A 72,089-nucleotide genomic window follows, 5' to 3' on the forward strand; every position below is an offset into this window, starting at 1 on the left:
ACCAAATATTCTTGTTTATTGTTTGGAGAAACTTGTTTAAGAATTCCTCCATAACCAATGTCACTAGCATCAGTTTCAACTATTTTTTCCCAATTTGGGTTAGCAAGATTCAAACATGGAAGATTTTGAACTTTTTGTTTAATTTTTTGTATTGCCTTAGTATGATCGTCTGACCAATACCTAGGATTCTTTTTTAACCTATCATACAAGATAGCTGTGTCCTTTGCAAGATTTTCATAATAAGGAGAAATATAATTTAAACTCCCAAGAAATCTTTGTAATTGAGTTTTATCTAAAATTTCATCAGGAAATTTAGAAGCAAATTCAATACTTCTATGTATTGGAATTATAACTCCTTTGTCAATATTATGACCAAGGAATCTAACATTAGTTTGGAAAAGCATCATTTTAGGTCTAGAAATTACTAAACCATTCTTTATAATAATATTTTTAAAGATTTCTAAATGCTGAAAATGCATTTCTATATTTTTTGAAAATATTAATATATCATCGATATATACAATGATAAAATTTGAATAAGGAATGAATATATCATTCATTATATTTTGAAATTCACTGGGTGCATTTTTTAACCCAAAAGGCATTACATTCCATTCATAATGTCCAAATGGAACTGTAAATGCTGTCTTATATCTGTCAGATTCATTAATTTGAACCTGCCAGTATCCAGATTTTAGATCAAATTTAGAAAATATAACTGCATCATGCAGTCTATCCAATAAATCCTTTTTATTAGGTATTGGATATCTAATCCATTTTAACACTTTATTAAGTGGTTTATAATTTATAACCAATCTAGGAACTCCTCTTTCCTGCTCAGCATGTTTATTAACATAAAACGCTGTGCATGACCAAGGAGACTTAGATTTTCTAATTAATCCTTTATTTATTAAGGATTCTATTTCCTTTTTACATAATTCTAAATATTCAGAATTCATTTGGCAAGGTCTAGCCTTGGTAGGAATTTGTCTTTCATTAAAATCTTCCTCATAAGGAAGTGAAACAATATGTTTCTTTCTATCCCAAAAAGCATTTGGGTGATCATTACATATTTGTAAAGAAAACTTATTTTGAATTAATTTTATTTTATCCTTTAATTTAGGATTTTTTAAATTTTCTGAAATAGTTAATTCATTTATTTCTTGTTTTAAAAATTCTATTTGGTTTATTTTTGCTTTAATTAAATCATCAATCATATTATTGATGATTCTAGTGATTGGTTCAGAAACAAATTCAAAGGATATTTCTTCACCTTGAAATGTTCCTTTTATAATTTTTTCATCCACTTTTGTTAAAGGAAATATTTTCCTAAAAAATGGTGATCCAAGTATTACTTGACTTGTTAAATCTTTAACAAGAATAAAACTATTAGGAATACATTTATTATTATTACAGATATAAGCATTGGGAAGCTTATAACTTATCTGTAAAGGTTTTCCACCAGCAGACCCTAATTTCTGGGTGGTTTTATGAAAATATCTTGAAGGGATTAATCCTTCTTGAATACAATTTAAATCTGCTCCACTATCTAAAAGAGCAGTAAATTCTTTGGAAAATTGTTTATCAATCATTAATTTGACTTTAATATGCCATTTCTGAGAAGTTATTTCTTCTATTTGTTTTAAATAATTTTCTAATTGAAGTTTTGGAAAGTTTACATCATTAATTTCCAATCTTCTTTTTTCTAAATTAATAATTCTTTCTTCTAAATTATTATTGTTATTTCTAAGATTATTAATTTCTATTTTAAGATTATTAATCTCAATTTTTAATTCTTCAATACCAACCTGTTTATTTAGTTGATTTCTTTTATTCAATTGATTCTTAACCTCGGCAAAAGTATAAGGTTGAAAATTTTTATTAGATGAAGATGATTCACCTTTATCATCTCTTATTAAGTCTAAAATCATTTCTTTCTTAATTTTTTCATCTTGAATATTTTTTAATAAATCTAAAAATTCATTTGTTATAACATTTAATTCCATATTTTGGAATTGAGATATAATATCATAAATTGAATCATTATTTATTTCATTATTACAACAATCTTCATGACATTCTCTATTATCATCTGAAGAAGATGAAATAAAGCTTTCATTATCTAAAATATTTATATCTTCATATGAAGATTCTGCTTCTGATTCATCAGAAGTACTATTAGAATTTATGATAATCTTTTCTAAAGTTTCTCTAAGATTATCATCTTTTATTTCATTCAATTTTTTCTTTACCCAGCAAGTTGCTGCTTTATGACCTGGACGGCCACATTTTCTACAAATTATAAAAGATTTTTTATAAAATTTTTCAAAGGGTTTAATTTCCCTTTTCTTATCTCTTTCTATTTTTCTTTCCTCTCTTTTCCTTTTCCTTTTAAAATATTTTTTTGGTTTTTGAGAAGAAGATTCTTTTCTTTTATTATTTTGGGGAGTAATTCTCTCCATGCCAAATTGATCACAAAATTGGCCTAACTGTCTTTTTTCCATTAAAGACTGTCTTTTAATTTGCTGATTTAGCTTTATTTCATTACATAAAGCTAATCCTTCATTTTTACATATACCTATTAAACTACCATAGGTGTATTCATCATAATTAATATTAATATTATCTTTTCTCAATTTCTGTTTAACTCTTTCTGAAAAGAAATGAGGTAAACCGTCTATAAATTTAGACTTCCAATGAGTACTATTACTCTCTGGTAATTCCATTACCCTGCATAAAAATGTATCTTTATACCATCTAAATGATGTAAGGGTTTTACATTTTAGATTTTGCAAAAGAGTTCTAATATTTTCAGAATTATCAGACCATCTGCCTGTAAAATGTTCCATTATATTGATAGCAAGAGTATACACACTATTCTCTTGACTGATATCATTTTCTTCTTTTACAGAAGAGTAAATTTGTTCTCTGTCTTGGAGGGTTAAATAATTATCCCACCATCCTTTTAATTGACCAGTAAATCCTGCTACTATCATTTTAGCAATAGATTTATCTGTATTTCCATTTGCTTTACATATCGTAGAATACATCATCATTCGATGTATAGTATTAGCTATTTGGGTGTCAGTTTGACCATCTATGTTCCATTCATAGATGTTCTTCCCACTATAAGAATTATTTACTATGTACTCCTGTTCTTCTATTAAGACATCTTGAGGAGTTGGTCTATCATAATAATATTTATTCATGCTAGGTTTATTAGCATATTTATTCTGTAACTTAGCAATTTCTAAGTTTATTTGTTCTTTATAATTTTCTTTATTTGTGGATTTAGAAAATTCTTTTGAAAGAGTATTTATATTTAAACCTTTCATTTTTTCTGAAATAAATTCTAATTTAGTATCTAATAATTTAGATATTTCAGAATTAGATTTTAATTTAAAATCTCTTATTTCAGGAGGGGGTTGAATAGCTGGAACGGCTATAACTTCTCCTGTTTCAAAAACTTTTTTATTTTTTACTAAAGAGGTTATTTCCTCAATTTTTTCTTGGATAGAACCTAATTGTTCTCCTAATATAATTAAACATAAATTTGTATAATTTATATGTTTAAATAATTTATTTAGGTGGAAAATTGTTACTGGTAAAGTATCACCTTCCAGTAATTTTTGAAAAGCTTGGTAATACATTGTTACCTTTTCTTTTTCAATTTTAAAACCTGTTTGGGGAGGGAAAATAGATTTTATTTTCTTTTCTCCTAAATCATATTCTCTGTAAATAGTAGAAATTATACTATTCACATACTTATTAAAGAACCATGGAACAAAATAAATAATACAATTTTGTTTTTCTAATTCTTTATAAAATTCATCTCGAAAATATAGTAATTGTTTTATTTCAAAATTTTTTAAGTACCATTTTCTAAATTCCTCCCATTTAGGATCTTGGAATTCAGAATTTATTTTATCTCTTACCAGGGAACCTGGTCTAAAATCAATTTTTTCTATATTATTCATGATATAGAGAAATCCATTTCTGACTCGGTTAATTCCGGGTCCTGTTGAGGTCTATTAATTCCTCTAACTATATTATCAGAATTAATTCTTAACTCATTAATTCTATTGTTATTTTCAGGATATTTTTCTCTTATTTGAGAAGTTGAAGCTCTAGAAGGACTTCTAACAGTATATCCTAAAGGAGATATATGAAAATTTGATGAAGATAAAGACCTAGTTATTCTAGGTGTAACTTTTTCAAATTGTATTTGAACATTTCCTTCAGTTGTTTGTAAAATTTCTAAAGGATTGTTATCAATATAAGATTGAGATGGGGTATTTTCTTTTAATACCCAATTATCAGGAAAATTTATTTCTTCCCATCTAATTTTTCTTCTAGTGGTAATATTTGACTTACCAAAATTAGTTTCTATAACTATAGTTTCATTTAATGGTTTATCAACCATTTTGCATCTAGGATTCAAAGTATATAATGGTTTGTAATAAATTCTATAACAAACACATATAACTTCTGATCCTGGAGCATAATTGTAACCATTAGTTTTAACATTTAATGTTAAAGCATCTGTGATATTCACATCAGTTAAAGATAATTGTAAATTTGGATAAACATTAAAATAGACTGGACCATGTGCCAGACTAGATTGAACAATACCTATTAAGGATTGTTTCCAATCTAAATTTCTTCCATCTCTTAGAACAGCTATAAAGCTTTCTGGAAGACCTTCTAATGTTAATGGTTTAAAGGCAATTTGCACTAAACCTATATGAATGAATTTATATTCATTATTCTTATATCTGATTATTTCTCTGTTATTTAAGAGTTTCATTATCATATCCTCTTTATTAAGAGATATTGTTGATTCAGTAGTTCTAACTACTTGTTTAAAACTTAATTTTTCCATATAACCATATTTATAAATTTGGTTATAATTAATTTTTGGAATTGTCCATTGATTTAATAAATCAAGATTGTGAGGAATATCATATTCTTCCTCAATACTATTTTTAATTGTATCTTTATTTTTAATAATATTCATAAACAAACTTAAAGTGTTGATTCCCCAAAGACACTAATTATTCACCATGGCTCTGATACCATAAATACAGGATCAGAGACCGGGTATCTTTCGATCTCTTATTAATAATCCATAAACAAATTAAAAATTAAAAATATAAATATAAACCCCCAATTATTCATTCACTCGTTGGCGGGAACCACACACAGCGAATCCAATCCATGGAAGACGAACACGAAGCTCCGGATCAACTCGTTCGCCGTTCGGTAACTCGCTAATTCCGTTCACTTATTATTATTATTACTATCATATACACCGTCAGTTTATTAACCTAGGGTTTCACTTTTCAATTTACCGGTAATTGTGTTCGCGTGTGTGTAATTGATGTGTTTATCATTGATAGAAACGAGCTAGGGTTCCGACGAAGGCTTACGATGGACAGCCGAGTGGATTCGACTCGGAAGACGAGTCCGGTGACGAGTTTGACGTACGGCGGCGGAAACCTAGCAAGCATCGGACGGCTGAAGCCGTGGCTGCTGCTTCGGTGGTGATAGGTTTTGAGAATTTGATCGGTGAGTGCGTTTAGGTTTAGTTAATGTGAATCTGAAATTAGTTTAGTATGTTAAGCCTTGCTTGCTGTGCGCGCGTATAATGTGTATGTGCGCGCGCCTAATTTCGACGTTATTTTACTAGTTTCATGAAAATAACGTTAAAAGTGTCGGTCGGAAGGTTAATAATGCATCATGTGGTGGTGTTGATAGGTTTTGAGAGCTTGATTGGTGAGTGGTTTAAATGTTTAGTTAATGTGAGTCTGAAATTGAAATTAGGTTCAATGTATTATTATTTTGTGATTTCCTTTTCATTGTTTCAGTTTATGTGAAGAACATAAGAGGTGAACTAGGTTGATATATTGATGATGCTTTAGTTTCATACTTCTGAGTTTCGAGCCTTCAGTTGAGATTAGCTATTTAGTTTTAATATATATTCTTTAACAATTTTGAATACATCATGAACTAGGTTGATGAATTGATGATACTGTAGTTTCATACTTTTGAGCATTTAATCGAAGTTAGGTTTTACAGTTTCATACTTTTGAGTTTTGAGCCTTCAGTTGAGATTAGCTATTTAGTTTTAATATATATTCTCTATTGTTATTTTCAATATCGGAAGCAGCCTCTCTATTTCTACGGGGTAGAGGTAAGGCTGGCTACATCTTACCCTCCTCAGACCCTACCATAGCTTTGCTATTGGTGGGATTTACGGAGTACGATGATGATGATTGTTATTTTCAATATATCATGAACTAGGTTGATGAATTGATGATACTTTAGTTTCATACTTTTGAGCCTTCAGTTAAAATTAGGTTTAATATATTATCTATTGTAGTTTTCAATGCTTCATCTTGTTGGATGAAGAACATAAGAGGTGAACTAGGTTGATGACCCGATGATACTTTAGTGCTGGTCACATTAAATAGTTGTCGAGTTTGTATTGTATGTTATTGACTCATTGGTAGATGCAGTCCAGTGATGCATCAGTCTATGCTGCATAAGCTATCTCTGTCTGTTGTTTCATGGTGCACAGTAACATGTCAAGATTGTTTCTTTTTGTAATCTTAGGCTGCAGAGTTTTCTATTTTGTTTGATAGCATAACTGTAAAATTTTGTAATGCCGAGAGTGTTTTATATTGATATTGATCTACAAGGGCAATTCACCAGCATCAAAAGTGCACCAGCAGATGCAAGGAAATGAAGTTTTAAGGTATATTCTGGTTTCATATGTCATGACCGATATTGAATTTTGTATATTTTCTTTTCCTTAGAGGTGGTTAAAAGTAATGGGAAGCATATTCCACAAGTGGTGAAAGCGTGGGTTGAACAATACGAGAAGGATCCAAAACCTGCAATGGTTGAACTTTTAACAATGCTGTTTGAGGTAACTATACTTTTTACCACTTTCCAATCTCATACGGGCATTCTTAATATAGCTTTCATCTATTTGTAGTCAGAAGAAACATTTATTAACTTGAGCATGCAACTTATTAGCTATGATACTATACAGGTATGTGGAGCTAAATACCGCATCCAAGGAGAATTTTTGGATGAAACTAATGTTGATGATGTCGTAGTTGCTCTTGTAAATTTGGCTGCACAAGTATCCTTTGTTGCTGTTTTAACTTTTGTGTGTATTTCATGGAAATGTCTTGAAATGGTTTATGCAACATCCATTCCTGCGTTATTCGCTTAACGTGATGTGAATTAGGGTAAAATTGAAGACTATCAAAGTTCAAAAAAGAAAGAATTCAGAAGTTTCAAGGAGAACCTTGTGTCTTTTTGGGATAATTTGGTGTTAGAGTGTCAGAATGGACCTTTGTTTGACCAAGTCCTGTTTGACAAGTGCATGGACTATGTTATTGCTTTGTCATGGTTGGTACTTTTATCTGTGCTCTCAGATGGTTTTTATAATACAACATAGTTCTCCAGATAGAATAATTTGGCTAATTGACTACATATACGTTTTTCCTCTTTTGATTTGCAGTACACCACCTAGAGTTTTTAGACAGGTGGCTTCTTTGGTGGGCCTCCAGCTTGTCACTTCCTTCATGGGAGTTGCCAAGATTCTCGGTGCCCAAAGGCAGACTACCCAAAGGCAGTTAACCGCTGAAAAGAAGAAAAACTCTGACGGTCCTCATGTTGAACAACTTAATAAGAGGTTATCAGAGACTCATGAAAAGATCACAATGATAGAAGAGATGATGCGGAAAATATTTACAGGGTATTATTTTTATGTTTGAGCATAGTAACACCCCACGGGCTTCCACATTAGTTGTGGATAAATTCCTAAACTTTGTTTTCACATTACTAAATTTAAACAAAAATACCTTGTTAAGAAGTTACAGGATCTAATGATCTAATCTTGCAAAATTAATCTTAACAAGTTAAAAGATTCAACCATGACATACTTGCTGTAAAGGAACTTACCTTAAAAATCTTGAAGTTCAAGGATATAATTATGCAAAAGAAATGTTTAGTGATTTATTTTATACAATAAGTGAAAGTTTATACTTTATTCACACTCCCTAAATTAATCTTAACAAGTTAAAAGATTCAACCATGACATACTTGCTGTAAAGGAACTTACCTTAAAAATCTTGAAGTTCAAGGATATAATTATGCAAAAGAAATGTTTAGTGATTTATTTTATACAATAAGTGAAAGTTTATACTTTATTCACACTCCCTTTAATGTTTGTCATATGCTTTATAGTTTCTCTGATCTTTTTCAAGGTTGTTTATGCATCGTTATCGAGACATAGATGCTGAAATCCGCATGTCATGCATACAATCACTTGGAGCATGGATTGTTTCATATCCATCCCTGTTCTTGCAGGACCTGTATTTGAAGTATCTTGGATGGACATTAAATGACAAAGTAAGTTGAATCCATTCGTTGAGTATTGTTCGTGACAGGCTTTTCTTGTGTAATATATACATCTTTTATATCTATAGAATGCTGGTGTAAGAAAAGCTTCAGTACTTGCATTGCAAAAGCTATATGATGTGGATGACAATGTGCCATCTCTTGGACTATTTACTGAAAGATTTTATAAAAGGATGCTAGACCTTGCTGATGATATTGACATCTCTGTTGCAGTATGTGCCATCAGCCTTGTAAAACAACTACTGAGGTATATGTCAGCATACGTTTTCTGATTACTTTTAATTAGTTAAATGTAACATGTCCTATTTAATGGCTCATTGCAGACACCAGTTGGTTCCTGATGATGATTTAGGCTCGTTATACGATCTATTAATTGACGATCCACCTGAAATCAGGCGTGCCATTGGGGCACTTGTGTATGATCATGTGATTGCTCAGAAGTTTAATAGCTCACAGCCGCGTTCATCAGGTCTATCTGTTGACGACAGTTTTTATTTATTTTGACAACGCGGACTTGGTTTCACACTTTTGAGATTGGTTCTTGCAGGCGATGAGGGAGATACATCGCAGATTCATCTTCTTAGGATGCTGCAAATACTTAGAGAGTTCTCAACAGATCAAGTACTGAGCCTCTATGTCATTGATGACATTTGGGAGTTTATGGATGCCATGAAAGTAAGTTGTATTAAATATAGCGAATATTTGATTTGCAGAAATAAAAAAGTTGTTTTATTTATGTTTTGCAGGACTGGAAGCATATAACATCTATGCTTCTGGATGAGAATCCCTCTACGATTGACCTTACAGATGATGATGCTACAAATTTGGCTCGTTTGTTTTGCGCATCTGTGAAAAAAGCTGTTGGAGAGAAAATTGTTCCCGCTGCCGACCATAGGAAGCAAAACCACACTAAAGCTCAGAGGGTAATTCATAATTGAGCCGTTTCCCTGTTTCATTTGATATCGACACGTGTTTTCATGTTTTGTCTTTATTTATTAGTTTGATTGTTTGGTGCCAATCATTTTCTTCAATTTTCAGGAGGTAATTCAAAACAGCAGGAAGGAGATAACTGTTTCAATGATGAAGAATTACCCGCAACTTATGCGCAAATATATGGCTGACAAAACAAAAGTACCGTCACTTCTTGAAATTATTTCTCACATGGACCTAGAGCTCTACTCCCTAAAGGGTCAAGAACAGGTATTTTGTTAAGAGTTTCAGCTATAATATTCCCTCCGTTCCGAAATTATTCTCCGCAAACAACAAAACGTATCAAAATTTAAGATGTGTGCAATTAATGCAGTTTTTGGTTAGTAGAATGCCAAGTTTACCCTTGAATATAAGACACTGCCGACTTATAAAGCTTGTGTTTATTGATCAGGCTAAATGGTAAATGTGGCCATAGTTCTCTGATGGAGGGATATGTAATAACCATAACCAATTTATGTATGTGTAATCATAGAATTACATATAATAAATGACAAATTTACCTTCAAATTGTATTAAATATATAAAATGACTGGTGGTTAAAAGAGTTGGTTTTTAAATTTTGGACCCTATAGATATGTTATGCCTTAACATCTGAATACATATATTATTCTCTTTTCAGAAATTTAAAACACTTCTTCAGCTGATAAAGGACACATTCTTTAAACACGGTGACAAAGACGCTTTAAGATCCTGTGTTGAGGCGATTATTTATTGTGTGAATAGAAGTCAGGGAGAACTACAAGATTATGCTCAAAATAAATTGAAGGAGCTTGAAGATGAGCTTATAAGCAAACTCAAAGCTGCTATAAAAGAAGTGGCGGTATGATTGTATTAACAATTTAAGTAACAGTATCCATGTTTTCGTTACAATAATATCCTAAATGTGAGGGTTTTTTAGGACGGTGATGACGAGTACTTACTTCTTGTGAATATGAAAAGACTGCACGAGCTTCAATTAAAGATGCCTGTACCAATTGAAAACTTGTATGATGACATCATTATGGTTCTTAAAAACTTCCGGAATATAGATGACGAGGTGCAGAATCTAAAGGCTTTGCTGTCAACCTATGTGTTTTTATTCTATATTTCATACTTTATCTTGTATTGTAGGTCGCTAGTTTTTTGCTTCTCAACATGTATATGCATGTTAATTGGTGCTTATACTCAGTTATGACCAGCACGGTTTTCTCTGAAGCGTCTTTATCTTCTCTTATATTCAAACGGGACGCGTTGTTTGATCAACTTGAGCACTTTTTACAAATTTCACTTGAAGCTCATGGAAAGGGAGTTTCTAGAGCCCTCGCGTGTAGGGTGAGCATATATGTTTTAGACCTTTTGAAATTAATTATAGGGTCAATTTCATATATATCCTTCTTAAAGTTTATAATTTGCTATATGCATCTCTCTAGATTTCATAATATCATAGTAAATAAGTTGTTACAAGTAATTGGTTTTGTTTTATTAAGTTTGGAGTGGCTTAAATATATGTATTTAGTGATTTGAAAGGGTAAACATGATATAAGTTTCAGAATATGTAAAAAATTTTGAACTTTTAAGAGGATATGTATGAAATTACTCTTATAACAATATTGCTCGTTTGAACCGGTTAATGTAACTTCGGTTTACTAAAATCTTCTATTTCTCCAAGGTCTGTACAATACTAGCAGAATTGTGGTGTTTGTTTAGAAAGTCGGGATACAATTCTTCAAAGGCTGAAAGCTTAGGATACTGTCCAGACCCTTCCACAATTAAAAACTTCTGGAAGCTTTGCGAGCAACAACTCGATATTTCAGGCAATATAATCGTTCTATGTTAAAACTGCTTATACATGTGTGAGTGTGTGTATATATAGTTGCCACCTGTATGATGGGATCTTTGAGCAAACCTGCAGATGAGACTGACGATGAAGATGTTAACAAACAGTATGTGGAAGAGTCAAATCGAGATGCTATAATGATTGCTGCTGCTAAATTAGTTGCAAATGGAGCTGTTGCTAAGGTAAGTTTTTGTACTTATTCATAACTATTATGTTCATAGTTACTATTAGTTGTTTACATGCATACTATCAGTTATATTATCTCAAGAAGATTTACAGTTTATTTGAATAAGTAGGAGGTATTGACCTGCTTTATTGAGATATTTTTGCTTTATTTTCTCACATTTCCTTTGTCTTTTAATGCAGGAGAATCTTGCCCCGGATATTATTTCTCATTATACCATGCATGGGCCAACTGTGGCTGAAGTGGTTAAATTTCTGATTGTCAATACCAGTAAAAAGGACAAGGATGCATCGTATATATTTTTGAAGGCACTGGAACTGGTAGCACACATAATACCTTTTTATATATTTTGCAGCTAATCATTAGTAAATGTTGTTCTATAGAGTCCACTTACACAAGGATATTATATAGTGCTTGATTCAAATTCTTTTTGAGTATTGTGAAGAAAAAAAGGAAAGAAAAATGTTCAATCTTTTTAAGTATTATTTAATGTACCTTTTTTAACCTTTTAAACTTTAGTATGAATAAACAGCCAAGTTCATGTTTTTCATTCTTATGTATTCTAATACCATTTGTGGATAAAAGCTTACTTTGAGATGAATAGAATGCACAATAATAGAAAAATTCATTGCATATATGACACATGTTTATTTTTTCTGGATTTCCACTTTTACTATGGGCCACAATGGATTCTGGTCAAAACGGGTCATTTTAGTTTGGGCCGGGTTTGATTGATTCGAAACCACCTTTTTTTTATTGTTCATTAATCTATCATTATGATAATATAGTGATTTATTTGACTTGTTTTGAGATTGAAAAACTGTTACGGGTTGAAGTTGTCACCAGTAGTTTTCACTAAAATATTTTAATTATTTATTTACTTTCTGATTATTGATACTAATTAGTTATCGGTTTTTGAGCAGGCACACGAGCGCTACTTAACTGCACTTTATACATCCAATAATGAATCCTTATCTGCCACACGACTACAAGAATGTAAAGATTTAGCAAGTCGGCTTTCTGTTTTCTTTGTTGGCACCGCTGTACCTGAAAATTTAAAAAAGACAATTTTAAAAATTGTGGAAGAGGGAGTTAGTTATGCCTTCAATGCTCCTGGACGTCTGTCCTTTTTGACATGTGCTGTTACATATTTTGCATCCAAACTTTCCAAGAATGATATGCCTAACATGTGAGTACTTTAGCTTACTTGGAAATCTGTTATGCTCAAACACTAATATTATTTCTTTTATAAACAGATTAAAAAAACTTCAAGAGCTAACAAGGGGAGTAAACACAGATGAAGATCCAAGCGGCTGGCGCCCCTACTTGACGTTTTTGGAGAGCTTACGTGAAAAGTCTTTCAAAAATGAAGGTTGGTTTGTTTATCTAAACGCTTTTTAAAACTGGCCAAATGGTAGTGGATAGAAAGTATATCCCATTTTTGTTAAAAGTAAAAGGTGTTGGTTCTGTGAGAGGAGTGAATAGTTACCTCCAATCATTGCATGCCATGTGGCATGTAATTTTTTTTTCTAAGTTTTAGTTCACCCCTTATATTATTTAATGATATATCTTTAACCTATTTTAATTTTTTAAATTTTAATAGTTTTATTTTTGTAATATCTTGCGGTGGTTAACTTTTTAAAAAGACTAAATAAACTATTGTTTTTTCTCAACTTGATATAAATTTTGTTAAAAATGGAGTTGCGTTGGAAATAAAGCATTTTTAGTATCATAGACTATACCAAGTGTCGGCACCGTGCTGAATTGAACTCGTACCTTTTTGTTGAGTTTTTTTATGTTAAATTTAAAAAAAAATCATTTCAAATTTACGTTTTCAATTTTTTTTGCCTTTTAATGTTCGTTTCTGTATTTCTTAGTGTACGCTTTTACAATGATGTCACTTTTCGTGCTTTCCGAATATATTGTTGCGAAGTGTTTTCTACCCTATATTTCGATTTTCAAAAACAACCCGCCGCAACGCACGTGCTATATTTTGCTAGTTGTTTATACAAAATGCGTGTAAAACCTATTAATGTGCTTTACTGGAAGTTAAATTATTATTGTAACGACAGACTATATACTTTTTGTACTAGTGCTTAAATACAACTTTTTTATATTTTCAAGCAAAGTCGAATGTTTCAGGTCAAACTGACCCAGGCTTTTTAATACATACTATTTAGTCATTTACTCATAAATGTGTCAGTTCAGGTTATGAAATGAGTCAAAAATCCATAGAAATCTTTTATTGAAAACAATATGATAATAATAATTGGTTTTCAGATGAGAGGGAAGTGAAGGAAGGGACGACAGCTAAACGGGGTCGTGGTCGGCCTCGTAAGAATCCAAAGATTGAAGGGAAAAAACTGTTTGATGAGAAAAGTTCGAGTGAAGAAGAGGATGAGATACACGGATCCGATAATGATGAAGATGAAGAAAACCAAGTGGATGAAGATGAACAGGTTCCTTTAATACAATCAATTAGGGCTTCTGCCAAACTCAGGGCCTTAAGAATTTCAAGAGATGAAAACAGAAATCAAGGACATCAGGTGTGTTTGTGTGTTCATTATTTATTATGTCTGCATACATACATACATATATATATATATATAGGATTAGGTTCATTTCAGAAGTATTTTTACTGCGAGAAGTCGTTTCAACCAATCAAATTTTTCTTTTTATTTTATCTTTAAATTATGTAAAAGGGTATACTAGTAATTTGTGCAAGTGTTTTATTTTGGTAACTATTAAATATTGGAGGAGGTTTCAAATCATATTATATATTTTTCTTTGTTTATATAAATTCAAAAAACTTTCAAATTACTAATTCATTAGACCATTTCCACAATCCTAAATTTCAAGCACCACCGTCACTAATAATATTCGACAAAAGTCAATTTTTTCTGATTTTTTAGGTTCTTTTAACTTTAACAATTAATCATTGTTTTTATTTATGATTTTCGGACAAAGTTGAAACAAAAAAATGCAGAATCAGTTGTATTTCATGTATTTCATCGATGTCCATTTCTTCTATTTGCACAATTCTGTTGATAAAAATCTATAACAAACCTAAATAGATCATATAGGATGAAAATTTGTATTGCTCTTTTCTATATCCCTAAAATGAACCAAAAACCTTTAAATAAGTCAACATAGACCATACTAAAAATCTCTACAACCAAACTTCATACAACAAATCTACACAAAAAAAAATCTACATATTTACCTAAATAAGCATACACAATAAACAAACCACATACACAAGCTCAGTAAACCTAACAGTAAATAGATTGTATACACAACCACCATAGACACCCCTACACAACAGTCTCATTAACCGTACACGGAAGACAAACTACATACATCTACACAAGCAACAATCTTAAAACATAAAATAATTTGTAGATTGCCTAAATAAGCATACATAACAATACACACGAAGCTCAATAAACCTACACAACACACAACCTGCATACACAACAATAGTCACCCCAACACAGTAGCAAATTACTTAACACAATAGTCCCATTAACACTGGATAGAACACAAACTGAATACACCTACACATAAAACAATCTGCATATTGCCTAAATAAGCATACACAATAAACAAACCACATACACAAGAAGCTCTATAAACCTACACAGTAAACAACATACATATAGAACAACCACAGTCACCCCTACATAGTAACAAATTAGTTGCACAACATGCTCATTAATCTTACACCAAAAAAAAAAAAGTTGCGTACGCGTCTACACAGGCAATGAACCTACACAGAAAACAATCTACACATTAGCTAAATAAGCATACACAATAAACAAATCACATACACAAGAAGCTCTAAAATCAATTTTATATGTATATAAAAACCCTATATTTGTCCAAACAATTGTCTCTCCATAATAAAGACAATGAATAATAATAGAATCCATGTATGTAACTATTTTATATGAGATAATAAGAGATATAGGTTAAAACAACATAGAACAGTAGAAATACCTTGATTTAGAAAAGTCAAAATCCTTAATTTTTGCAGTTGACAAATACTATGAATATTTGTTATGATTAAAGCATAAAATGGGGGAACGGATGAATGAATTGAGATATAATTTAATAAGCCTAAACCCAAAAGTCACATATACCCTTTTTAATGTAGAACATATTAAATTTTTGTCTTATTCATTACTGCATTGCCACTTTTATTGTGTACCCTTGATTAAATACAATCAATGGTCCAGATCTACTTCTCGCTATAATTTCAATTCTCGCATGATCCATCCCCTATATATACTCAGAAGTTTTCCACTAAACAATATTTTTCAAAGTATTTTTTTCTCTCTGTTATAATACTTAATCCACGTGGCCTGTGGGTCGGCTTCGGATATAGGAGTGTTCGCTACACTAACACAAAGTACACTCGAACGATCACAATCCTATACGTATATCGTGGCTCTCATTTGAACATTAATAGTATGATTTTACGTTTTAGTACATGGTTATTGACGTCATTTGATAATGCATTTTGGTTGTGCAGGGTAGAGAGAGCTAATGACTGTGAAGTTAAGGGGGTGAATTAGAAAGATATTTAGTTGTTTATTATGGTATTTTAAGATTTTTGGGTCTTAAATGTTTTGGACAAACATGTTTTAACATTTGCTCTTTATATGGTATTGGTGTTAAGAGAGAATATCATGTAGGAACTGTGTGTTCTGTGTTCGACTATTCCTATAAACTCTTGTATCGGACAGATCATCATCAAATTGACGGTTTTATTTTTATATATTTTTTTTACCACCTGCAGTTTCAGATGTTCAAATGGCTCGTAAGTCGTAACTCAAGCTGACCCAGATCAGCTTAATCTGATCAGGCGTTAGTTAATTGAGTCTTCTATAATTTTTCTTGATGAGTTTGAGCCGGTATAAGCAGACTAGTAGAGCTGCGCAGATCAACTTTTCTTTCTTTCTTTTTTTTTCGTAAGAACGGGTTCCGGTTTTGGTCAACAAATGCTTGGGTCTTTGGCTGGTTTTTTTTATCGGTTTTTGACCGGATGTAGGTAGAATCGGTTCTGGTGGTTCTGACAGTTCAAGTTTTGGTTTCTCTTGAGGATCTAGAATGGGTTTGCACTGGTGGTTTATGTAGGGTCAAGTCTGGTTCTAGTTTGGGTGCGCTGGTTTAATACGTTGCAAGCCTTGGTTTTACAATTTTTCAGTTTTAATTATGCGTTGATTCTTTAAAAACAAGCAACGAGTTGGCTCAAGTTGTAGACTAGTCAAGCTCGAACTCATTTCTATATGTAATGTGGGTTAGTTGAAGCTGACAGAACTATGTATAGCGTTTTGTCGAAACATATTACGGTTAATGATTTATAAAGGCTGACAGTACTATGAATAAAGTTTTGTCCACAGCATTACAAACGCTCTAATGCTATGAATAAGTTCAAACTCATGTCTATTACTCGACAGCATTAGTTTGAATGCCTAAGTAAAGAGAACTGAATCTGAGCATGTTCAAAGATGCGTATAGACGCTCTTATCAAACCATTAAAAGGTAGTATGCAGTGGCCTAAATCATGTGATATCAAACTTCATTATTGAGAAAATTGTCCGGTAGACCAACTCGTAAAACAGAAATGAGATCATTCAAAGATTGAGGAGGACTTGAAGGTCGGATTTGGAAGAATAACGTCAACGAATTGGACACAATATTAGGTCTTGCACTAATGAGAAAAGAGACCCGCAACCAAAGCGAGACGAAAAAGTAGACGTCAAAAATTGATTCAACAAGTGTATCCCGCGGTGAATATGGCGGTTAAGAACTCTTATTTTAATGTGTCATCATCATTAACAATTTTTTCAAAAAAAAAAAAATGTCACATCATAATGGTAACCTATCATATAGATAAAAGAAAGACCTATGAGTAAGACATTAGGTGAAACTCATATTACCTAATTATGACCCAAAAAAAATGTGATTTAATTGGAACGGTGATAAAACTTGGTAACAATTCTATAACTTTTTTTTATATATTTTTTAAAGAGAATGAATAGCCTTGACTTGTAAACGAGTCAAACTTAAACTCAGGTTTCTATGGGTTATGTGGTTTAGTGAAAGCTAACAGTACTATGTAAAACGTCCAAACATATTCTACTAAAAACTGAATCGATGTTTGGACTAGAGGTGCACAAAAAAACCAGTTCCGGATCCGATCCGGCAGTTCCTACCCGGAACCGGACCCGACCCTACCCACGGGTACAAACCGGGCGGAACCGGAACCAAAAGTACCCGGTCAAAACCCGACCCGAAACCCGAAAAAAACCCGGAACCGCTTCCTACCCAGACCCGGTTTTGACTTTTGTTGACCATACCCAAAACCAGTTCCAGTTCCTGAAAATAGCCAGTTTGGGCACCTTTAGTTTGGACTATTGTAAGAACAAATGCACTGTAATGATTCATAAAGGCTAACGCCATGACAAGCTCAAATTTCCCTAGGTTAAGTTCAAACTCACGCTTTAGTAAACGTAACAACATTAATTTAAAACAATTATTGCTGTAACTAATATAAAAAATATCAACATAAAATATAAACCATGACACAACACACCAAAACCACAATAATTAGTTCAAAAGTTGTGCAAAAAGTTTGTATTCCTTATTGTTGGACGATCGATGTAGTAGTAAATATATGCCAGAATTTACATACACAAAGACATTGTCATTCTGCGCTAAATCAAATTACAGTCCCCCCACTGACGATACAAACGCAACCCCCCCCCCCCCCGGTAATAGTTTCTCTATAACTTACAAAGAAATCAGTATGTTATAATCCATTTGGTAAACTCCAAATTTAGAAGCATACAACTACTGCAAAAAATGCCAAAAGTGAATCATATATACGCAAGCGAGTTCCTGTCATGATCTTGCGGACGGCCCCTTGTGGGAGTAGGTGGTCTTTGAATATTAAGTTCCTGCAATACAAATTACATAAATTCAATAATAATCTTAACTACTACTAATGATAATAGAGCAAGTAAAAAGAATAATAAATATGATTTCATGTTATAAACTAGTATTGTTGTAATTAATAGCAACAAATATAAATATAAAATAGCCCTGCTTGCGGTGCGCACATATGATGTATATATGTGTGAACCCTCGGGTGGGCAAAAGTGAAATTGCACTAATTTTGACGTTATTTTACTAATCTCGTGAAAATAACGTTAAAAGTGACGGACGGTTAATCAGGCATCATGTAGTGGCGTTGATAGCTGAAAGACAAGGGCACATGCACCGATCAGCCGGTGTCCCGATGATTGAGTGCTATGTGCCTTATGTCCAAGGCTTGATGCAAAACTACTATCGAGCCGGGGGTCTCACTGGAAGCAGCCTCTCTATCCCTATGGGGTAGAGGTAAGGCTGCCTACATCTTACCCTCCTCAGACCCTACCATAGCTTTGCTATTGGTGGGATACACTGAGTACGATGATGATGATGATGATGATGATGAAATATAAATATAAAAAACATGAACATAATATATAGACACCCAGTGTCATCTTGGTAGGCCTGAAACAAACGAACCGAACAAACACAGCCATGGGCATGTTCGTGTTTGTTCACTCAACTTTAGCTGAATCCGAACACAAGCACGGGCATATGATCGAATAGTTTTTCCTTTTCATGTTCGTTTATCAAGGCCGTGTTGATGTTCGTTCGTTTAAAACATAACTGAACAGTTCACAAACGCAAATGAAAACAAACGAGCATAAATGAAAGAACGGTTGATAAATGTTCGGTTCATCACAGGCCTACATCTTTTGGAGAAGGTTACCTGCATCCAGGTGTCATCTTGTGCACGTTCTGGAGACATTTCTGGAGATTGAAGTGGAGGCGGTAACGGATGAATTAGTTTTGGAACAATCATTAATCCTCTGCCGATAACTAATATAGCACCAGCATTGTTTGCGGTCCCTGAATTCCAGTTTTTGTTTACCATAATTAGACCAGAATAAACTACAATGGAGACATCGTCGAAAAAACCCTATGGAATTTGATTTTGTATAACCAGATTCTTTTAACCTTTTCAACTTAACGATAAAAGTCAGCTTCCTTTTATAACAAAATGCATGATTACACCCATTTAATTATATTCATTTATGACCCTAAACTGAACCTAAACACAAAAAAGAGTAAATAAACAAATAAAAAAAATGCTTATTTAAAAAACGAAAACGATTGCTTTCAGTTAAGTTCATATAACCCCGTTACGCGTAACAAATGGGCCAGTTTTGACTAGTTGTTAAGTGTCAAAGTTATACAACTAATTTAACGGTCAAATGGCTTTTTCGACTCAATATAACATTAAAAAATATGGAGTGTTTCGGTTAATAAAGTCCGGTTTTCTATACGAGACTGAAACATAACGAATGTTTATCGGTAGTAAAAAGATTAAAACTGAACCAACAGTTAGTTATATGGATTTAATTTTTGGGTCAATTATTTGCTTGTTGGTACGGTTTCAACAATTGCCTAGAAGAAAAATCTTTGAAGAGACTAAAAACTTACCACAATAGTTGGTTGCAGAAAAAAGGGTAATTAATTGTCCTTGAGCAAATCTTTCAAATCCATCCATTACACATTCATGTGCTCTTATAATAAGCCGAAGTTTATTCTTTTTACAAAAATCCGAAACCCTGTCAGGCTGCAAGCAATTAAAAATTCATCAGTACCAAATGTAAAATCTAAAGGTGATAAAAATATGACCTGTTTATATACAAAATAGGTTGATTTGGATTATGATGTACCTAAACATCTACCAAATAGGATAAACCAAAATAAATAACTAAAAAAACTTGTCATATGAGATGGCATTAGAATGCACCAAACCTTCTATAACATTTACTTTAAAAGCTGGATCATTATTAATGTAATGGTTCTGTAGTCATTGTTTACGCTAACCAGTTGTGTTCACTTTCTTAAAAAGGTTATCTAACACTTTTATATCCTTATGTGAGTTCTATAAGTAAATAAGGTAACAATTTTGATTATTAAAAATGAACTATCAAATCAATTGGCTTTGGAAAACTTGCAAGGCGTAATAATAAAGAGTAAATAATGATTAATGTCTATTTCTAAAGCGAACAATTTCGGCGCACACTAAAATAAAAATATACAGTAATTTTGGGACACAGGATACAGGAAGTATTAAATTATTAATTCTGCATATTGCTAACTAAAAAAAAAGAAAAAAAAAACTGCATTCATACCCCAAAAGTAACAAGACCAGGTCCTCTGGCGTTTGGTCTCAAACCTTCCACGCTGTCATTTTCTGTGGGGTCAGACCTACCAAAACAAACAAATAAATAAATAAAACTTCAATCAAAAGGCATATTGGTACATTAAATATTTAAAAAAAAAAAAAAAGTTACCATAACAAATCCATTAACACGAGGGACCCCGCATCCATAGTTATGGGTCTTTCTATTTTCTCTATTTGCTCAACTAAATGTATCGATCTTCCTATGCCACCATGCATACAAATAATCTTTTTTTCAATAAGAGCTGCAAGTGGAAGGTGATTAAACAGTTGATTGAACCGCGTCCAAGCCCAGATCCCATCATTTTCTCCCTGCATGTCATACATCATATGTAAGAAGACTAAATAACATATGTTGAAAAATGTGCAGGTTTGATAACGGGCCAAAACTAATATAGTTCAATAATTAGTGTCAGATATAATAATTCCTTTTAAAAGAAAGAGAAAAGAAATGAAGTGGTAACAACTACCATTCTTTCAACGCATTCAAGACGGAAGCCAAAAAGTGCGTTTATATCAGCAGCCTCATGATTCCCACGTATCAAGTGGATATTCTCGGGATACTGAATCTGAAAAACATAAAAAAGGAAAATATATGAGACTTTCTCTCTCGAAAGATTAAAATAGCAAAGAAAAAATGTTACCTTTAGAGCAAGAAGCAGAGTGATGGTCTCCAAACTATGCTGACCTCGGTCAACATAATCTCCAAGGAATAAATAATCAATATACCTAAAAGCCAGTAAAAAAGGGCAAAGTGGTCAAAAGACTCAAAAGTGGTGGAAAGTTGACCAAAGATATAGATGATTATCTGTATCGTACTATGAATAGTTGGTTATAAAACGACAAAAATAAGTGGTGATTTTGAGATTTTAGGCATACGTTATGTCTCCAGCGGTAGAAGGAAATCCATATTCATCAAACAAACGCATCAAATCACCAAATTGACCATGTAGATCACCAAACACTTTAATGGGAGCTTTTAACTGAAGTACAGTTGGCTCATGCAAAAATAACTGTTCAGCAGCATAACAAAGCTCTCCAACTTCATAAGAATCAAGAAAAAACCTCCTGTTAGCAGGGTGTTTCCAGTTTCTAGGCCTAAGTAAAGTAGATATGACCTGAAAATAGATGAAGCAATATTATTGTCTATAAAGACTACAAAATAAGTTAAACATCATTAAGAAACCAAACACCGACTTAATAGTTTTGCAAATCTTACTTTCTTATGCAAGCCTTGTGGTGACTTTTGCCTTGTAAACTTTTTAGCAGAAGATGACATGTCATTTTGCAATGGAATCATTCGTCTACTCTCGTTTTCAAATTGATCCAATGACAGCTGTCTCACCAATCCGCCAAGGTTACCTACTGTCTCTTTAGCTACCACAACCTGCGTTATATGTTTATATTAACAACAGTTTAGAGACGACAATATGCACCTATTTACTTATGAATGGATTGATTAGGGTTTACTTTAAATACTAGTCAAATTAATAACTCTAGCTACGAGAACAACAGGTTAAAATCGTCCAAAGTTTATTGAAAACGCGTACCACCACTTACATCGCTTTATTCACAAATTTATATTACTATTATTGTACTTCGTCCCAAAATAAGTGCCACAAAAAACAAATGAGAGATTTAGGAAATTAGAATTTACAATAAATGCATTACTCCTATCCCAAAAATATTGTGAACATAAAAACACAAATTAAGCTTTAAGATATGTAGAATTAATGCAGCTTTTAGTTATCAGAAACCAGGATGTCAATATATAATGAGAGCGCTCCTATATCTAGAACATATCCAAGTGTAATATTATAATGAGAACGTATCCAAGTGTGATATTAGACTATTTATATAATTACCATATCTAGAATGTATCCAAGTGTAATATTATACTTATTATTCTCTATAAATAGAGCCCCTACATAACCTATTATATGCACAATCAATATACAACTGTTCCTTTTGTTTTAACGCTATAGAGAAAAAAAATAAATACAAGAAAATCTATACGAGGAAACATACCGCTCTTGGATGAAGTCGAACATCTCCCTCTCCATCACTACCCTCTGAATGGCTCTCTGCAGGTTGTGAGTTATCATCTGCTACAGACGTCTCATCGTTAGCAGCCTGTGCCTGTGCAGCTTGCCACACAGCACTTGCAGCTTCAGCTTCAGCAGCAGAAGCTTCAACCAGCTTCTCCATAGATTCTTTGTCCATGCTGGCATTTAAAACGGTCACAATGGGTCAAAACAGGTTTGTGTTGACTTCCATTAAAAATTTACTATGATTGACTTTCAGCCTATAAAACACAACTCAAAATGACCCATTCAAAAGTAAAGCAGGCCCAAAAGGAAAAGCCGGATACCTTAAGCCTGTAGATGAGAGACTCTGAGAACCGTTATCTGAAGATAAAGGATCAAACGGGTTCAAGTTATTTATCCTGGGACTGCTCACATTGGATCCCCTCTCCGTTATTAGTACTGGAGTATCAACATCAGACTGATAAGGTGAATTTTCTGCAACAAGAAAATCACCTAACAATACCTCTGCATTACATAAAATATATAATATATTATTCACATTGTATCTTAAATGCGCTAACATTAAGATTGTCGTTTTGCTAAATAAAAGTTTTAACACATTTTTGTTTTATGGACAATTATTTGGAACGACTAGATTATGATTTACTAAAATATCCTTACCGCCCCTAAGACCACCATAGACATATAATCGTACACCAACAGATGCAGCAGCATGTCGACAACGGCGCATAAGCTCTAAAGAAGGATCCTCTGGCTGACCCTTGTTACCACGTGGTGCGGTTACTAACCCGTGTCTATCTAACCAGACACCAGCAGCAGTGTCCAAAACTATAATTTTACATTGTAAGACGTAATATATATTATTATCTATTAAATACAACTAATAGTAAAAAATTACTGAGCTATAATTAACCTGCAACAGCTGCTTCACCATCTACTGCCCGGCCTCCCCTCACAACACCTCCTGTAACATGCAATCGGGCCCCAACAAATACCTGAAATGGTTGATGTGTTCATTACTATTTTAGAAAGCAATAATGTTGTTAAATGATGACATAAATCATATTTACTTACCGAGGCGTGTTGGTACCTTGATGAAGGGGCAACTCCAGGTGCAAGAGTCCATTCCCATGTACCATTCCTATGCATGAGCAGCCCATAAGCATCTGCTAATGGCTGCAATTAACACACAAATGTCATTATTGGTAATCATTAGCATTAAATTACAAGACGTCATAATCTTAATCTCAACCATTTATGTTACCAAATCTTTTATTTCCATCTATTTCAGAAAGATAAACAGGCATATAAATATATATAGTATGGGATGAATCACGTGCAACAAGTTAACTGTATGTCATTAAAATAAGAGAAAAGCACAATGTAAATCAGCAGATATTGATGGCAGCAGATTAAAGTGACAACCATATCCTACCCCTGTACTTAGTTACTACTAAGTACTAACTGAGATGAAACAAAGTAATGTGCAAGAATGAAATGCATATAAATATATATATTACGAAATGTATAAAGTTCAACATGTTACAAGCATCAGTCTATGTCATTACTAATAAGAGAGAAGCACAATGTAAATCAGCAGATACTGCAGCACATTAAAGTGGCAACCATATCTTTATACTACTAACTACTAACTGAAATAAAACAAAATACTGCGCAAGAATGGCATGGTAGTAATAATAACTCAGACATTGAAATTAAATCAGACTATCAGAAGATAATTAATAATTCTATTATGTGATGCGTATATTTTAATGATAGTCCATACCGTGCCAGAAGTGTCTCTTCCGCCACAAAGCAAAAACATACCATCGGTACGAGCACTAGCTGTTGCATACCTGGAAACAAAAATTCACTTAAAAAAATGAAAGATAGTACACACAAGGTATTTAATATACATTAAAAAGTTACATGTTTATTGAAGTTATCACAAATTCAAAACTGACTTACATTCTAGCAGAAGGTTTATCACCATCTGGATTCAGCTTCTGCCATGCATATGGTTTCTTAGCAGTATCCAAAGCCCAAGCATCTGACAGTACTTTCTTTCCTGTAGAAAAAGTATAATACATAAGCTATAATTAAAGTAGCAATAGCAATTAAAATATAGTCAAACAGAGCCCATTGATCCCCAAAAATCAACTATTCATATAACTCATTCAAGATTAAAACTAAAAAGAACACTTTTTACAAATGTTTTTATTCTAATACAATACTGGTTAAATCAATTCTTTTTACCACATTAAAAGCATTTCTAGTCATTGCTGAAACATAAGAAAAATAAATTGATGCCCTAATATACGACAAGTAGACAGATAGATTCGGAAACTTAAAATTGATGGATTTTCATAATAGGACCATTATTGTTAATAAAAGAAATACAAAAAATAACCTAGATCATTAATACATACTACTTGAATTATCCTAATCCTATTTTACAGAGTTCCTTTAATATGAAGCTAACAAAAGTATTTATTATATTCATGAAAATATATATCATCAATGGTTATTTTGACGATAGAAATACCATTGTAGTTGGATTTACTAATAAATTTTAGATGGAGCAACTCTTAATTAGGGATAGCTATTACATTAAACTATACTAAAACAAACTCACCGTCATTGCCACTAACAGTAACTAGATATCGCTGGGCAACCAAGTCCATAACATGGCCATATCGTGGCCCGGGTCCCGGTCCCTGGACAACAAGCCTGCACCCCAGAAACAATAAGCCAAACAAGTCAACAATTAGAGTAAAAAGTAAGCATCAAAACAAAAGTGCAAAAGTGAAACTCGAACAAAAAGCTACCTGTGCCATTTATATTTATCATTACTCATGTCAAGAACATAAAGATCATCCGTTGAATGCCCAGCTGGACCTATTCCACCCTAGTGATGCAGTATCAAGTCATCGAAATTCATAATCAGATATAATCAGATAAAATATATACACACACACACACACATCATCTACATATACATATATATATATATAATGTAAGGTTCGTTACAAAACACTAGATTATTGTGATAAAAAAGGGAACAAATCTAAATCGTTTAAATTTTAAGCCAATGGCTCATATTACTAAAATAACTTGCTTCTTACATACAAATGTGTATGTTATGTACATAAAAAACCATTAAACTAGCTTGTTCCTATATGTTTCTTAACTTTTAAACGTTTACCAACACGTGTGTAGATAATATAACATACACATGACTTGCACATGTGTTATTCTATAAATAATCAAGATTTGTTCATAATTCTTATAACTTCAAAACAAATAATACGCCAAGAACCGATAAATATAATCCAAAATCACCTGAAAAACAACCATGGTTCCAACAGCAGCAGCTGCATGAGCAGCCCTAGGTGACGGCGGCTCTCCAGCCGGTCGAATCCTAAACAAAAATCATTTATCATTTAATTACTAATACTAATCAAATCAACAAACATTAATAAACAACAAATCATTAATCAAATCCACCTAGTCCATTTCCTGGTTGTAACATCATACGAATGCACCGAATTCGTCACACCGGCTAACCCTAATTCACAAAATCAACAACAAAATTCAATCAAATTACATCAATTACATAACAATTGTTAGATTAACAAACAGTTTATGAAATTTACTAATCCCAGGGTTCGGAGCTGCCGTGCCGCCTTCGATGGCGGTAGCACCACCGAACAATATCAGCCGCGGACCATGCGACTTCGTCGGAGCCACGGCGGTTAACGTGTGAGCACACCGTAGGCCCGGCGCATCATCCTCCGTGTCCCAATACGTCTCTAACGGATGATACGTTGGTGCAGGTTGCAGCCACGGCTTTGTCGCCATCAAACCCTAACCTAAACCCTAGCAATCACAAATTCACCTCTAATTCGCAACAATTAGTAGCAATTCGAAGCTATTAACAACGAAATGATGTTATATTATTATTGATTGGTAGCATCTCTCGAACGGTGGTGGCTGACGTGGCGGCGGCGAGGTGGCGGAGGTTAGGGGTTTTGATGGGAGTGAGTGGTGGATGATGTGGTTGGAGTATTGGAGTAATGGGTAGTGTGATTTGAGAGAATTTGAAGGTTTAAAGGATGGAATCTAGGGTTTGGTTTGATTATTAATAATATGAAGTTTGAAGTTGAAGTCTGAAAGGTTGTATCTGGAAAGTGGTTAGTCAACTAAAAAAGTAATAAAGAAAATAGATAAAGTATTATTGTTATTATTGATCTATTATTATTATTATTATTATTAGAACGGTCGACGATCCTTCAAATGAGATACTGGCTAAATTCATCTAGTGTTGCTCATTATGAGGTGAGCCAGGGTGAGTTAGGGTGAGTTCGAGCTCGAGCTCGAAATTAAACGAGGCAGCTCAATTAGGCTTAAGCTCGATTTTGAAGTTAAACGAGCATAAGATCGAGCCGAGCTTGGGACAAGTTGGGTTTGGTTACAAAAATGAGCTAACGCGGCTCAGGTTGTTTCAAATCTTTTTAGCTAGTTTATTCGAGTTTTTATTAAGCGAGCTTTGAGTCGCCAGTTTTTTGAACAATTCTAATTATTCACTGCATCGACCATTGGGATACCCTCACCTAAGGTCAACGTCCATAAACACTCGCTCGAAGGCACGACAATGCAGTGAGATAAAAATAAAACATATTCGATTCAATGATCCAACTAGTGAGTATCACATACTCGTCTAGTCTCTCATCATCTGGTGCCGCTAAAACTAAATGACAGAGGCAGGTTTCGAATTTATGTCACATGGGACACCAAGTCTCTTTCTTATCACTCTACCACAAGCTCATTGGCTATTATGTTCGTTGTGGTTTTTTATTTTTTTAAATGAGTTCTTAAAAGTGTGTATTAAAGGAAGTAATAAATAGTTTGGAGAAGTTTGCATTAAACATAGAATAGCTTTTTACACTTATCTCTCTCTTTATTTTATTGCATGTAAGTATGTAACTAGTAATTTTACCGATACTTTGTATCAATTAAGCTCTTTATATTATTAGTAGAATACGAGTATGTTATTGGCAGACGTTATAGCTCCTGAAAGAGAGAAGACCTACAATGTAAAATCGTGATATGACCAAAACAATATATGCATGTTCTCGGTTTGTTGCGATGATCGATTCTCATAAAAGAAAACGTAATATTAATCCGTGTAAAATGTGAGACGTCCACATTTATGGCTCTTGTTCTTAGGGCTGTAAACGAACACGAACAAGGCCTTGTTCATGTTCATTCGTTAAGAAAATAATGTGTTCACGAACGGTTCACGAGCACTTACCGAACGAGATTTTATGATCATGTTCGTTCATTAAGGAAATTAATGTGTTCACGAACGGTTCACGAACACAAACGAAATCAGCAGAGCCTAGAGATTGAGATCGATGTATTAATCAATGCGAATAATGAAAACCGCTAAACGAATCGAATGAACACAAACAAGAGCTCTTGTTCATTCATTTAACTATAAAAGAACACGGACACTTAATCAAACAAATATTTATGTTCATTTCAACTAAAAACCTAATAAGAACCTAATTGAACAAATCAATTAACAAGATTTCAATTAACAAAAGCCTAATAACCTAATAGGGCTGTAAACGAACCGAACGAACACGAACAATGCCTTGTTCGTGTTCGTTCGTTAAGCAAATAATATGTTCACGAACGGTTCACGAGCACTTACCGAACGAGATTTTATGTTCATGTTCGTTCATTAAGGAAATTAATGTGTTCACGAATGGTTCATGAACACAAATAAAATCAGCAGAGCCTAGAGATCGAGATCGATGTATTAATCAATGCGAATAATGAAAATTGGTAAATGAATCAAATGAACACAAACAAGAGCGTGTTCGTGTTCATTCATTTAACTATAAAAGAACACGGACACTTAATCGAACAAATATTTATGTTCATGCTCACTTAGTTAAAAATGGACATTTGCGTTCATTTGTTTAAAATCTAAACGAACATAACTTAACAAAGATAAACGAACATGTATGAACAAATGTGAATGAACACAAATATAAACGACCTTATATGAAAACACTTAAATGAACACAAATTAATAAATACAGATGACCTATCCATATAATATTTAATTATGTTCTATTAATCATAAACAAACATAAATAAACAGACATAAACGAATGTTCATGAACATAAATGAACGAATGGAACATGTGTTCATGTTCGTTCGTTTAATTAAACGAACACCATTTTTTGTTCATGTTCGCTCGTTTATTAAATAAACAAACATAAACGAACTTCTCATCAAACGGTTCACGATAGTTCACTGACCGTTCGGCTTATTTACAGGCCTACTTGTTCTTGTTGTTCCAATGATTTTTTAGATATTTTATATTTATGCTTTTTTAGTGTGTATAATTTAAAGAAAGTAATAAATAGTTTGCAGAATTTTGCGTACAACATAAATAGCTTTCTGCACATGTATCCATCTTTACTTAAATATATGTAATTAATTTATATTTATACTTTTCTCATATTTATCCCACTTGAAATTGATTTTGTAACATTCTCTCTCTCTCTCTCTCTCTTTTTTTTTTTTTTTTTCATTTTGTTAAACTAAACTGCTACCTTCTTACTAAAGATTTTGAAGCTAGGGTTGACTTGTAAAATGATTTTGAAAAAGATTATTATATTTATATGTATATTTGTTAAATGAAATAAAAAACCTATTGAAGGGTGTGGCATATGAGAAAGGGGAGATTGAGAGATTCTGTCCCAATCTTTCAATTTAATTCATTCATCATAATTTTTCAATATCTTTAGTTTCAGATAATAAGATCATTCATCTCAATTCAGATCTACTCATATCAAGTATATTATGGTGTTATGCCTTAAATTTTATGTTATAATTCCAACAAATACTACATTAAACGGGAAATAAATATATAATTCAAAATTTGTTTCAATGAATTTTAGTAGATTTCAACGAACCAAACACCCTTATATTGCTAGTCATACATTATCTACATTGGCTCGGGTTGTTAAGATAGAGATCAGCTCACTAAAAACATGAATTGAAGGGATTTCAAAGGAGCTCAAACTTGAGCATATCGATCTTGACTAGGCTCCCGAATATACAATCTTGCTTAATATATTAAATATATATATTCACATAATATACTATATATTAAGTCGTGACAACAATAATTAGAAAATATATACTAAATTGAACATAAAGTTTATAAATAAAAATATACGAGTTGAGACCGAGTTGGGATCAATGTTGGAAAACTTTAAACAAGTCGAGCTTTTTAGTTAAGCAAGTCATGCTCGAGCTTTGTTCGACTCCTGTAAACCACCATTGCTAATTAATAGAAAAGATTTATAAAATATATTTTAGGCATTTAATCGATAAAATTTATTATCTTTTACATGTTAGGCTGTTAGCCCTTAATACAAGGCAAATTGTTGCAGCCCATTATGGCAAAAATAATTGGGCCAGATAAAGCAACTGTAAAACTTCACTATTGGGTTATTGGGCTGCCATAAAAAATTGGATCTTTTCAAAGTTTAAGGGTGTGTTAAGACTTGAAAGGATATTGCTTTTATGGTTAGTTTTTTAACATGTGATCAATCTTGTCATGACCGGATCGGACATAAACCGGATGAGCAATCGGTTCACCGGTTCAACTGGTCGACCCGGTTGGACCGGTCGAACAACTTTTGCCCCCAAAATGATGCTAAGGCTGTTAAAAAGAATTTTCAAAAAAAAATAAAAATTCACATAGTAAACCGGTTCAGCCGGTCCGGTTCCCCGGTCAGACCAGTGTACCGATTCGAACCGGCCGCCTTTTCTAGGAACCGAACGAGCTATATAGAACTGGACCGGTCGGTGGACCGAATCCCGATCGGACCGGACCGATCCGGTCTCAACAGCATTGCATGTGATTATCCCTGTTTCGTATGAAGTGAAGAAATGGCTCGAAACGTACAAAGTGAGTACGTAGTTACACGCCATACGTTTATATCACGAATATTTATATGTTTATATCCATGTAGTGATGCACAGTTATAAATAAAGTCATGAATGTAACATATAGCAACACAGAAGTATACCTAATAACACATAGTTATACGTATAACATGCCAATTATAAAAATAATTTAAACAAAAAAATATATAACATTACTGTACTCAACAATTATATAAAAGTATCACACATAACCATGTTGTAAACAAATATGGTCATAAAACTAACGAGTTTGTGTGTTATCCTATTTAACGCAATTAGTTAGACATGTTGTGTGTATAATAAACGGGTATTAAATTGTCATTCAATTTTGTGTCAAGTCGTGTAATAAATTATTAGTCCTAATTCCTTATATGAAACAATCAACCTAAATGCAATAGAATGTTTCATTATTATTATTACTAGGATAATAACCCGTGTTACACACGGGTGGAAAACATATCAACAAACAATATAAAATATAAACTACGCATTCAGTCAACACAAATATTTGACATAAGTTTTTTACCCTCAGATGTTACAAAAGATTTTAAACTATATCTATAACATAAAAAGAAAATACTTTATAAATAAACAATGCAATGAATAAGAAATAATATAACATAAATGAACCATTAGACCTAAAAAAAATAAAAAACACATATTAGTAAAAGATTTTGTAATATTAATTGAAAACTAAGTTTACAAATACATACCAACTTTAAACTGTATCACATTAAGTTTTCGAAAATTTCTTTGTAAACAGCTTTCTTTAAATTTCTTTGAAGAGGTAGGTCCCAGCAGAGCCCAGTTGGACCCGCAAGACTCACCTTAAACAGGGACGTCTGCGCAGAGACCAACTGGATCCGCAGGACCAACCATGCTCAGAGAAGTGACGTCCTTACGCGCAGTATGCAAGCTGGTCCCGCAGGAAATGCCTCCCATGGTGAAGGACTCCGCCTGTTCCCGCAGCCTCGGATACAAGCCATGAGTGAAGGCCACCCGCGCAGCATGGCTACACGCACTAGGCACTTAACTCTCCCCAGTGTCACCTGAAGGAATGAGCAAAGGCGGGAGGGGGAAAACTCCCGCCTAAATGAGCCAGTCCGTATGATGGAGGATCTTTTGTGTGATACCTGACGAGGTACAGACAAAAGATCTGACCAAGAATGCGACAGCTCACTGACAGCAGCATGGCAGACAGCACGCCACAGCACTGTGACCAATAGCCGCCGCCTACCCACCAACTCCTGCCATACCACGTGCCTAGCCTGTTGTTGGCAGAAGAGGAAGAGTGCACGACACGCCTGCTCTGTGTCAGCCGCTACCTATCCACCACTCACAGGCAGGGCACGTGCATAGGTTACAGTTGGTAGCGTGTTGGGCCGGCTAAACCCCTTGGAAACCTACCTTCGGCTATAAATACCCCAAAGGGTATGACCATCTCATCTTATCATATTATCATCATATATACCTGATATCTGCTCTAGCAATCTCTTAATATACTTTTATATTTAAAGAGCAATCTAGTCTGATTCTCACGCCGGAGGGTGGTCACAAGGAGGAACCCCCCCTTCTCAGTGACGAGCTCACGGTGTCTGTTTTGCAGGTTATCAGAAGAACCATCTTCCAAGGGTCTAACCCCTCGTGGGAAACAGCTCTCCAACCCCTAGGTTACCAGTAATCGGTCGGGGTTCGACTGGTGTTTCTTTATTGGCGCCATCCGTGCATAAAGCTAGAACTTCATTTTTCTCCAGTTTTTTCAAACTTTTAGAAAGATGGTTAAAGAGACTCCGGTAACCACAACCCCAGCTACTGGAGGGAATACCGGCAACACAGTTTTTACAAACACTACCCCGGTTACCCAAGCCGGGGCAAGTGAAGTAAATTTTACGAACACTACCCCAGTTACCCAAGCTGGGGCAAGTGCAGTAAATAATCGCCCACTGGGATTCACCGATACCCAGTTTAAAAAACGAACAAGACTCCCCCGCCAAACTCTCGAGGAAGTTAAGACATGGGCGGAGGCACGACAAAAGGAATTCCAAGCTGAGTTGGACGAACGCTTGCGTTCCGTCCAACAGGCCGACGAATTCGAAGAATACTTGGACAATGACTCGGAGGAATCCGACTCCGACGCGAACCCTCGCCATAGGGCAAAAGGGAAGCGTAAGGAAACGGATTCCCAACCGAGAAGGCATTTTGGACAAGCCTTCAAACCAAAAAGCACAGGTGGAAGTCCACGAGACTTCTCCAAAACGTACAGACCGAACGTTGCAAATGCGGGAACGTCCAAATTTGCAAGGGACATTGCGGAAGCAATTGCCCCAAAAAGTGCCAAACAAATGCCCAACATAGGCACTTATGATGGTATGTCCGACCCAGACGACCATTTGAACAGGTTCATAGCAGGGGCAAACCGTCAGCAACTGGACGGAACCCACGTGGTGTTACATGTTTCAAATGACGCTGGTGGGGGCTGCTAGGGTTTGGTTTGATCGTTTACCGGTTAACCACATTTACGACTGGGCAGACTTCCAGCAGAAGTTTAGCCAACACTTCAGCCAGCAGCGAAAGTATACCGAGGAGCAATGGACAATCCTCAAATGCATACGGGAAGAAGATGAATCTCTACCAAACTTCATCACTCGCTTCAACTCAAAGAAGTTAAGTTTGGGCAATATCAGCGAGGATCTTGTTCGCGCAGCCTTCATCCAGGGCGCGCAGGACCCAGAGCTTATCCGCACCCTAACGGGTAAAGATGGAATGCCATCCACATGGGATGGCATCATGACAGCAGCTAAACGCTATGCGGAAACGGAGAAGCAACTGGGTAGAGACCTTCCGCAGAGCACAAACCTTTACACCCAGAGGACGAGAGAGGACAACATCCTCACCGCCCGATTGAACAAAAAACGGAAGCAAGGCATTTGGCAGTCAAGGGTAAACTTTGACACCTCATCCGGCTTACAGCATCGATTGGGTGAAAGGGATAATGTAAAGCTGCACCGGAACTCCAGATGGACGCCACTTACCAAAAGCGTCACTGACATATTTGCTACTGAAGAGCTCCCATGGCCAAAGCCTCCAGTAATCCGACATCGTCACGATGCTGATCGGAGCAAGTACTGTGACTATCACAGAACAAAAGGCCACAACACTGAAGAATGCATAGACGTAAAAGACATGGTCGAAACATTCGTCAGAGATGGGACGCTCGCACACCTCGTGGCGAAATAAAAGCTAAGCAGGCAGGTGCGTGTGGAACCATGGCTGGGGTAAACATGAATAAAAAATCAGCTTCAATATGGAGACTACATGCTGCATAAAGAACGAGATCCCGAAACAGGTGCGTGTCGGCTCGATGGCACTCCTGTCCCAACATGGAAGGGAGTTCAATTACACAGTTTGCATGTAATCAATTCCAATTTGTACAGAAAAGGCCAAGAGCCACTTCTAATGGAAATGATTCTCTTTCAAACGTCGAAGCTGATGATTTACATTTATACTTTTGTACACACTAATATGCCGGTTTTCACCGCATAATTACAAAAAACGTCATTGCATGGGAAGGCGGTCCTACCCGCACGAACCCAAAAAGCATGATAAACCTTCACGCAGGTCAGTTGAAGGAGAAAAAAGTTACCATATGAAAGTGCTGGCCTATCCGCATGAATCATTCGAGGGAACTGCACCAACCTATCAACAACCGCGCGTGGGACAGTTCAAAATTCTTAAGAGGAAAAGGTAAACCTATACGCAGGTCAGATATGGGTAAAGTTATGCCATCCTACTAAGTGCAAGTGACGGGTCTACCGGCACAATCACGAAAGAGGAAGCAAAACTTCACACCTATTATCAGCCACGTTCAAAGGTTAACTTATCCTCAACAGGCAAACCTTCACGCAGGTCAGTTGAAGGAGTTCAATTATTCCATTAAATGAAAGTGCCGGTCTATCCGCACGAATCATGAAAGGAAGATGAACACTAACCTATCAACAACCGCGCGTCGAACGGTTAAAACTATCCAACACTGGTGACGGCATTCACATTACGTGAAGTCGTTGCATGGGAAGGCGGTCTTACCCGCACGAACCCAATAACGTGGCAAACCTTCACGCAGGTCAGTTGAAGGAGTTCAATTATTCCATTAAATGAAAGTGCCGGTCTATCCGCACGAATCATGAAAGGAAGATGAACACTAACCTATCGACAGCCGCGCGTCGAACGGTTCAAAACAAAATTCTTAAAAAGGTAAGAAAAACCTACACGCAGGTCAGGTATGGGTAAAAGTTTTGCCATCCTACCAAGTGCAAGTGACGGTTCTACCCGCGCTATCACGAAAGAGGAAGAAAAACTTCACACCTATTATCAACCACGTTCAAAGGTTAACTTATCCTCAAAAAGTAAGAAAAACCTACACGCAGGTTAGATAAAAGTTAAAGTTTAGCCATCCTACCAAGTGCAAGTGACGGTTCTACCCGCACAATCACGAAGGAGGAAGCGAAACTTTAACCCACTATCAACCACGTTCGAAGGTTCTTATTCTAAACACTTGGAAAATTGCTATTTTAAACTAAGTATGCAAGTCATAAGTTTATAAAGCAAAGAATCCAATGAAAGGAATAACAATCGTATATTTCAATGATATATTACAACAGTGGCCGGGTAACTACCCGCCTAAAAGAAATCTATACAAAGCTAAGTCTATCCTAGCAGTGGGAAGGGATCTTCAGGATCAGGCTTCAGGGCCACCTCCGCTTGGACCAGCACCGTCAGAGCGCGGCTGCCCAAGGAAAGCCTTAAGGATGTTTAGCCCATCATCAGCAGCAGCAGCTTCGTTCACCTTCTCCACCACTGGATGCGGGAAGGCAGCGTACTGGTTCACAGCTTGGTCATAAGCAGCTTCAGTATTAACATTGAATAAAGGGAAGTTGGAGGGCGGAAAGCCTCTCTCAGCAAACCCTAGACCAAGCAGGAAGCCAGTCTTCTCCCCATCCTCATGAGAAGCGTTGAGGGCTGTGCTCATCGCATCGTCATAAGAGGTCTCCGAAAGGACCCGACGCACAACCTACAAGAGAATACAAGTTAGAACATTTTCTAATTACGAACAGAAAGCGTAAAGAAAAAGTTAAAGATACCTGAGGCAACGCTTCTCGAAGCAGCCATTGGAGGGTAGCTTGACTTTCTTTGTAAGCACGTTCGGCTCCGCTCTTATCAAGGTTGGCAAGTTGAACTTCCTTGGCGGCAGCCTCTTCGACGCTTTTGAGTTTCCTTTCAGTGCGGTCAAGCACCCCCCTCTGGTCAAGGATCTCCTGCAGCTTCTTGGCATCTTCCATTGCCAAGGCGTCATGAGCATGCTGAAGAGCCTTTAATTTGCATTTAAGCTGCTCATTCTCTTCGCGAAGCGGCTCAGCAACAGCTTCAGCCTTGGCAGCCCTCTCAGTTGAGTTTCGCGCAGTCTCCTTGGCCAGCCGAAGCTGTTCATTCACAGCTTGGGCAGCCTTGGAGCGGGCCTCGAGTCGCGCCTGGACTTCAACCTCGAGGGCCTTGAATGCCTTCTCCTTCTCGGCTGCGGCAGCGGCCAACTGCCGGTTCTCCTCCCGAAGAGCCCGCGCTTCAGATACATCTTTGGCGCGAGCTGCTTTTAACTTGTCGTTTTCACGACAAAGCAGCTCGACGCGGGGCTGCGTCCGGGCCTGGAGAACCCGAAGCTCATTGGTTAGCCTACCCTCCTGGTAGCTAGCCATGGCTTCCCCCAACGCACCATGAGGAGCAGCGTGGCGAGCCCAATCCACGCACTCCACAGGGGTGCGAAGGGTTGTTCCTCGGCGTATGTTCCATCTTGGAACATACACTTCATTGGAATCCGACACTGCAAAAGAAACAAAGGCAGTTAGGAAAAGATGACAAAAATATACAAAGGAAAAAGAACCCTACGTACCTGTAGGGTCAATAACAGGCCGATAGCCGCCAAACCCATCACCTGAACCTAAAGGAAATCCATCCAACAGGTCAGGCAGACGGGAAGGTGGCATAGATCGGCGGGAAGCCCGGCGCGTACCTGATGGTCCGGCCGTCGGTGCCGGTGGCGCAGGTATAGTGGCAGCCGCTGTGGTAGCCATTGTTGGCGTCGCCTCCTCAGCAACAGTAACCACCGGCTCCGTGAAAGATGCTGTAAAAATTGCACTCACGGCCGGCGGAGACACCTTCTCAGCTGGAACAGCCTTGGGAAGGCTGGAACCAACGGAAGCAGGCGCAGACGCCTGGGTCGACGCCTCGGGAAGGCTGACCGAGCCTTCCCTCATTGGCGGAGGAATACTTGCTCCAACTCCACCCTGGAATGCGTCAACATCCACACCTGCACAAGCAAAAGTGTTAGAAATTTATTTGAAACAACAAATCTAGACAAGACTTATGGGGGCACTTACGGGGTTTCTTGAGCTTGAACGTACGGACGAGCGGGGGCGAACCCGATGGAGCCGGCCTCTTGACACCGGTAACCGTCGTCGTCGCTACAGCCTCCGGAGCGGTGGTCTCCTCACCACCGGGCTCCCCCGCCACCTCTGCACTATCTGACTCCGAGTCAGATAGGACTACCGGGTCGGGCGTAGAGGCCACCTTCTCCTTGCCTTTCCCGACGGCAGCCTTTTTCTTCCGCACCAGTGGAGGACCTTCTGCGGATTCCTCAGAAGAAGAAATGTCAACTCCAGCAGCAGGCACAGCATTGAGAGGTTCAGGGTAGAAGATAGGCTTACCTGGCCGTCGGTGGCTCAGGATCTCTTGGCCTGGCGGGTAAACCTCCACGAACCGACCCGCGGTCTGCTCTAAGATGGGCAACTCGTTCTCGTCCAGAGCACGAGTACCCATCCGCGCGGGACCATCTTCCTCCCGCGGGTTCAGGAGCGACTGAAGATCGTTCCCCTCTGAAATCAACAAGAAAGTTAGAAAAAATCGAAGTCAGCAAAATGAAACAAGACGTACCATAAGGGACAGAGTTCGAACCATATTCAAGGACGATCGGAACCTTATCCGCATTCGCCGCCTTCCACACCCGGCTCATCCCCAGCATCACCATCGCCGACTCCGGAAAACGGAAAACCGGGGAATGGACCCGGGATATCTTCGAGAACCATTCCGCCTCCTCGTAGTTGAGGGCGGGAAGGTTCGGAAGCGCCTGGCCATTCTTGAACTTCATGGCGATGGGGATGGCGCGAGCGGATATGAAGAAGAACTCTCTTCTCCACGAGCGAAGACTCCGCTCGGTGGTACAAATCTTTAAACCCTTGATACGGGTTGTAAGAGTGTACCACCCCTGGATGCACCTCCAAGTGTAGAAGGTCATCAGACGGTCAACGAGGGGCTCAAGGCCCAGTATCCGGCACACCCACTCAAAGTGCCGGACCTTGGCAATGGCCATGGGGTGCACCTCTGTCAGGTGCACACCGTGCCTCTCCAGAACACGGTACACAAACTTTGTCAACGGAAACCTAAGGTTTCCGTAGACAAAGAATGCAGCATAAACCCCGATCTTGCCACTAGGGGCATCGTACACAGTATGGTGGGGTTCAGGAAACTCAGGCTCGAGAGACTCGAGCATGAACTTCCTGACGATATACTGGTACAGATCGACAGGAAGAGAGCACTGGCATTCGCCAGCAGTCTTCTGGTCATCAGCATCATGAGAAGGCATAGTGGAAGAAAGATGAAAAGAGATTTCAGGGTAATGCTTTACTGAACAGAAAAATTCACCGGAAATTACTTGAGAAGAAGAGATGAAAGTGAAAAGTGTGAATTGCAAATAACCCTCTCCCCCTTTATATACTAATCGCAATTAATGCGGTGAATTTAATGCGAAGGAGAGAGAAATCGAAGGTGCAATGAAACTATGACACGTGGCAAAAAGCAGACTGGCAACAGCTGTTGACAGGACGTGTGCCAGTAATTTCGCGGCCACGCGCCTGAAAAAGCGTCTGGAATGACCATATAATGTCACGTCACCATAACTTCCTGCACGTCCTGACAGTCAGAAGAAACCGTCGCGCGACGTTTCAGAGGTTTGGACTGTTCCTATCTTTCCACCAACCTTTCGAATTTCAAAATTCAAAATTTAAAAAGAAGCGGGAAAATACCCCCTTACCTTGGCAAACAAGTAACCATAAGACGGATGCGGGTACAGTGTTAAGGCAAAACCCTTCACATACCTAGCACCCGCAGGGAATTGAAGCCAAGAAAACCTTGGCGAACAAGTAACCATAAGACGGATGCGGGTACAGTGTAAAGGCAAAACCCTTCACATACCTAGCACCCGCAGGGAATTGAAGCCAAGAAAACCTTGGCGAACAAGTAACCATAAGACGGATGCGGGTACAGTGTTAAGGCAAAACCCTTCACATACCTAGCACCCGCAGGGAATTGAAGCCAAGTACCTCGGCAACCAACTATAAGACAGGTGCGGGTACAGTGTAAAGGCAAAACCCTTCACATACCTAGCACCCGCAGGGAATTGACGCCAGGAATACCTTGGAAGTAAAGTAACCGTAAGACGAGCGCAGGTACAGTGTTAAGGCAAAACCCTTCACATACCTAGCGCTCCGCTGGGAATTGAAACCAAGAAGGATCTTCTGGGCAATGCTTGCGGAAAAGGAAATAACATCCCCGCATAGCGGGAACGTCGAGAACTACGTTGTTTAAAGCTCCAGGATGGAATTGGTGGTTTTAACATAATTGATCACTATGTTCAAAACTACCAAAACCTCATGGAGAATCCACACAACTGGGACTCAATGCTCCTGACTTGCGAGGAGGTTACAGACCTACCCGCATCATACCCAAAGACCAAGCAGGAAACTCGGGCATTTCTGCAAGTGACAAGAACTTCCCATGGAAAACCTTACAAAACCCTTTTCAAAACCCCTTTTAAGTCCAAAAGTTCACCTCACTTTATTAAACACGCATGAGAAGAACATTGGACTGGGGGGACTTGAAGAGGTAGGTCCCAGCAGAGCCCAGTTGGACCCGCAAGACTCACCTTAAACAGGGACGTCTGCGCAGAGACCAACTGGATCCGCAGGACCAACCATGCTCAGAGAAGTGACGTCCTTACGCGCAGTATGCAAGCTGGTCCCGCAGGAAATGCCTCCCATGGTGAAGGACTCCGCCTGTTCCCGCAGCCTCGGATACAAGCCATGAGTGAAGGCCACCCGCGCAGCATGGCTACACGCACTAGGCACTTAACTCTCCCCAGTGTCACCTGAAGGAATGAGCAAAGGCGGGAGGGGGAAAACTCCCGCCTAAATGAGCCAGTCCGTATGATGGAGGATCTTTTGTGTGATACCTGACGAGGTACAGACAAAAGATCTGACCAAGAATGCGACAGCTCACTGACAGCAGCATGGCAGACAGCACGCCACAGCACTGTGACCAATAGCCGCCGCCTACCCACCAACTCCTGCCATACCACGTGCCTAGCCTGTTGTTGGCAGAAGAGGAAGAGTGCACGACACGCCTGCTCTGTGTCAGCCGCTACCTATCCACCACTCACAGGCAGGGCACGTGCATAGGTTACAGTTGGTAGCGTGTTGGGCCGGCTAAACCCCTTGGAAACCTACCTTCGGCTATAAATACCCCAAAGGGTATGACCATCTCATCTTATCATATTATCATCATATATACCTGATATCTGCTCTAGCAATCTCTTAATATACTTTTATATTTAAAGAGCAATCTAGTCTGATTCTCACGCCGGAGGGTGGTCACAAGGAGGAACCCCCCCTTCTCAGTGACGAGCTCACGGTGTCTGTTTTGCAGGTTATCAGAAGAACCATCTTCCAAGGGTCTAACCCCTCGTGGGAAACAGCTCTCCAACCCCTAGGTTACCAGTAATCGGTCGGGGTTCGACTGGTGTTTCTTCAGATTTTAAACTATATCTATAACATAAAAAGAAAATACTTTATAAATAAACAATGCAATGAATAAGAAATAATATAACATAAATGAACCATTAGACCTAAAAAAAATAAAAAACACATATTAGTAAAAGATTTTGTAATATTAATTGAAAACTAAGTTTACAAATACATACCAACTTTAAACTGTATCACATTAAGTTTTCGAAAATTTCTTTGTAAACAGCTTTCTTTAATTTTTTTAAATGTTCCTAATTGTTCTAAAGAATGTTTTTTTCTTTTTTCTTTTTTCTTTTATCTTTTAAAGTGTTTTTTATAAATAATTTTCAGAGACATCTATATTTTTATAGCATTTTTCATGTCATTTCTTAATAAATAAATAAATAAAACTTAAAGAACATTCGGTTTGATCACCATTCACCGGCTCTTCTTTTTTCCTCAAGAGTAAATTAAATCATTGACAAGGTGGTTATTAATTGGAATAAATAGACTTAATCATGGAGTTAATTGCATTCATTTGAATAAATAGATTTAATTGTAGAGTTAATTGAATTAAATTGGAAAGCTTATTTTAATTTAGTGGATTAAAAATAATTGTGAACATGTGGAAATTATGGATATGGAAATGTGATTACATGGAATCCTATGTGGATAGGCTAGAATAAGGACATGTGAAGAGAATCATATATTATTATTTATTTATTTTTCTTTTGTTTGATCAAAATGTCCAATTAAGCATATCCAGACACAGATCCGACTTTTATATCATATAAGTCCTTTTCAAATTGCAATGCCCAAACACCCCAAAAGTACCTATAACGCACTTGACGGTATTTGAATAGATAGTGTTTGGTTGTAGCTAATACAAATAAAGAATATTATTTGAAATAATAATAATAATAATAATAATAATAATAATAATAATAATAATAATAATAATAATAATCAAAGTGTGTCCAAACTATATTCAGGTTTTCATTTTCTAAGATCAAGATTGTGTTTGTGATTATTGACTCTACATACAAAGATATCAATTCTAGATTACAATAATGATGAAAATGCCCTTTAGCAAAGAGAAGCCACAAGTGAATGATGATTCTTAGCACAATCCAAATCAAAAACCATATGATCAACAAGAGACTTCATGTTTGCCCTAGCTCCTCGAGCCACTAGTAGCAAGACCACCTGAGTGTGGCCCACTTCCACAGCTCGATGCAAAGCGATGCACCCAGTGTTATCCACCAGATCAACACGTGCACCATGGTCTTGTAGAAGTTCCACACTTTCAATATGACCCTTAAAAGCCGCTCTATGTAAAGCGGTCCACCCATTTTGGTCCTTACCATTGACCTCCGCACCTTCGGCTAAGCATTTCTCGAGCCCATTAACATCGTTTGTGGTTGCGGCTTTGTGTAACGCGTCTCCTAAATACAACATATCGTATAAATCCTTATGATCATTTTCATATGCAAGTGCTATTGCTGACTTTCCCTCTTTGGTTAATGTGTACTTCACATAACTACACGAGTTTAGCAAAAACTCAACAGCAGTCACTTTTCCTTCACTAGATGCGCAATGAAGTGGGGTCCACCCATTGTTGTCTACAACATTAAGATCACTCCCTAATGTAACTAAAAACTCGAGTGCTTCAATGTGACCGCGGTACGCACATATATGTAGAGGCGTTTGACCTAGTGAGTCAACCGAGTTTATGTCGAGATCTAAATAATTCATACACAACACTTCCATTATATCCACCTCTTTCACCATAGCCGCTTCATGTAGAAACCGGTCAATCGTATGGTCAATCACAAAACCAGACTCCACTATAACCCGAACCACATCCACATTTTTGGACCCAATCGCCAACGACATCACCGAATTTCCATTCACGTCGCGATTATTTACATCCGCGTTATTATTAATCAAAAACGTAACAAAATAATAATTCCCAAACATGGCAGCTGATTTTAGCAAATTATTAAGATCTAACTCGCTACAAAACGGGACATATTTCCCTAGAATTAGCGGAATGTCAATGCTTTTGGGATGTCGGGTAGTCGAGACAAGGAATTCGACCACTTGCGGGCCCACAAACGATACGGGGATTATCGCATCTTTAAATATACGCGGGTCCGGCTTGGAAAACATGACACGCACGCTTTCATGATCGGCTTTTCCATTGAGTACCATCATTGACCGGACAACAACGTTAGCACCCAAGGTGGATAGTGGCGGCTGGTCAAACGGTTGAAACAGAAGGACGAAGACACGGTCCCTAACGGTGGAATAACCGAAAACGGGTGCGTGAACGAAACAAGAGACGGGTTTGAGCTTTCGACAAAAACCGCAACCGGGAGGGTGTGCATCAAGTTAGTCAACTCAAAATTAGTGCAACACTTGTGGTTTGGTTTGAACACAAGGTTAAGTTCCTTGACATGTGACTTGACCAGCCTATCCATAATATGTGGTTAGCTACTTAGCCACAATAATCTGGCTAGTGTAGTGGCTAGGTTTGATTGAAACATGAATTGTGTGTGGATTTGATATCAATAGGTCTGGTTTTTGATCTAAAAAGTACTACGGAACATGACATACACAAGACTTGGTTAATTGTTTGACTTGACCCTACCAACACGGTAATTATTTTTTATATAAGTTTTAATTTTTTAATTTTTTAATTTTTTAATTATGGGACCATTTTGAATGGCATCTAAAGTGAGTACCATTGGAATCTTTATATTTGACCTTGCCTTACATGCAGACAGTTTCTTGATGTACCTTTAATCTATAAATAATATCATGAAAAGGTTATTGTTTTTTGTAAACAAAACACGAAATAAAATAAAATAAATTCGGTTTGGGTCAGCTTTGAGCTAAAACCGAATCAAAAACAGAAAATTGGGTTTTTTAATATTTAAAAACCATTTGGTTTCTGTTTTTTCGGTTTTCTTGTTCTTGTCATTTGAGTTTGAAAATATTAGGTCATAGAAAAAAAATGGCCCAAAACGATGAAGTTAAGCGTAAATAGTTTTGTTAATTAATAACTAGCTGATTATTACACAGTTGGGGCTCATATGTTTAAGATCGGCGAAAACTATTTGTATTTTAAGTCAATTATACAACCTAGTTTTGATAGGAGAAGATCATGGTCATATCTTGCCATCTTTTGTATTTTAAGTCAATTATCAACTTGGTTTTAATAGCAAAAAATTACGGTCATATCTTGCTTGATTTTATGAAAATCTCCCCTAACTACTATCGAGTATATAGGCGCCATTGCACAATACATCACCCCTACTAACTATCGAATTGCGTACACGCAAATATATTTGAAAGGTAAAAGAAGTCGGGTCTAGTCCTTGTAGTTAACGGGTTCTAATACCAACATATGGGTTAAGGCATGCGGGTCCAAGTGGTTTTTAATTAGGACCTACGCTAACATGCGGGTCTAGGTCTGAGAAACCTGGTCTAGGACCCGGCCTAAGTAGTAACAACAGGGTCGGTTCACAGGTCAAGGCTTTATCATTAATCGAGTCCAAGTCAGGTTTGAGTAGGTTTTAACAGGTAAGACCCGTTTAATCATCCCTAGATAATAATCAATAACTAGTTATGGATGAAAATTTAATTTGAAAAGAAAACAAAAACTAGAAATAAGTTGAGAAAATGAATTTGAGCCAATAGTCTAGAGTCTAGACAAAGTTTTCAAAAGTTAATTGAATAAGTCAAATTGTGTCGGTAACTCATTAAAAACGACAGAATATAATGACGTATGAGTACCAAAAATACAATATTACTTTATATTATTAAAACTTAAAAGCCCAAATTTCCAAATCTTAAATTACAAAATTAATAATAAGTGCCAATAATTAAGACAATGGGCCAATTATGGCCCAAGAAAGCTCCTTTAGCATCGGCAACATAATCATAACGTTTGTAATGTCACCATAGTGAGATTGTGATGGTTCATGGTTGAAAGAGTCTTGTGATTGGTTGTTCAGAGCTTCATAAATTTTAGGCACATAAAAATGAAACATGTTTTGTTTTATATTTGCAATTTTTAAGGTTTTTATATTTGGTTTGAATCGGTAAGAAGTAACTACCAATCTAGGAGATGTTTCTGCTCGAGTATCGACCAATCGACGACCATTATATGCAGTGGACCATTAGACGCATAAGGGATAAGTTAGCTTACTGAACTAGTTCTAACTTCTAATTGACATGCTTTTATATATTGTTGCTTTCTTTTATATACTCAGGGGAGTGCATTCCGTTTGAAGTAAACTTACATTTCAATTAAGCTTCAAATTATTACAATAAAGTGGCAGGTAAATGAGCAATAACCTGTATCGCACCGAAACTTCCTTTTAGATAGCAAAACCGATCCTATTGAAAGCAATGCTTTGTAAAAATTATTATGCATGACCCATTGAACCCTGTTAAGAAAATGCACATCCACGAGGAACAAGAAATTTAATGTATCAAAAGCAAAAGCGATAAAGACTATTATTAAAATAAGTAAATACACAAACATAATATATAGTGGACCATAATCAGTAGCATAAGCTTTAGTGATCAAGAACGCATTCATTCAACACCCTTATTAGTAGGCTTGTAAGTTGAACGGTTGCCAAATTAGTCGCAAAACTCATGCTTGGGCTATAATACATGTACTATGTGAAATGTGTATACACGAATTATATTGGAAGATGTGTTCCTAAACACCTAATTTTGTGTAACTTGGGTAGGGATTTGATATTAACTCCAATGATCAAACCCTCACGTTGTAATGACAAGAACTCTTTCGGTTTTGATGTACTTGTTAAAGCAAACGAGAGAGAAAACCTCAAAAGTATACTCATACTATGTTCAAAGCGTGTTTGTTTCATTGGTCTTTTAAGAATTTACGTATTTAAACAGATTATATCATGTTCAACTAATTTAATTCCTTCTATTTAGAAGCTACAAACAATTTATAGAAATTAGAAAGAAAAATTGACATCTTACATAAAGTAAAAAGTAAATGTAGAAAATAATACATCCAACTAAAACATCTTTTCCTAATTATGAAAATGATAATTATCACTACACTTTAGATCAAGTGTCATGATCCCAATCATTAGATGCATTAGACATGAAGTGCAATGTCTAAAATATATTTAGAGAACATAATGATAGAAATCGTCGTAAGTTTATATTACGGATTTAGTCAACTCGGTTGGGTCAACGCTGTCACACCCCAACCTAACGACGTAACATGCCGAGGGGCAACAATATTGATGTGCTAAAAGTAGTCTTAATAATTATTAACTAAAATTACGTTAATCTAGACACTGAGTAATAAATTATAGACTCTTAAACTTAACTAAACTACTAACTGGCAAGTGAACCGATCGACTCTAGTACAGCTAAGTAAGTCCGGATATCGAACCCACGAGACTCTTTTAATTACGTATACTAGCTTAATTAGACTCAACTACAGACACGACTATTTATTTATTATTTGTGTAGGGGGGGGGGAGGTTTTACTAATAAAGTAATTTTAAACTAATTTAAACTAATTAAGAAAACTAAAGACAACTAAACTTACAACTTGGAGTTAATTCAGATGATGATGAGATAACTACCTAGGCTAGAATCCCCTGAATTTCGGTTGTTAATTAATCGGGAAAATATTTAGTTATGGACTGGGATCGTATAATAGACACCTAAGAGAAAACCCAAACAGGACCCATGACCCTTCTCAAGAGACACCTATGGGTTTCTAATAAGTTTTAACGCACACCAGTATCAAAAATCAAGTTTCCTTACGGTCACCTAATTATTTATGACTTAGTTCCTTTATACAAAATCCTACCTTACAGCGCGGAAATCAAAGGCAGTTTAAAATATTTAATTGATTCAATAGACAATAATTAAATAATCAAACCTAGACGGACTCCTTACGAAGAACTAAATCTAGCAAGATCAAATAATAAAGATGTATCAATAACCTAGCACTTTACAGATTTAGGTCAGCAGTACACTTAGGTTTAATTAATTAATAATTATTATTCCTATGATCTAATCGCGAATCAATCATAAAATAGTCAAAAACATAAAGTAGATGACCTAATAGCAACCTATCATAATGACAAACAATAATCAAGGCAACTATGGAATAATAATAATTAATCAAACAATCCTAAATATCCATACGCATCAATTTAGTATAATTAAACCTTTTACTAAATCATAAAACCATAAAGCTAAATAAATCCCAAATCAAAACACGACGTCAAAGTAGGTTCATCATAAGCCTAGGCAGTCTATAATGTTTAGCCTAACATCATAAAATAAAACAAAACAATAATAAAGGAATTCATGGTGCAAAATAAAAGAAACGAAAGATTAAAGGCGATAAAACCCGTGGTCTTCGTTCTTGATCAATATGCTCGCCACCGTATGATTCCAGCCTTCAAAACCTCCAAAAGATCTCCTCTTGAGCTCTCCAAATCGTATGGCTCTTCAGGTTATGATTAGGGTTAAGTTTATGGGTGTTTATATAGACTTTCAAGGCCCATAAACTTAAAATTAGTAGAAGATTTTGGAAATCTGAGCCCATAAATTTAATACTTGTAGAAGATTCTAGAAATCTTAGCCTATGGACTTAATATTTGTAGAAGATTCTAGAAAACTGAGCCCAAAGTACCACGCGACGGGCCTTCTCCCGTTTTGTTTATTTTCGCCCTCTTTTCGACATGATTGTAACGCGGAACCTAAAATATTCAAATGAATTAGTAATGTACAAATTATAATAAAACCAAACGAAAACTAATAAAATATTATATTAAATATACAAGGGATTTATATATATTTAGCCTTATATCAAATATGTATATCATAGTTCAAACGACACTAAAAATAATACGTGTCAATTTCTAATTTATTCATTCAAATCATTGTACACAAACAGGGCCGGCACGAGGGGTGTGCGAGCCGGACCTTCGTCCGAGGCACGTAATTTTAGGGGGCCAAAGATCGGTAAAAGATCCCGAGTCAAACGACACTGTCAATTGGTCGATTTGGTCTTTAATTTTGGTGTTTAACACTCGCCGGAAAAATAAGTTCATTGATCAGAATATTAGAGTCGGAGACGGAAGGAGACGTAGGTGCATAACGTGTTTCAAATCAAGTTTTGACATATGAAAAGAATGGTTCCTGACTTATTTCAATATAAATTAAAACAAAACACTTTTAACCTTTAAGTTTTACAATTAATATAACTAACCCTTATACTTTATTTATAAGGAAATAATAGCATAGATTCATGATATGTATATACATATAAATTCACGTTAAAATAGATGATATTTGGAACTAGTTGACTCGTAATTAATTACTGTGTCTTTATAAATTAAGAGATGATGATCATATATAGTATTTTTTTTACTAACTTAACTAGTTTGAAAACATTAAAATGTGATTAATTGTCATATTCTGTCATCTGAGATGGCGAAATACCTAGTTTCCATCACTAACACATCCGTACACCTACTAATCCATATGATTATTGTTATAACATTAGTCGTCGTTTATAAATGTTAGCTTACGCATTTCGTTATTCGTTACGGCCTATGGGCCTTTTTATTTCGGTTCGACCGAGGTATTTAAATTTTCGAAGACGGCCCTGTACACAAGAGTTTCATAAAACAAAATAATTCAAAACATTACATCAAACTCAAACTAACAAATTATTCTTTTTTTTATTAAATCCTAAGGTCTGAACTAAGTCTTCAAAACTTCACTTCATCCCAATAGCTACCTGAAATATACGTAAAAATAGATATATTTTGTCAACATAATATTGAGCAAGTGATCACAATTTGAGATATATATAATGATAAAAATGACAATTCCTTGCGATAATGTACATTACATTAACTAGCATAACATAAAATAAAATTGTCTTTTCAACATGCCGCTAGATTTGAACTTGTTTACTCGGACGGCGTATGATCATATTATGAATATGAGGATGAGATACCAACCAACCATAAAAACTGTAAACACATAGCCATATAACATTTAGCAACTAATCGAGCAATATCACAACTACGCAAATAGTGAAAATTGTGTTGAGTACATACTTGTATAATAAACAAATAATAAAGTTGTGTAGGCATAAAGCCCCCAAAACGTAAAATAGTAAAACAAGGAGTGCGATTACTCACTTTGATTGGTGAATAAAAAGATCGGGTCTTTGGTTAAGCTTGGGTGAGCCTTAACAAGTAATCCCTAAATCCAAGTAATTAAGGCTTCTTTATAATGTTTTGGCTAAATAAAGGTTAAAGAAATATATAACACAACTAGAAGTTGAAAAGAGAAAAAAAAAAAGAAATTAGTTTTGGACAGATTTCTGTCACCGATTGCATAAATGTTTAAAAACTCAATAATTTCTTTAAAATTATAAAAACTTTTCTTTAGAATGTTTGCCCATATTTGGACCCGAGATATGCTAAACTAGTCGATCTTCACAGAGGGTACAACACGCTAATTTTAAAATAACGATTGTGAAGTCATACGAAAGAATAAAAATACAAATAAATAGTCGTTAGAATCGTAACTCAATAAAGTTAATGATAGGATTTAGTCTTGCATCGTTCCAGTTTATTATGACCAAGTTATTGCTTAACCTTTGTCGAACAATTCTGCTGTCAAATCTGAAACATTGTAAACAACAATGTTTTTGATGCTTTGGAATAGATTTTGATAAAGAAAAGTATGAACCACTTATGGTATGATAAATACAATATATTTGGCTATGTATCATCTAAATACTAATGGCTTTTGAATCAAAATAAATAAGACAAGTATAATCTTCAAGAATGTAAGAACTTGTTAAGGTGTAACCATTATGGATCTTGCAATCTTATGTTATTTGTCTCCTCCACCCTATACACCATAGTGTATAGATTAGGTGGGATCATATACATAATTAAGTTATGGTCTTAGAACCATTACAACAATAAGAAAAAAAGAAAAAAATAAGAACAAAGATAAGAAAACATGAACAAGAACAAAACTCTATGTTTACCTTGTGATCTTGAGATGAACAAACACACGCATATATAAGCTAAAAACTCCAATGGAAGAATTATTATTAGAGGGTGAAGAAGAAGAAGAATGAGCCAAGGATATAAGATAAAAATAATGGGGTATTTATAGTTGTGATTAGAAGGGGGTTGAGTAGAAAGCCTTGGGAGAGAAAGTTGTGTTTGAATATGCCAGAAAAATGATTTTCTTTTAATAAAAGATGTCAAATAAAATACTTAGGATCAATGTTGTAAAACTCCCGAGTAGGCGGCCGAGTACTCCCCGATTACTCCCCGCCTAGATCGAGTACTCCCCGCCTCGGCCGTGTACTCCTTAGATATTTTCCGAGTAGTCCCTGACTACTCCCGAGTACTCGCAACTCCCCAGTCGACTGCCTAGGACCACCTAACGACTTTTACAACATTGCTTAGGATAAAAAATTAATTTAAGATGATTATAATTATTTATGTAACATGTTAAAATATTAATCTAGATATACCCGATTCAACATGTCACATTAGCGATTACCCATATAAACAATGAAATAACATATATTCAAGTATTTGCACATATGAAAATCATATTAATAACTTGAAATGAATTATTTATGATTCAATAATAATAATAATATAGCGTTGAATTCGAGGTTGTAACTTAACAAATGCAAATCAATGATAAAATATCACAATAAAAAAAATAATCTTTCATGAAAATCAAAATTTTAAAACGGTTCGGGTTATCAAGTTTGAGAAATAGCAAATGTTACAAACGCCAATTATACTTCACACATTTCTGTTTCGTGAAATTTAACGTTGTTAATTGACAATGCACCTCAGCTCAAGAAAATGTAGGAAAGTTCCGGTAGGCGCCTAGAATCAAACCATATGTTCGAAAAAAGAACCAACCTTGTGTTTTAAAACAATTAAACCAGCTTAAAATAGGAATCATTATTGTTGCATGGTGCCCCGTAGAGCGTCCATCTAGCCGTAAGACAATATTATTCTTCAACAATAGAAGGCACATAATGGATGCATGAAAGGACAACCAACCGATCACGCCAAAATATGAATCCAACAACCATGGTCGATCACAACTTGACTATGGAAACTACCATATAGAACAAGAGAGGAACCATAACCGATTTAATAATTTCATCGCAAGTCATCTGCATATTGAAAGTATTAAATGTAACTATTCAACAAACCGGTATAATCATGTATTTTCACTTTTTTATATTTTATCTTATTTCATTTTGTTATACCAATTTACGTATCATTCTAATTGTCATTTTCAATTAGGTCATTAAACTTAGAAACCTAGAAATTTACGTCATCCTATAACATTAAAACTAGGAGTTTGAATACACCAGATTTTCATGTATTAATCAATCGTAAGAACTCAATACTGATAAACATATAAAACCACATCAATACCTGCTAACTAAAGATCAAACTAGTGTTGTCTATCATGCTCACGCATTACCAATATCAATACTATGGATGACTTAATTTTTTTTAATATCAACAACAATGGAATATAATTTTATTAGCAAAATATTAGGGCGTGTTTGGCTGAGCTTTTCAAATTTGCTTATTTTCTTTTTTATTTTTTCAAAAGCAAATAAGCAAATAATCATGTTGGGCATCGTAAAGCACTTCCAGATTTTTTTTGTTGTGTGTTAAAGAGATAGTTTTCAGAAGCAAGAAATTCAAGTTTTTTTGTTTTGTTTTTTGCTTTTGAAATATCAAACTACAAAAATACGCACCATTCCATTATCCGTAAAATTAATAAATATATAAGATTGCCCTTTTTGGTTATGATACCTACTTTTTGGTTTTTCTAACCACAAAAACTAATCTGAATACTTTTTTTAAAAAACTACTTTTAAAAAAACTATAAGTAAATAAGCACTTTTATCAAAAACATTTTTAAAGTTAAATAGCTTAGCCAAACTCCCTCTAATTTAATAACCCATATAAAAGATGCTAAAACAAAAGTTAGGAAGCTAGGTGAAAAAAAAGTGCTCACATCATTTTACACTTACAAAAACGAGAGGGGAAAAAAAGGTGAGGGGTGTGTATTGTGATTTCCAAAAGTGGCCCCTAGCCTAGGTTACACCCAAAGCTCCCAACCACAAGTGGGAAGAACTTTGATTTCCCTTTGGAATTGACACAAAACCAAATCTTGCTCCCATTGTTAGTTGCAATTATCCCAAATTCCAAAACAATCCCCACGAATAGAAAAATCAATCACAAAACAATAACAAAAGAGAGAAATAATAGAGAAAAGGAAATGCATGATTTAGACTTGTCCTCATTTGCCCAATCATTTCTCTTCTCAAATTCTCTTTTTTTTCCTCTATGCCTTTATTCCAATTTGTAATGGTCCACAAACACCACACTTACACAATCAACAATCGTTTCATATACAACTTTTCTTAGACAAACATTTTTATACCTAAAAAGTAGAGGTGCCCGTACCGGTTCGGTTTGGTCAACAAAAGTCAAAACCGGTTTATGATCGGTTTCGGTTCGGGTCAGACTTCTGACCGGGTTTTGTCTGGTTTTGGCCGGTTTTAGTTCGGTTAACCGGTTTTGGTGGAGAAAATTACAAACCGGTTTCTATATAATCGGTTTCAATCCGGTTCGGTATCGGTTCGATTTTCAGGTCGGCTCGGTTAACTGGTTTATTTGCCCACCTCTACTAAAAAGTTGTTTTCGCTAACAAGATCCTTAATATATACGACTATACGTCTTAGTCTTGACTCTTAATGAGGGATTTGCGTACTTGCCTAAGTAATGAGTTTCGTAGAATATATTGTTAGATATATTCAATATACCGCTAAGATTATAAGTCTTAATGTGATTTTTTTACAAAAGCATGTACATAAACATACAAGAAACGTTAGTCCAACGTTATAATGAAAAAAGTGAGTGATATTTTTAGTTCTATTCATAATAGCTAAAATAATTACATAAAGTTATCGATTATCAAGCAACAAAAGTTGCATATGTTATATCGCTATCTTTTGCGACTTCTTTAAGACATACTCTTCAAAATTAGTGCAATTTCACTTTTGCCCACCCGAGGGTTCACACATATATACATCATATGTGCGCACCACAAACAGGGCTAAAATGGTTAAATGTAACCAGATTTGGGGCTTGAAGATTTAGGTGTTCGAATTTCAAACTAATCTTTTATAGCTTTTGATCAAAAGGAGCATACGAGTCGATTAATATAAAACTTAGTTCAAAACGACGTTTTAAAACGACAAAACAATGCTTTAATTCGGGTGTTTGAGCTTACAATTGACAAAAATCAAGCCGTTTGGATAACCATTTTGAACTAAGTTTTACATCAATTGGTTCGTATCCTCCTTCCGATTAAAAGCCCTAAAACTTTAGTTTAGAATCATATAAACCTATATAAAAGGTGAATTATATGAAGGCATGGGCTATTCGGAAACCAGATGCATTTATACGACTCGTATAGGTTTAGAATCATGTCAATTTGTGCTGGAGTTTGTCAGGAATCTATGTCTATACGAGTCGTATGGAGTCACATGTGGCATGCGAGCCTGTATGAGCCAAGGAAGGCTATACGACCCGTATAGACTAAAAAAGTTGTCATTAAGTCCCCTCTGTACATTTGTTAGTCATTCGTATAACCCTTGTACGAGCCATATAAAGTTAACACGTTAGAGATGTGGTGTTTGAATATAACTACCCTAAATGAATTGTGGTATGATTTTAGAAGTTATGGATAATTACTTTCATCAAAACTGTGAACATGCATTATTCATGTTTTTCTTTTTATTGTTTTTAGTAAGTTTGGTGTTATGTGGTGTCTTTAGGACAAGAATAGAGTGTAATTGTATGTTAGGATTTTGGTTATGCAAAAACTTACTCACGCAATCAAATTGTGGATTTAAATGAACACGGGATGCAATGATTTACATGTTTCAGTTTAAGCTTACTTATGTCTTTTAGTTGTAATAAAAACATATTACGGTTTTGTCATCTTTACTCTCATGATGAGAGATTACAAATACAACAATTATATAGAGAGACTAGTCAAGTATGTGTAGCTTATGGAACAAGAAAAGACCTAAATGGACCCTAATAAAAAGATATGTAGTCGGTCCAAAGACCTCTCGTGTCTTTGATCTTCATTAAAACCAAAACATGTCATTAAATAAAAACCGAGCACTAACTGAGCCCAAGCCTTCACAAACCCAACGCTGTCTGTGTAACTGACTAACTGGCATGGTTGGCACTCTTAAATCGTTTTCATTTGGAGTGGCTTGTTAAGGCATGGTTGGTTGAATCAGCGTACCGAATCATCGGTGTATCAGTTTGCGATATATTTTTTCTTTCTAAATCTAATTTATTGATTTGTTAAACTATTTCATGTAGCATATTTTGTTATTTAAAACTTCATATCTACTCATACGGTTAAAGTACTTTAGTATTTTGTTTGTACTTTGTAATTCATTAATTTGTTATATATTGTTTTAAAACTTTTATATTGTTATTGTGTTTTTTATACCTGTCCGACATATGAACGTGAAATCCACTGGTTCACTAACTATGAAGAAACAATGCTTACTATGTTAGATTTATCGACTCAACTATTAAATTTTATTAATAATTGTGCTATCATTTTTAATAAAAAGTCAAATAAATTAATGCTCACTGATGAAAATATACATGGTAATATGTTATTTTCTATTATTTACAATTCAATATCCTTTTTCATTTTGTTATAGTTAATAAACACTAATGTTTCGTTGTTTATTTTTTTGGTATAAATTGAGATGGGCTGGATGTCTGCTAAGGATGGGCTAGCTGGATTATTGATGGGCTGCTATTGGGCCATAGGCCGGTCTTCCTTTAAAGACTTGAGATATCATTCTAAAATTGATACTCTCATTTTGGTGTGACGCGATATAAAACGAAGTGTTAGGGTTATTCTCTCTTAACACCCGCAGTTTTCTCTCTTTTTTAATAAAACACGCTTGTGAGATCTAGGGTTAGGTTCATTGTTGTTTTGAGCCGATAATCTGTTAGATAGTTGAGATCTTGTGTATTCAACAATTTTTGATCTTCTGCTGTATTGTTCAAGCTTTAATTGGTGAATACTAAACGCGTAATTCTGATATCTGTTTTAACATGGTATCAAAGCCCTGATTGTTCGTCATCTTGGGATTCTACCGTGTTTGGAGTTAATTGCAAATTTAGGGTTTCTAGAATCGAAACCCTAATATTTTGGGATTAGTGTTCTCAACGATCTTGAAGGTTCTGTTCGTGCCTGTGTGCTTTTCTTGTGGTGAATTCCAGCCGTGAACTCTTGTTTTCTGTCAAGATCTGTAACCCTAAGTGAAGGTTACAATCTTGACCTCTGGAAGGAGTACCCTAACTTGGGCGCCCCCCGGTGAGATCTTTCCTTGATCTTTATTTTCTTGTCACATATATTAATTTGTAGGCATATAATTAGGTTGATACCAGAGGATTTATAGCTTGGTCTTGTGTGGTGAATTAGGCATTTTATAAGTTTTAATGCACACCAGTATCAAAAATCAAGTTTCCTTACGGTCACCTAATTGTTTATGACTTAGTTCCTTTATACAAAATCCTACCTTACAGCGCAGAAATCAAAGGCAGTTTAAAATATTTAATTGATTCAATAGACAATAATTAAATAATCAAACCTAGACGGACTCCCTACGAAGAACTAAATCTAGCAAGATCAAATAATAAAGATGTATCAATAACCTAGCACTTTACAGATTTAGGTCAGCAGTACACTTAGGTTTAATTAATTAATAATTATTATTCCTATGATCTAATCGCGAATCAATCATAAAATAGTCAAAAACATAAAGTAGATGACCTAATAGCAACCTATCATAATGACAAATAATAATCAAGGCAACTATGGAATAATAATAATTAATCAAACAATCCTAAATATCCATACGCATCAATTTAATATAATTAAACCTTTTACTAAATCATAAAACCATAAAGCTAAATAAATCCCAAATCAAAACACAACGTCAAAGTATTCATCATAAGCCTAGGCAGTCTATAATGTTTAGCCTAACATCATAAAATAAAACAAAACAATAATAAAGGAATTCATGGTGCAAAATAAAATAAACGAAAGATTAAAGGCGATAAAACCCGTGGTCTTCGTTCTTGATCAATATGCTCGCCACCGTATGATTCCAAGCCTTCAAAACCTCCAAAAGATCTCCTCTTGAGCTCTCCAAATCGTATGGCTCTTTAGGTTATGATTAGGGTTAAGTTTATGGGTGTTTATATAGACTTTCAAGGCCCATAAACTTAAAATTAGTAGAAGATTCTGGAAATCTGAGCCCATAAATTTAATAGTTGTAGAAGATTCTAGAAATCTTAGCCTATGGACTTAGGGGGTGTTTGGTACAGAGAATGGAAAAGGAGAGAAAATATAAATGGAAATGGAATTGTAGAGAAAGAGAATTGGTATGGAGAATGAGAATCATTTCTCTTGTTTGGTACACGAGAAAATAAACAGAGAACTCTACCATACCCAACCCACCTCCACCACCACAGCCCACCACCACCGGCTGCCGCCACCAAATCCCCTTCTTCAACCACAGTACACAAGAAATTAAAAAGATTCAAATTTTTGGAACATAAGATATAGAAAAAGGAGGCTCAGATCTGTCATCACTGCCTCTTTGGAGATTTTGTGGTGGTGGTTGTGGTGGCGATGATGATGATGATAATCAGAAGCCACCTGCGACCACCGCCGATTTCCACCACCACTGTCACCCACCTGCGACCACAATCACCCGACCATCTGAAAACCCTAACCTACCACGAACCACCACTTGAAACCCTAATCTCCGTTCACCCGTACCACCTGCAACCTACAACCGGTTACCATCTCTGTGTTCACTGCGAACGGCGGAGACGGGGTGGTGGTTGCAGACTTGGAGACGAGGTGGCGGCCGGAGACGAGGTGGTGGCCGGAGACGGGGTGGTGGCCGGAGACGAGGTGGTGACAAGCTATGAGAAGGCTGCTGAGAAATGGATTTCTCTTTGTTTTAAAGAGAAATGGAATTCTCTAGTTTTAGAGAAATTGAAAGAGAAATAGAAATGAAAAGTGGAAAACAAACAAAAGAAATATTTCTAATTCCATTTCTCCCCAATCAAATCCCTCTACCAAACATCCCCTTAATATTTGTAGAAGATTCTAGAAAACTGAGCCCAAAGTACCACGCGACGGGCCTTCTCTCGTTTTGCTTATTTTCGCCCTCTTTTCGACATGATTGTAACGCGGAACCTAAAATATTCAAATGAATTAGTAATGTACAAATTATAATAAAAACCAAACGAAAACTAATAAAATATTATATTAAATATACAAGGGATTTATATATATTTAGCCTTATATCAAATATGTATATCATAGTTCAAACGACACTAAAAATAATACGTGTCAATTTCTAATTTATTCATTCAAATCATTGTACACAAACAGGGCCGGCACGAAGGGTGTGCGAGCTGGACCTTCGTCTGAGGCACGTAATTTTAGGGGGCCAAAGATCGGTAAAAGATCCCGAGTCAAACGACACTGTCAATTGGTCGATTTGGTCTTTAATTTTGGTGTTTAACACTCGCCGGAAAAATAAGTTCATTGATCAGAATATTAGAGTCGGAGACGGAAGGAGACGTAGGTGCAGAACGTGTTTCAAATCAAGTTTTGACATATGACAAGAATGGTTCCTGACTTATTTCAATATAAATTAAAACAAAACACTTTTAACCTTTAAGTTTTACAATTAATATAACTAACCCTTATACTTTATTTATAAGGAAATAATAGCATAGATTCATGATATGTATATACATATAAATTCACGTTAAAATAGATGATATTTGGAACTAGTTGACTCGTAATTAATTATTGTGTCTTTATAAATTAAGAGATGATGATCATATATAGTATTTTTTTTACTAACTTAACTAGTTTGAAAACATTAAAACGTGATTAATTGTTATATTCTGTCATCTGAGATGGCGAAATACCTAGTTTCCATCACTAACACATCCGTACACCTACTAATCCATATGATTATTGTTATAACATTAGTCGCCGTTTATAAATGTTAGCTTACGCATTTCGTTATTCGTTACGGCCTATGGGCCTTTTTATTTCGGTTCGACCGAGGTATTTAAATTTTCGAAGACGGCCCTGTACACAAGAGTTTCATAAAACAAAATAATTCAAAACATTACATCAAACTCAAACTAACAAATTATTCTTTTTTTTATTAAATCCTAAGGTCTGAACTAAGTCTTCAAAACTTCACTTCATCCCAATAGCTACCTGAAATATACGTAAAAATAGATATATTTTGTCAACATAATATTGAGCAAGTGATCACAATTTGAGATATATATAATGATAAAAATGACAATTCCTTGCGATAATGTACATTACATTAACTAGCATAACATAAAATAAAATTGTCTTTTCAACATGCCGCTAGATTTGAACTTGTTTACTCGGACGGCGTATGATCATATTATGAAGATGAGGATGAGATACCAACCAACCATAAAAACTGTAAACACATAGCCATATAACATTTAGCAACTAATCGAGCAATATCACAACTACGCAAATAGTGAAAATTGTGTTGAGTACATACTTGTATAATAAACAAATAATAAAGTTGTGTAGGCATAAAGCCCCCAAAACGTAAAATAGTAAAACAAGGAGTGCGATTACTCACTTTGATTGGTGAATAAAAAAGATCGGGTCTTTGGTTAAGCTTGGGTCAGCTTTAACAAGTAATCCCTAAATCCAAGTAATTAAGGCTTCTTTATAATGTTTTGGCTAAATAAAGGTTAAAGAAATATATAACACAACTAGAAGTTGAAAAGAGAAAAAAAAAAAAGAAATTAGTTTTGGATAGATTTCTGTCACCGATTGCATAAATGTTTAAAAACTCAATAATTTCTTTAAAATTATAAAAATCTCCAGTAAAATAAATTAATATGTAAGGAAAAACTTTTCTTTAGAATGTTTGCCCATATTTGGACCCGAGATATGCTAAACTAGTCGATCTTCACAGAGGGTACAACACGCTAATTTTAAAATAACGATTGTGAAGTCATACGAAAGAATAAAAATACAAATAAATAGTCGTTAGAATCGTAACTCAATAAAGTTAATGATAGGATTTAGTCTTGCATCGTTCCAGTTTATTATGACCAAGTTATTGCTTAACCTTTGTCGAACAATTCTGCTGTCAAATCTGAAACATTGTAAACAACAATGTTTTTGATGCTTTGGAATAGATTTTGATAAAGAAAAGTATGAACCACTTATGGTATGATAAATACAATATATTTGGCTATGTATCATCTAAATACTAATGGCTTTTGAATCAAAATAAATAAGACAAATATAATCTTCAAGAATGTAAGAACTTGTTAAGGTGTGACCATTAAGGATCTTGCAATCTTATGTTATTTGTCTCCTCCACCCTATACACCATAGTGTATAGATTAGGTGGGATCATATACATAATTAAGTTCTGGTCTTAGAACCATTACAACAATAAGAAAAAAAGAAAAAAATAAGAACAAAGATAAGAAAACATGAACAAGAACAAAACTTTATGTTTACCTTGTGATCTTGAGATGAACAAACACACGCATATAGAAGCTAAAAACTCCAATGGAAGAATTATTATTAGAGGGTGAAGAAGAAGAAGAATGAGCCAAGGATATAAGATAAAAATAATGGGGTATTTATAGTTGTGATTAGAAGGGGGTTGAGTAGAAAGCCTTGGGAGAGAGTTGTGTTTGAATATGCGAGGAAAATGATTTTCTTTTAATAAAAGATGTCAAATAAAATACTTAGGATCAATGTTGTAAAACTCCCGAGTAGGCGGCCGAGTACTCCCCGATTACTCCCCGCCTCGGCCGAGTACTCCTTAGATATTTTCCGAGTAGTCCCTGACTACTCCCGAGTACTCGCAACTCCCCAGTCGACTGCCTAGGACCACCTAACGACTTTTACAACATTGCTTAGGATAAAAAATTAATTTAAGATGATTATAATTATTTATGTAACATGTTAAAATATTAATCTAGATATACCCGATTCAACATGTCACATTAGCGATTACCCATATAAACAATGAAATAACATATATTCAAGTATTTGCACATATGAAAATCATATTAATAACTTGAAATGAATTATTTATGATTCAATAATAATAATAATATAGCGTTGAATTCGAGGTTGTAACTTAACAAATGCAAATCAATGATAAAATATCACAATAAAAAAAATAATCTTTCATGAAAATCAAAATTTTAAAACGGTTCGGGTTATCAAGTTTGAGAAATAGCAAATGTTACAAACGCCAATTATACTTCACACATTTCTGTTTCGTGAAATTTAACGTTGTTAATTGACAATGCACCTCAGCTCAAGAAAATGTAGGAAAGTTCCGGTAGGCGCCTAGAATCAAACCATATGTTCGAAAAAAGAACCAACCTTGTGTTTTAAAACAATTAAACCAGCTTAAAATAGGAATCATTATTGTTGCATGGTGCCCCGTAGAGCGTCCATCTAGCCGTAAGACAATATTATTCTTCAACAATAGAAGGCACATAATGGATGCATGAAAGGACAACCAACCGATCACGCCAAAATATGAATCCAACAACCATGGTCGATCACAACTTGACTATGGAAACTACCATATAGAACAAGAGAGGAACCATAACCGATTTAATAATTTCATCGCAAGTCATCTGCATATTGAAAGTATTAAATGTAACTATTCAACAAACCGGTATAATCATGTATTTTCACTTTTTTATATTTTATCTTATTTCATTTTGTTATACCAATTTACATATCATTCTAATTGTCATTTTCAATTAGGTCATTAAACTTAGTAGAAATTTACGTCATCCTATAACATTGAAACTAGGAGTTTGAATACACCAGATTTTCATGTATTAATCAATCGTAAGAACTCAATAGTGATAAACATATAAAACCACAACAATACCTGCTAACTAAAGATCAAACTAGTGTTGTCTATCATGCTCACGCATTACCAATATCAATACTATGGATGACTTAATTTTTTTTAATATCAACAACAATGGAATATAAGTTTATTAGCAAAATATTAGGGCGTGTTTGGCTGAGCTTTTCAAATTTGCTTATTTTCTTTTTTATTTTTTCAAAAGCAAATAAGCAAATAATCATGTTGGGTATCGTAAAAGCACTTCCAGATTTTTTTTGTTGTGTGTTAAAGAGGTAGTTTTCAGAAGCAAGAAATTCAAGTTTTTTTGTTTTGTTTTTTGCTTTTGAAATATCAAACTACAAAAATACGCACCATTCCATTATCCGTGAAATTAATAAATATATAAGATTACCCTTTTTGTTTATGATACCTACTTTTTGGTTTTTCTAACCACAAAAACTAATCTGAATACTTTTTTTAAAAAACTACTTTTAAAAAAACTATAAGTAAATAAGCATTTTTATCAAAAACATTTTTAAAGTTAAATAGCTTAGCCAAACTCGCTCTAATTTAATAACTCATATAAAAGATGCTAAAACAAAAGTTAGGAAGCTAGGTGAAAAAAAAGTGCTCACATCATTTTACACTTACAAAAACGAGAGGGGAAAAAAAGGCGAGGGGTGTGTATTGTGATTTCCAAAAGTGGCCCCTAGCCTAGGTTACACCCAAAGCTCCCAACCACAAGTGGGAAGAACTTTGATTTCTCTTTGGAATTGACACAAAACCAAATCTTGCTCCCATTGTTAGTTGCAATTATCCCAAATTCCAAAACAATCCCCATGAATAGAAAAATCAATCACAAAACAATAACAAAAGAGAGAAATAATAGAGAAAAGGAAATGCATGATTTAGACTTGTCCTCATTTGCCCAATCATTTCTCTTCTCAAATTCTCTTTTTTTTCCTCTATGCCTTTATTCCAATTTGTAATGGTCCACAAACACCACACTTACACAATCAACAATCGTTTCATATACAACTTTTCTTAGACAAACATTTTTATACCTAAAAAGTAGAGGTGCCCGTACCGGTTCGGTTTGGTCAACAAAAGTCAAAACCGGTTTATGATCGGTTTCGGTTCGGGTCAGACTTCTGACCGGGTTTTGTCTGGTTTTGGCCGGTTTTAGTTCGGTTAACCGGTTTTGGTGGAGAAAATTACAAACCGGTTTCTATATAATCGGTTTCAATCCGGTTCGGTATCGGTTCGATTTTCAGGTCGGCTCGGTTAACTGGTTTATTTGCCCACCTCTACTAAAAAGTTGTTTTCGCTAACAAGATCCTTAATATATACGACTATACGTCTTAGTCTTGACTCTTAATGAGGGATTTGCGTACTTGCCTAAGTAATGAGTTTCGTAGAATATATTGTTAGATATATTCAATATACCGCTAAGATTATAAGTCTTAATGTGAATTTTTTACAAAAGCATGTACATAAACATACAAGAAACGTTAGTCCAACGTTATAATGAAAAAAGTGAGTGATATTTTTAGTTCTATTCATAATAGCTAAAATAATTACATAAAGTTATCGATTATCAAGCAACAAAAGTTGCATATGTTATATGGCTATCTTTTGCGACTTCTTTAAGACATACTCTTCAAAAGCTTCCAAATAAAGTTTTACGCATAGAAGTCGTAATCAAGCGAAACAACCAAGAATGAGGTTCTATTCATGTTTCTTCATTTTTTATCCGGACAAATGAAAGAGCACGAAAACATAAGCCAGTGCATTTTTTTTCTTTACGGAAACAAACTTATGCATTCGCTAATACGCTAAACATATATATACATGCATTCATTCTTCATAATGGATCTGTGTGGCAAGTTAAACAAACACCATCATTACCAAAAGGCAATACATTCCAAAATCAAGAAAACTAAGAGAATATATACCAAAAGAGACTAAAAACAAAGGTTGACACTTTCATTGTTCGTAACCAAACAGACCATTATATATACTTATACTAGATCAAAGTATACTAATAAGAACAACAATAGCAACATTACAAGGTTTTTAACACCACTAAAACACACCCATGAATGCTTTCCTCCTTTCAAACATCCATATCCATGCTCTTCTCAAGTTAGCTTCCCACGCCTCCGTCTCTAAACCCTGATAACTCATGTAAAATTACCATCTTACCCTCGTCACCACAGACCCTTCAAACCAAGCATCCACGCTCTACTAAACACGGTTTCAGCCATAGTTTGATCAAATTAACCACAACGGTTTCCCGTATACCTACACATCCCTTTTTGTGAAATTACCGTTTTACCCTTGCGCACGAGAGAACCCTCTCCCGCGGCCCGCCACAAGATAAACACTTACCTACCTCCCCCCAAATAAAGTACACAAAAATTCATATATAACTACACAAGAAGAAAAGGACAAATAAACAAAGGAAACTAATAATAGTAGTGATAATAATACTAGTAGTAGTAAAAATGTCAAAAGCTTGTGTTATGTATGGCTTCAAGTTAACTTTTTTTTTCTTTTTTTTTCATGGTCTATGACTCTATGAGGTCACAAGTCACAAAGCTTTTGATCACATCCATTAAAGTGTAGAAATGCTCATTATTTGGCAAGAAATAGAACCCAATAGTAGCCTTTTTCAAGAACAACAACTTCACTTCTTGCCTTGCATCCTCTAACCCTTTAACATATGCCAATTGCCAATCTTGTACAACATCCAATCCAGCCACCACCACTAAACTTTTAGGAAACTTAACCCCTCTTAGATCTTTGCCACGTGGCCCAAATATATTACATGCTGGATGATCCCTATTTTCACCCTCTGGCAAAAATGCCCTCCAATACCAATCCCTATCTTGAATCCTGACGAAATATTTCCCGTCGAGGTTTTTTTCACTGATTTTTCTCTCTTCTCCACCGAATAATATGTTCCCTAGAACCTCAACCCCGGCCTCCGCGGCCCTCACCGCCACGTGGTGCGCGATATTCCCACCAGAACTATCGCCCGCCAGAAAAACATGAACTTTTTTATCTTTTCCGCTCACAAGCCATGATCTTGAATGAACCCATTTTAGGGTTTCCCACCCATCTTCATAACAACACGGGTACCGATACTCCGGCGACCGACGGTAGTTGACCGAGACCACGACCCCGTTGACCAAGCTCGTTAGCCTCCGGCAAAACATGTCGTAGATCGCGCTATTCGCCGACGAATGCGTGAAGCTCCCGCCGTGGAAGAAAATGATCACCGGGATGACTTCGGTCGTGCTGAGCGGGTTCTCGAGCTCCAAGATTCCGGTGGCCGGAATCTCGCCGGAATTTTTTCGCAACGGTATATTCGGTTGAGGAGGCCGGTGGACCGGTCGACCACGTCGAATGAGTAGACGCCGTCGACCGGGACGGTGTTTGCGGCTACTTTTCGGTCGAGAAACTCAGCGAGTTCGCGGTTAAAGGTGCCGTCCGGTCGCCGGAGCATATTGTAGGCTAACTTAAAGTGGGATATTAAGATCCATGTGTGAAATGGGACTACTTTCTGTTAAGAAAAAAAAATTAAAAAAATAATAAAAATTTAAATAGTGTTTTGGATAATTATTTTTAACATCTGGCATTGCTAGATTGATCAAATAATATGGATAAAGAAGCACAAACTTTGATGGAAATAATATTAACAAGAAATTATTAATCTAATAATTTCAGAGTTTCAGGCCTGAACAAAAATAAAAAATAAAGATTTTAGTTAATTTTAAGATAAAAAAATGGGAGTTAATTTATTTATTTTATTGTTAAGAAACTGAAAAAAATTAAAAAGGTTTAACTTTTTTATTTTTTTTCTTTCAAATCCAAGAAAACAAATTTATACATATAAGGGAAATTTGATTCTTGAAAACAGAAATAAAATGTAACAAAAAAAATAAAAAAAAAATTTTAGCACCAAACTGAAAGAAAAGAAATCCCAACAAAAGATAAAGTGAATTTATCAAAAAAAACCACAAGAAAAAAAAAATTAAAACTTTCTTTGCCATGTTGCTACCAAATCCAAGCACACAGTTTAATTCAAGAAAAAACACAAATTTGCTGTCATAAATCACAGAAATTAGCATAAAAAGGTACAAGAAAATGTAAATTTGATTTTTAAAAACAAAAAAAAATGTTTAAAAAAGTGAACCTTTTCTTTTGTCATGTTCTTCCCAAATCAAAGGTAAAAACACAAGTTTGCCGTCACAAATCAAAGAAATTAGCATAAAAGGGTACAAGATAATGGGAAATTTGATTTTTGAAAACCAAAAATAAAATATTTAAAAAAACTTTTTTTTTAGGCCATGCTCTTCCCAAATCAAAGGTAAAAACACAAACTTTCTGTCACAAAACAAATTGTAAGTTTGCTTCTTGAAAACTAAAGAAAAATGCTCAAAAAAAGTATAAATCTTTAAGAACAAAAAACCCAGAATTTTTATCCCCAAATCAAACAAAAAGAAGCAAAATTTGGCGAAATAATCCAACAAAACCCCCAAAAAAATAAAGAAAATTATTTAACCATTTTAGGAACAACATGACAGACAGTATACAGATCACATAGTAGTAATAATAATAATAATAATACCTTCGCTTCATTCACGTTGATTTGATTACTCCCAGCCATGAAATCAAGATTTGAAGATTCAAGATTCAAACTTTACCCTTAATTTTCTTGAACAGAAGATGAGTGTTTGACCACACAAAACTGATCTTTCATATCTGGGTTTAATTAATTTTCTGAAACAAGATGAGACACTTGTCTGATGTCAAAAAAGAAACATGGGTTTTATTGGGAGGGAGTGTGTGTGTTCTAGAGAGAGAGAGAGAGAGTTGTGGAATTGGGTGAAATTTTGATGGTTTGAGATAGGATAATAGAGAGGGTGTGTGTACTGTGTGAAGGAGAAAGTTCTGGTGCAGGCAGCCAAAATGCTGGGTGAAAGTGGGACCCACTACACCACATACACAACACCTAACCTTCATCATCGTCGTACTCAGTATATCCTACCAATAGCAAAACTATGGTAGGGTCTGAGGAGGGTAAGATGTAGACAGCCTTACCTCTACCCTATAAGGATAGAGAGGCTGCTTTCGGTGAGACCCCCGGCTCGATAGTAGTTTTGCATCAAGCCTTGGACATAAGGCACATAGCACTCAATCATCGGGACACCGGCTGATCGGTGCATGTACCCTTGTCTTTCGGCTATCAACGCCACTACATGATGCCTGATTAACCGTCCGTCACTTTTAACGTTATTTTCACGAGATTAGTAAAATAACGTCAAAATTAGTGCAATTTCACTTTTGCCCACCCGAGGGTTCACACATATATACATCATATGTGCGCACCACAAACAGGGCTAAAATGGTTAAATGTAACCAGATTTGGGGCTTGAAGATTTAGGTGTTCGAATTTCAAACTAATCTTTTATAGCTTTTGATCAAAAGGAGCATACGAGTCGATTAATATAAAACTTAGTTCAAAACGACGTTTTAAAACGACAAAACAATGCTTTAATTCGGGTGTTTGAGCTTACAATTGACAAAAATCAAGCCGTTTGGATAACCATTTTGAACTAAGTTTTACATCAATTGGTTCGTATCCTCCTTCCGATTAAAAGCCCTAAAACTTTAGTTTAGAATCATATAAACCTATATAAAAGGTGAATTATATGAAGGCATGGGCTATTCGGAAACCAGATGCATTTATACGACTCGTATAGGTTTAGAATCATGTCAATTTGTGCTGGAGTTTGTCAGGAATCTATGTCTATACGAGTCGTATGGAGTCACATGTGGCATGCGAGCCTGTATGAGCCAAGGAAGGCTATACGACCCGTATAGACTAAAAAAGTTGTCATTAAGTCCCCTCTGTACATTTGTTAGTCATTCGTATAACCCTTGTACGAGCCATATAAAGTTAACACGTTAGAGATGTGGTGTTTGAATATAACTACCCTAAATGAATTGTGGTATGATTTTAGAAGTTATGGATAATTACTTTCATCAAAACTGTGAACATGCATTATTCATGTTTTTCTTTTTATTGTTTTTAGTAAGTTTGGTGTTATGTGGTGTCTTTAGGACAAGAATAGAGTGTAATTGTATGTTAGGATTTTGGTTATGCAAAAACTTACTCACGCAATCAAATTGTGGATTTAAATGAACACGGGATGCAATGATTTACATGTTTCAGTTTAAGCTTACTTATGTCTTTTAGTTGTAATAAAAACATATTACGGTTTTGTCATCTTTACTCTCATGATGAGAGATTACAAATACAACAATTATATAGAGAGACTAGTCAAGTATGTGTAGCTTATGGAACAAGAAAAGACCTAAATGGACCCTAATAAAAAGATATGTAGTCGGTCCAAAGACCTCTCGTGTCTTCGATCTTCATTAAAACCAAAACATGTCATTAAATAAAAACCGAGCACTAACTGAGCCCAAGCCTTCACAAACCCAACGCTGTCTGTGTAACTGACTAACTGGCATGGTTGGCACTCTTAAATCGTTTTCATTTGGAGTGGCTTGTTAAGGCATGGTTGGTTGAATCAGCGTACCGAATCATCGGTGTATCAGTTTGCGATATATTTTTTCTTTCTAAATCTAATTTATTGATTTGTTAAACTATTTCATGTAGCATATTTTGTTATTTAAAACTTCATATCTACTCATACGGTTAAAGTACTTTAGTATTTTGTTTGTACTTTGTAATTCATTAATTTGTTATATATTGTTTTAAAACTTTTATATTGTTATTGTGTTTTTTATACCTGTCCGACATATGAACGTGAAATCCACTGGTTCACTAACTATGAAGAAACAATGCTTACTATGTTAGATTTATCGACTCAACTATTAAATTTTATTAATAATTGTGCTATCATTTTTAATAAAAAGTCAAATAAATTAATGCTCACTGATGAAAATATACATGGTAATATGTTATTTTCTATTATTTACAATTCAATATCCTTTTTCATTTTGTTATAGTTAATAAACACTAATGTTTCGTTGTTTATTTTTTTGGTATAAATTGAGATGGGCTGGATGTCTGCTAAGGATGGGCTAGCTGGATTATTGATGGGCTGCTATTGGGCCATAGGCCGGTCTTCCTTTAAAGACTTGAGATATCATTCTAAAATTGATACTCTCATTTTGGTGTGAAGCGATATAAAACGAAGTGTTAGGGTTATTCTCTCTTAACACCCGCAGTTTTCTCTCTTTTTTAATAAAACACGCTTGTGAGATCTAGGGTTAGGTTCATTGTTGTTTTGAGCCGATAATCTGTTAGATAGTTGAGATCTTGTGTATTCAACAATTTTTGATCTTCTGCTGTATTGTTCAAGCTTTAATTGGTGAATACTAAACGCGTAATTCTGATATCTGTTTTAACATGGTATCAAAGCCCTGATTGTTCGTCATCTTGGGATTCTACCGTGTTTGGAGTTAATTGCAAATTTAGGGTTTCTAGAATCGAAACCCTAATATTTTGGGATTAGTGTTCTCAACGATCTTGAAGGTTCTGTTCGTGCCTGTGTGCTTTTCTTGTGGTGAATTCCAGCCGTGAACTCTTGTTTTCTGTCAAGATCTGTAACCCTAAGTGAAGGTTACAATCTTGACCTCTGGAAGGAGTACCCTAACTTGGGCGCCCCCAGGTGAGATCTTTCCTTGATCTTTATTTTCTTGTCACATATATTAATTGGTAGGCATATAATTAGGTTGATACCAGAGGATTTATAGCTTGGTCTTGTGTGGTGAATTAGGCATTTTATATCTTTTGTACTTGTGTTTTGAATCATTCTTTCATGATTTAAGTGTTTAACAACATGAGTGATGATAATAATAATACTCTTATTAGTAAGCTAGAGGCAAGTGATCCTCTATATCTTCGTGCTAGTGATTCCAGTAGTCTTACAATTGTTAGTATAAAACTAAAAGGAACTGAGAACTATAAAGTGTGGTCTAATGCAATGAATCTTGCTTTACAAGTTAAAAATAAAATAGGGTTTATTGATGGTTCATGTGTTAAATCTACTACTGATCAAGTACTTGCTAGACAATGGGATAGATGTAATTATGTGGTTCTTACTTGGTTGTTAAATTCTGTGTCTGAAGAGTTATACTTAGGACTAGTTTATTCTAGTTTAGCTTCAGATATTTGGAAAGAACTTAAAGAGACACATGACAAAGTCGATGGGTCTGTTGTTTTCAACTTGTGTCAAAAAATTAACATGTTTAGTCAAAACAATCAACCCGTGAGTGAATATTATCACAAGTTGAATGTTATGTGAAAATAGTTAGATCAGATTTTACAACTTCCTATTTGTACCTGTAATGCTTCAAGACAGTTTAATGACTTTAACCATCTAATAAAATTGATGCAATTTTTATTGGGACTTGATAGTGGGTATGAGTCTGTTAGGACTAGTTTATTAATTAAAGAACTTCCTACTGTTAAGGATGCGTTTGCTATTGTCTCTAGAGAAGAATCTCATAGGAATTCTAGCAGTGTCTCTTTGAAGGGGCAAACCCAAGGAATTGGGTTTGTTTCTAAGTCAAATCAAGTATTTGACTACAAAAGGAACACTGAAAGAAATCCTAAACAAATTGTTAAGTGCTCACATTGTAATAAAATGGGTCATAGTGTTGAAAGATGTTTTGAAATTGTTGGCTATCCGTCATGGATGAAACCTAGGAATAATGTAGGAAAGAAAATGGTAACAAATAACAATGTTGTTAGTGATAATCCAGGTTCCTCTAATAATGCTTCTGCTGTTGGACTTACTTTTAATCAAATTACTAGGCTGTTAAGTCTTTTGAACGATAAACCGGGTGACAATACTCAAAGTTGCAACGTGTCAGGTATTTGTAGTCCTTGGTTTTTTTTGGTAGCTCTAGAAATTGTTTGTATAGTTTTAATAATTTTTTTGAAGAAGAGTCTAGCCCAGGTTGGGTTGTTGACTCTGGGGCTAACCAACATATGGTTATGTCTGATGAAAAACTAGTTAACCAGGTTGATGTTTTTTTATCTCAATATAAGAGTTAGACATCCTAATGGAACAAGTGCTATTGTAACAAAAATTGGTAATATAAAAAATTAAACGATAGGGTTACCTTATGTGATGTGTTTGTGGTTCCTGGTTATTGTGTTAATTTGATGTCTGTTCATAAGCTAGCTAAGGATAGCAAGTTGACTGTTTCTTTTAATGAAAATAATTGTTATATTCAGGACTCTTTAACAAAGAATGTCCTGGTGACTGGTAAACAACTGGATGGTCTATATGTTTGTGGTGGTTCTTCAATGTTTGATAAGGTGTGTTATAGTAGTTGTAGTAATGTTAATCTTTGGCATGCTAAGTTAAGACATCCTTCAGACATTGTGTTAAAAGTTTTGAAGGATTCTTTGAAATTAAAAAAAAAAATCATGAATGATACTCCTTGTGAAGTGTCACAAGGCAAAGCAACATAGAGAACCTTTTCCCTTGAGTGATCATATCACAAAAAATTTAGGAGAATTGATTCACCTTGATGTTTGGGGCCCTTGTAGGATTCCAAGCAAAGAAGGGTTTAAATTTTTTTAACAATTGTTGATGATTATTCGAGGGCCGTTTGGGTGTTTTTAAGGAAAAGTAAAGATGAAGTTTTTTTTATCATATTAAATGTTTCATTAATATGCTTAAAACTCAATTTAATAAGATAGTGAAAGTTTTTAGAAGTGATAATGGTAAAGAATTTGTTAATAGTCAAATGAATAGTTTCTGTGTTGATAATGGTATCATTCATCAAACCTCTTGTGTTCATACTCCTCAACAAAATGGTATTGTTGAAAGGAAGCATAGACATTTGCTAAATGTTGCAAGAGCTTTGTTGTTTCAAAGTAGTATTCCTTTAAGATTCTGGTCTGAATGTATTTTAACCGCTACTTATTTAATCAACAGGACCCCTTCTTCAGTTTTATATGGTAAGTCACCGTATGAGTATGTGTTTGGAGTTAAACCTGTTATAGATCATCTTAGAATGTTTGGGTGCTTATGTTTTGGTACTGTTTTGAATAAATCAAATAAGTTTGGAAGTAATGCTGAAAAATGTGTGTTTGTTGGATATTCTAATAATAAAAAAGGTTACAAATTATGGAGTTTGGAAAATAAACATTTTCTGTTTTCTAGAGATGTAAAATTTTATGAAACAGTTTTTCCTTTTAAGGATAATGAGAATTTACAGGAAAATAATACTAATATTGATATTACACACTTGAATTTTTTTGACTTATATGATATTTTAGAATCCAAACAGTCTATGGATGGTCTAATACCCAATGATGAAAATCCAAGCAATGACTCCTTTCATGGGTTTGAGCAGCCAGATTTAAGTTCTAATACCACTCTGAGTAGGGCTCAACATCAACAAACTAGTGGTATAGAACTTGAAACTGGCGGGGTTCAGGATGAGGTTGGAGAAAATGATATATATGAAAATTCTAAGGGAATAAATGTTGGACAGGACATCCCTACTGTTCTTAGAAGATCTACTAGAAATGTGACTTTTCCAAAAACCTTAAATGTTTATGTGATTGAAGGAAAAGTAAAGTATGGGTTAGAAAAAGTGGTAAATTGCTCCAACTTGTCTGCTTATAGTTTGTGTTTTGCATCTATGTTAAATAAAAGTAGTGAACCAAGGAACTTTTATGAGGCCGTCAATGATCTAAATTGGATGATTGCTATGAATAATGAGCTTAAAGCTCTTCATAGAAACGATATATGGGATCTTGTAGAATTACCTCATAATAGGAAAACCATAGGTTGCAAATGGGTTTTTAAAATAAAATACAAATCCACTGGTGAAATTGAAAGATACAAGGCTAGGCTTGTGGCTAAAGGGTTTAGTCAAAAAGAAGGTGTTGTTTTTTTTGAAACTTTTTCACCTGTAGTAAAAATGGTAACCGTAAGATGTGTTTTATCCATAGCTGTTCAAAATGATTGGTCAGTTTGTCAATTAGACATAAATATGCTTTTTATATGGTGATTTAAATGAAGATGTTTATATGGATTTACCAGAAGGTTATTATTCTAAAGCGGATTCTAGGGTTTGCAAATTAAATAAATCTTTATATGGTTTGAAGCAAGCCCCCAATGAGAAACTTGTAAATGTGTTATTAGAACTTGGATTTGTGCAAAGTATGTGTGACTATTCCA

The 72,089-nt window shown here is 35.2% G+C and overlaps 2 protein-coding genes and 2 pseudogenes across 3 annotated transcripts; 1 reads left to right on the forward strand and 3 right to left on the reverse strand.

Moving 5' to 3' along the window:
* The first annotated feature begins 5,217 nt into the window (after positions 1-5,217).
* LOC143541606 (sister-chromatid cohesion protein 3-like) lies at positions 5,218-16,602 on the forward strand. The gene is made up of 22 exons (XM_077034386.1): positions 5,218-5,262; positions 5,400-5,568; positions 6,819-6,931; positions 7,058-7,150; positions 7,259-7,422; positions 7,535-7,771; positions 8,283-8,427; positions 8,505-8,683; positions 8,760-8,905; positions 8,984-9,111; positions 9,183-9,359; positions 9,475-9,636; positions 10,046-10,246; positions 10,325-10,462; positions 10,537-10,737; positions 11,075-11,230; positions 11,323-11,424; positions 11,609-11,746; positions 12,350-12,615; positions 12,683-12,798; positions 13,707-13,972; positions 16,480-16,602. Exons 1-22 carry the CDS (start codon positions 5,218-5,220, stop codon positions 16,600-16,602), a joined length of 3,465 nt encoding a protein of 1,154 aa, XP_076890501.1.
* Positions 16,603-18,252: 1,650 nt separating this feature from the next.
* On the reverse strand, positions 18,253-26,711 carry LOC143541622 (serine/threonine-protein phosphatase BSL1-like). Its single transcript, XM_077034396.1, has 21 exons — positions 26,444-26,711; positions 26,295-26,355; positions 26,130-26,208; positions 25,616-25,695; positions 25,423-25,517; positions 24,756-24,855; positions 24,574-24,643; positions 23,862-23,963; positions 23,701-23,782; positions 23,448-23,615; positions 23,111-23,291; positions 22,768-22,963; positions 21,959-22,126; positions 21,619-21,857; positions 21,384-21,468; positions 21,210-21,308; positions 20,852-21,051; positions 20,690-20,765; positions 19,989-20,124; positions 19,255-19,394; positions 18,253-18,391 (listed from the first exon to the last, which is right to left on the reverse strand). The coding sequence occupies exons 1-21, from the start codon at positions 26,646-26,648 to the stop codon at positions 18,311-18,313; spliced, it is 2,643 nt and encodes an 880-aa protein (XP_076890511.1). The 5' UTR covers positions 26,649-26,711; the 3' UTR covers positions 18,253-18,310.
* Positions 26,712-41,674: 14,963 nt separating this feature from the next.
* Positions 41,675-43,204, reverse strand: LOC143541589 (protein VAPYRIN-LIKE pseudogene; annotated as a pseudogene).
* A 20,111-nt stretch (positions 43,205-63,315) lies between these two features.
* LOC143541590 (gibberellin receptor GID1B-like) lies at positions 63,316-65,521 on the reverse strand (annotated as a pseudogene). Its single transcript, XR_013136778.1, has 2 exons — positions 65,477-65,521; positions 63,316-64,408 (listed from the first exon to the last, which is right to left on the reverse strand). The product of XR_013136778.1 is annotated as a gibberellin receptor GID1B-like (transcript).
* Between the last annotated feature and the right edge of the window lie 6,568 nt (positions 65,522-72,089).

The sequence above is a fragment of the Bidens hawaiensis genome, unplaced genomic scaffold (genome assembly GCF_021521415.1).
Source record: "Bidens hawaiensis isolate Kalapana, Puna unplaced genomic scaffold, B.hawaiensis_p1.1 tig00012615_1, whole genome shotgun sequence".
Taxonomy (NCBI): domain Eukaryota; kingdom Viridiplantae; phylum Streptophyta; class Magnoliopsida; order Asterales; family Asteraceae; genus Bidens; species Bidens hawaiensis.

Bases quoted from the DNA above. Each gene is read 5' to 3' on its own strand.
- LOC143541606 (XM_077034386.1), top strand. From the start codon at position 5,218: ATGGAAGACGAACACGAAGCTCCGGATCAACTCGTTCGCCGTTCG. The intron at 7,772-8,282 runs GTATTATTTTTA...ATCTTTTTCAAG, and splicing joins ATGCGGAAAATATTTACAGG to GTTGTTTATGCATCGTTATC. The intron at 10,738-11,074 runs GTGAGCATATAT...TATTTCTCCAAG, and splicing joins CTAGAGCCCTCGCGTGTAGG to GTCTGTACAATACTAGCAGA.
- LOC143541622 (XM_077034396.1), bottom strand. From the start codon at position 26,648: ATGGCGACAAAGCCGTGGCTGCAACCTGCACCAACGTATCATCCGTTA. The intron at 25,518-25,615 runs GTAGCTTTTTGT...TCTGGGGTGCAG, and splicing joins GATAAATATAAATGGCACAG to GCTTGTTGTCCAGGGACCGG. The intron at 21,858-21,958 runs GTAAGATTTGCA...ATCTATTTTCAG, and splicing joins CACAAGGCTTGCATAAGAAA to GTCATATCTACTTTACTTAG.